At 39.8% G+C, this 60,995-nt stretch overlaps 2 protein-coding genes and 2 long non-coding RNA genes across 27 annotated transcripts in view; 3 read left to right on the forward strand and 1 right to left on the reverse strand.

Annotated features, from left to right (window-relative positions):
• LOC128632679 (NACHT, LRR and PYD domains-containing protein 12-like) overlaps positions 1-18,234 on the forward strand; it is a 23,894-nt gene extending 5,660 nt beyond the window's left edge. Inside the window, exons 2-18 of one of the 6 annotated variants that reach the window (XM_053679398.1) lie at positions 227-310; positions 470-591; positions 1,050-1,166; positions 1,576-1,630; positions 1,865-2,069; positions 2,354-4,133; positions 6,130-6,303; positions 7,135-7,308; positions 9,157-9,330; positions 9,885-10,058; positions 11,056-11,232; positions 11,337-14,456; positions 15,128-15,227; positions 15,311-15,411; positions 15,483-16,410; positions 16,534-17,738; positions 17,850-18,234. In XM_053679398.1, coding sequence (XP_053535373.1) covers positions 551-591; positions 1,050-1,166; positions 1,576-1,630; positions 1,865-2,069; positions 2,354-4,133; positions 6,130-6,303; positions 7,135-7,308; positions 9,157-9,330; positions 9,885-10,058; positions 11,056-11,232; positions 11,337-11,421 — 3,156 coding nt within the window. In that variant the 5' untranslated portion in view covers positions 227-310; positions 470-550 and the 3' untranslated portion in view covers positions 11,422-14,456; positions 15,128-15,227; positions 15,311-15,411; ... (1 more) ...; positions 16,534-17,738; positions 17,850-18,234. Of the gene's footprint in view, positions 1-226; positions 311-469; positions 592-1,049; positions 1,167-1,575; positions 1,631-1,864; positions 2,070-2,353; positions 4,134-6,129; positions 6,304-7,134; positions 7,309-7,672; positions 7,977-9,156; positions 9,331-9,884; positions 10,059-11,055; positions 11,233-11,336; positions 14,457-15,127; positions 15,228-15,310; positions 15,412-15,482; positions 16,411-16,533 lie in introns of those variants that run through there. The other 5 variants (XM_053679397.1, XM_053679399.1, XM_053679401.1 and 2 more) reach the window with 5 other exon arrangements.
• On the forward strand, positions 15,154-23,636 carry LOC128632682 (piwi-like protein 1). Its single transcript, XM_053679403.1, has 3 exons — positions 15,154-15,227; positions 19,777-19,849; positions 22,891-23,636. The coding sequence occupies exons 1-3, from the start codon at positions 15,154-15,156 to the stop codon at positions 23,062-23,064; spliced, it is 321 nt and encodes a 106-aa protein (XP_053535378.1). The 3' UTR covers positions 23,065-23,636.
• A 20,091-nt stretch (positions 23,637-43,727) lies between these two features.
• On the reverse strand, positions 43,728-50,361 carry LOC128632681 (uncharacterized). Of its 3 annotated transcripts, XR_008396222.1 has the most exons (4): positions 50,277-50,361; positions 48,011-48,121; positions 46,373-46,518; positions 43,728-44,292 (listed from the first exon to the last, which is right to left on the reverse strand). It is a non-coding gene; the product is annotated as an uncharacterized LOC128632681 (long non-coding RNA). The 3 variants fall into 3 exon arrangements; XR_008396221.1 differs by lacking the exons at positions 48,011-48,121; positions 50,277-50,361 and adding an exon at positions 47,206-47,663 and having other exon boundaries at positions 46,373-46,539; XR_008396220.1 differs by lacking the exons at positions 48,011-48,121; positions 50,277-50,361 and adding an exon at positions 47,206-47,651.
• LOC128632680 (uncharacterized) lies at positions 47,716-60,346 on the forward strand. Of its 17 annotated transcripts, none has more exons than XR_008396212.1 (10): positions 47,716-47,849; positions 47,960-48,083; positions 49,249-49,603; positions 54,132-54,323; positions 54,625-54,784; positions 55,615-55,737; positions 56,088-56,475; positions 58,600-58,724; positions 58,918-59,083; positions 59,811-60,340. It is a non-coding gene; the product is annotated as an uncharacterized LOC128632680 (long non-coding RNA). The 17 variants fall into 17 exon arrangements; XR_008396213.1 differs by having other exon boundaries at positions 47,725-47,870; XR_008396216.1 differs by having other exon boundaries at positions 47,731-47,818.
• Positions 60,347-60,995: the final 649 nt, after the last annotated feature.

Raw genomic sequence — 60,995 nt, forward strand, 5'->3', positions numbered from 1 at the left:
TGAATGAAGTCACGAGATAATAAATGAAGGTAATGAAATGATAATGTGTGTGATGTAGATTTTACCAGACTTTTAATTCTGTTCTCCGTATTTGCAGCGTTTTCAGGCTTATACTTTCAGTATTTACAGGCCTTTGCTCGATGAATCATAAAGCTGTCTGATAACAAACCATATCTCTGTGTGTGTGTGTTTATTACCCTACCTCACTGCCCCTCCCCCTCTGCAGAATAAACGGTTAGGAAGTGAAAGTGAAAGTCAGTCTCCATTTTGTGTGGAGGGGAAAATACACCATTTCAGGAGTAAAAACACAGTGAGTATCTACATCTAAAGCTATAATATATAAACACACTGAATGTGCACTAGATGCAGAAGAGTTTTGTGGGTTTGTACTGAAGTTTGAATGTACACAGGTTATTTTATGACTTGATACAGAGACTATTTCCTGTAAGTGAACTCTGTGCTGATACAGGGTTTGATTTAACACACCGATGTTGGAGTGAAGTAAACGTGTGTCCTGCTGTAATCTGGAGAAGGAGACATAACCTCCAACATGAGTGTGTCTGGAAAACAGGACTTAAAGAGAGACGAGAGGTGAGTTACTTTTCCATTCACCAGCAATAAACACACACCGTCTCATGGAACAGATCTGTATCTCTAAACACTCACTAGTTAACAGAGGAACTAGACTTTGGTTTAAGGTGTTTAATAGCAGTGAATATATCACTGATCTGATCTAAGAACAGTTTAGAGAAATCATTCACTGAGAGGAGAGTAAAAAGGACTGTGTAATGTGGAGGAGAAGAGCAGCGTAGCTTTGAGTCAGTGAACTCTACAGGCTTTAAGACCCAGCTGAGTCAGTTATCTGTGATTGGGACTCCTGACATCAGTGTAATTCCTGAGGTATGGGGCGTGTCTCCTGTTTGAATAAGTGTGCAGACTGGAGTTGAATTAAAAAGATGGAATTATTGGTGTTTAATGATGAACACATTGTGTAACAGTGCTGAGACAGCAGAGTATTAATTATTGCTGATATTTCTGTTTAATTCTAGAATGATGGAGGGAAAGAGATCAGACTCACCAGAACCCAGCTGTGTGTCCATGAAGAGTGACCAGTCAATGGGACATCCAGTTACCTTCAGAGACGGAGCCAGTTCTCCTGATGTGAGGTCAGTACAGTGAGGTGTTTTACAGCAGTGTTCCACCTGATCAAACTCACTGGTCTCATTCTGAAGCCCTTCATGATCTTTATCAGGTGTTGAAGCAGTAAAACACTAAACTGTGCAGTGCTGCAGCTCTCGGACTGGCAGTGAGGAAAACTGCTTTAAGAGTTCAGTTCAGCCTGCAGTCCCTGAGCTGGAGGGTCTGTGGTGCTACACAACAACATTTACACCTGGACATTAATGACTAGATGACTATTTTATTCATAAACATGTTAGTGTCAGTGAGAAATCCTGAAATCAGTGTATTGTGTTAAGAGGATAGTGTTAAATATCTGTCTCTGTATGTATTAGTGTGTGTTGTGCAGCTATGAATACATATAGTCTATATTACATCATGTGTTTTATTTCTTCACAGACCACAACAGAAGAAATCAAACCTCAGCAGAAATCAGTTGGACTCCATATTCAAGGTGTGTGTCTTTTTAATGTGTGTAACTTGTGTATGAGCAGGTTGCAGGTTTTTTATTTAAGATCATGACAATTTACAGATTTATTGATGTGCAGCAGCATTATGGGTAATCAGGCAGAATTTCAGCTGTAACTGCGGGAATAGAAAGAGACTTTTCTTCTTTTCATGAAATAAAAGCATCTCTCAGTGTGTAACATTATAATATTTAGATGTGTTCCTGTGTGTTTCTAACCAGGAGCTGGAACACAAAGTCATCACTCTGATAAAGAATGAACTGAAGAGGTTTAGGAAGCTCCTGAGTCCAGATTACCCAGCATGCACTGAGAGGGAGGTGCAGGATGAGCAGGATCTGCACAGTGTCAGAGACGGAGCGCTGAAGATCACACTGCACGTCCTGAAGAACATGAACCACACAGATCTCGCTAACACACTGCACAACAGTAAGAGCTCTGAGTCATGGCTTTATTCCGTCAGGTTCACTTTAGAGAGAGGAAATAGTTTTAGATAGGAACACTTTTAGTTTGAAGTTTGAGTTTAGTATCATGTACATCTGCTGCTTTTCTGTTCTGTTCGTGGTCCAGCTTGTGGTGACTCTGTACAATGGTCCTGTTCCTTCAGGAATATTTACTACATGAATCAGGAATGAACAGCAGCATTAGAATTTTACATTTAATCCTGTGTTCAGTGATTTTACATTAAAACATCTTATTACTTTGTTTATTAGAGTCTGTGGCCCCTGTGTATCAGACAAAGCTGAAATCCAGCCTGAGAGAGAAGTTTAAAAGAATTAATGAAGGAATCTCACAGCATGGAAGCTCAGCACTTCTGAATGAGATCTACACAGATCTCTACATCACAGAGGGTTGGAGTGGAGACGTCAATAATGAACATGAGGTGAGACAGATTGAGACAGCGTCCAGGAGACCAGCAACACAGGAGACACCCATCAAATGTAATGATCTCTTTAAAGACAAGTCCATCAGAGGAGTGCTGACTAAAGGAGTTGCTGGAATTGGAAAAACAGTCTCTGTGCAGAAGTTCATTCTGGACTGGGCTGAACGAAAAGAGAATCAGGACGTCACCTTCATGTTTCCACTTCCCTTTAGAGAGCTGAATCTGATGAAGCAGAAACATCTCAGTCTGATGGATCTTCTTCATCACTTTTTCCCTGAAATAAGAAAACTAGAAGTAATAGACTGTGACTCCTACAAAGTGGTGTTGATCTTTGATGGTCTGGATGAGTGTCGACTTCCTCTAAATTTCCAGAAGAATGAGAGATTGTGTGATGTGACAGAGTCAGCCTCAGTGGATGTGCTGCTGACGAACCTCATCAAGGGGAATCTGCTTCCCTCTGCTCTTCTCTGGATAACCTCTCGACCAGGAGCAGCCAATCAGATCCCTCCTGAGTGTGTAGACCAGGTAACAGAGGTACGAGGGTTCAGTGATCCTCAGAAAGAGGAGTACTTCAGGAAGAGGATCAGTGATCAGAGCCTGGCCGATAAAATCATCTCACACATGAAGTCTTCAAGAAGCCTCTACATCATGTGCCACATCCCAGTCTTCTGCTGGATCTCAGCCACTGTTCTAGAGAGAATGTTGGGTGAAGCAGAGCGTGGAGAGATCCCCAAGACTCTGACTCAAATGTTCACACACTTCCTGATCTTTCAGATCAAACACAAGGAGCAAAAGTACCATCAGAAATGTGACCCTGATCCTCAGCAGACCAGAGAGAGTATCCTGGCACTGGGAAAACTGGCTTTCCAACAGCTGGAGAAAGGAAACCTGATCTTCTATGAGGAAGACCTGAGAGAGTGTGGCATTGATGTGAGAGAAGTGTCAGTGTACTCAGGAGTGTGTACCCAAATCTTCAGAGAGGAGTTTGGGCTTCACCTGGGGAAGGTGTTCAGCTTTGTACATCTGAGTGTTCAGGAGTTTCTGGCTGCTTTATATGCATTTTTCTGCTTTATTTTTAGAAAGACAAATGTGTTAGTGGAACAAAGCACTGGACGTTCTAATTTCTTCAGAAAGTCAGACATGTCTGATCTCCTCAGGACTGCAGTGGACAAGGCCTTACAGAGTGAGAATGGACACCTGGACCTGTTCCTCCGCTTCCTTCTGGGTCTCTCACTGGAGTCCAATCAGACTCTCTTACGAGGTTTAATGCCCCAGACAGGAAGCAGCTCTCACAGCAAACAGGAAACAGTCAAGTACATCAAGAAGAAGATCAGGGAGAATCCATCTCCAGAGAAATCCATCAATCTGTTCCACTGTCTGAATGAACTGAATGATCATTCTCTAGTGCAGGAAGTACAGACTTACCTGAACAGAGGAGATCACAGTCATCTCAGTGGAACCAGACTCTCTCCTGCTCAGTGGTCAGCTCTGGTGTTTGTGTTACTGAACTCAGATCAGGAGCTGGATGTGTTTAATTTGTGGAAATATGACCCATCAGAGGAAGGTCTTCTGAAGCTGCTGCCAGTGGTCAAAGCCTCCAGAAGAGCTGAGTGAGTATTTTTATTTATAAATGTATTACTGCATGGTTTATTATTTTAATGTAACACTGAACTGCACTGTTTGGATTAATGCTGGTTAATAATTACTCTAATCATCTTTAAACAAACCTCTGGTACTGTTCCAGAAGAGTTTCACTTTTTACACCAACACGTTACGTCTGCACTGAGGGCGGGGCCATGTGGACAAAACCTCCTATCACCATTTATTACCTTTTCTCTAAAACTGATGAAGAAATGATCTCTACAGAATAACTGCATGTATTCATCACTGTTTTCTGATCATTTTGTGATCTAAACACCAGTGAAAGGCACTTTTTCTTTTCTCCTTTCATTTGAAAGTGACATTGAACAGAACTTCACCAACGAGAAGAAGAAAAACAGAACACTGTCACCATGGGAACAATATGAATACAGCATGTGACACTGGTGATATAGAGGATATAGGAAAATATCTATCAATAGACATGATTGATTATTCTATTTTCTGGTCCTATGATGTGTATCAGCGTATCACACCGCCCAATCTGCACTGAGGGACACGTGAGAGTGTCGTGGAAAACAATCTTTCCAACCTAAGTTAAACACTTCAGAGACAGAGGGTTTGTAGATGCCAAAGGTCACCAAACTTTATTGAAGCAACAAAGTGAGACAGTCTGCAGAAAGTCTGAATTATACACACACACACGTCTTTATATACTTTTCTGAAGCAGTAAAATTATCCCTAGGCGGGGCATTAACCTCTTCTTTCTGAAAACAAGCCAATCTCCATCGCCTTCATGAATTATTCATATCTATATGATACATTACATTTGTGGTGCATGCGTTGTCAGTTGGATTTTCTTAAAGGTTTTATTGGGACAAGGTCATTTTTTGCAGCGTATGAGCCTTGCATTGAATTTTCTGAAAGGTTTCATCAGGACAGGATTTTTACCCCGTCCCAGATTTCCCCCTTATACCTTAATGACCTTCTGGCTTTAGTCCCAGCCTGGTACACTTCATCCTGGAAGTCTGATCTGTTATTGTGACACTGGTATTGAAGCTTAAAGGGCTTTGATTGGAAACACAGTTCTGGTGAATGTCTAATTGCTCATTTATTGCCAGAGTAAAGCTGCTTTAGACAAAACACACGGTTCTTCTAACTCCGTTTACACAGGACATACAGAGATGCAGAAAAACACCTGATGTTTAGTAACACATAGACGTCTTCTAGCTCACTACACACTTACAATAGAACTTGATTAAAACTCTTCTGTGCTTTTTCACTTTCACACCGACCTTGTTTGGTTTGGACTGATCAGACTTTCTCTTTAGATTGGATCTGGTGTGGGATTAGTTTACAGGATGAAAGAGGATTGTCCTCGAGGACGGATTTCCAGTTAGCAAAACCATCATCATAATCCCTCTGTGCAGATCAAGGGATACGTCCTGTTTATAACTTTAATCCCTAACAAAAAATGTGTGAATATTTACCATAAACAAACAAACAAACAAACAAATACATAATGCATGCACTGTGTGAGACGGATTTCCAGTTAGCAAACTAACTCGTCAACTTACTCCACACACACACACACACACTCTCTCTCACACACACACACACACACACTCACTCACACACTAACACACTCTCACACAGACTTTTTTTTACATGTACTTCCCTTAAAAATGGTTTCCATTATTCAAACAAAAACCCTTCTGTTTTCATTTCAATAATAATAATAATAATAACAATAATAATAATAATAATAATAATAATAGTAATAATAATAATAATAATAATAATAATAATAATAATAATAATAATAATAATGCTGGTGTGGTGTCCTGTCCTCTGATTTGTGTGTGTGAGAGAAACACACTCACATTTCTGTTACATGGTAAAGAGTAAGTGTGTTATGGCTGTATATGTGTGTGTGTGTGTGTGTGTGTGTGTGTGCGTGTGTGTGTTTGAGGTCAGTGTTCTGATATTTCATCATTTCTCTTCCAGTCTGCGTGAGTGTAAACTGACAGAGGAAAGCTGTAGAGTTCTGTCCTCAGTTCTCAGATCAAACTCCTCCAGACTGAGAGAACTGAACCTGAGTGACAATAACCTGCAGGATTCAGGAGTGAAGCTGCTCTCTGCTGGACTGGAGAATCCACACTGTACACTGGAGATACTGAGGTACACACACTCACACACACACACACACACACACACACACACACACACTGTACACTGGAGATACTGAAGTACACACACTCTCACACACACACACACACACACACACACTCACACACACACACACACACACACACACACTGTACACTGGAGATACTGAAGTACACACACACACACTCTCTCACACACACACACACACACACACACACACACTGTACACTGGAGATACTGAAGTACACACACACACACGCACACTGTACACTGGAGATACTGAAGTACACACACACACACTCTCACACACACACACACACACACACACACACTGTACACTGGAGATACTGAAGTACACACACACACACACACTGTACACTGGAGCACTGGAGATACTGAGGTACACACACACACACACACACTCACACTGTACTCTGGAGATACTGAGGTACACACACACTCACTCACACAGACAGACACACTCACACAGACACACACAGACACACACACACTCACTCACACACACACCTACTCTCTCTCACACATACAAACACTCTCTCTCTCACTTTCTCTCTCTCTCACACAGACTTTTTTTTTTACATGTACTTCCCTTAAAAATGGTTTCCATTATTCAAACAAAAACCCTTCTGTTTTCATTTCGATAATAATAATAATAATAATAATAATAATAATAATAATATTGCTGATGTGGTGTCCTGTCCTCTGATTTGTGTGTGTGAGAGAAACACACTCACATTTCTGTTACATGGTAAAGAGTAAGTGTGTTATGGCTGTGTGTGTGTTTGAGGTCAGTTTTCTGATATTTCATCATTTCTCTTCCAGTCTGCGTGTGTGTGATCTGACAGAGGAAAGCTGTAGAGTTCTGTCCTCAGTTCTCAGATCAAACTCCTCCAGACTGAGAGAACTGGACCTGAGTCTCAATAACCTGCAGGATTCAGGAGTGAAGCTGCTCTCTGCTGGACTGGAGAATCCACACTGTACACTGGAGACACTGAGGTACACACACACTCTCTCACACACACACACACACACTGTACACTGGAGACACTGAGGTACAAACACACACACACACACACACACACACTGTACACTGGAGATACTGAGGTACACACACACACACACACACACACACTATACACTGGAGACACCGAGGTACACACACTGTACACTGGAGATACTGAGGTACACACACAGACTCAGACACACTATAATAATAATAATTGTATTTATATAGCACTTTTCATACATAAAATGCAGCTCAAAGTGCTTCACAGTGCAAAAGAATCAAAAACACGCTGTTTTCCTGTGTGTGTCTCTTTAAATGCAAATGAGCTTCTGTGCCCCGCCCCCTTTCCGGAAGAGAACAGCTCCTGTTTCGGGTAGTACATTAGCCGTGGAATCTGCTAACAAGCTCATTCGGAAAGGCGATTTACAAACACTCACCAAATATAAAGTGCGATACTTACGTCTTCTGGATATGAAGCTGGATCACGAACAGTTGGTACTGATCCGTTCCTGAGAATCAAGTTTTTAGTAAATCCTGCTTTGTATTGACCCGCGTTCACACAGCAGTCTGGTGTGAAACGATGTCAGGGATTTTTGGAGCACGAGTCCAAGTCTGAGTCCAAAAGTATGGGATTCATTTTCCATCAAAAGTTTTGCGGTCACGGATCGAAAAATAATAATCGTGACTCAAACATTTAAAAACATGTAAAAGTATATCACACAAAACTGAGCCATGAATTCAAAGTCTTCTGAATCACACAGAATCATGTTTCCTTGGTGATATTACTGTGTGTTTGTGCTCTCTGACATTTTCTGCTCATGTTTTCTTTTTCTGAACGCTTCTGCTGGTTTTCCCTTCGCGCTTGTGTCCACATTCTCCGCTCGCTTTTCCAAATGTTGTAGTTGGAGTTTCATGTAAATCAGGGCGGAGTTTAGCATCACCATTGGTCCACTACAGCTCCTCCTCTAGCCAATCAGTCGAAGAGGGGAGTTGACGTCACTGCACTGAGACTCATGGCTGTTGTGTTCATAGACACACATAGACTCTGCATTGGCCGCTGGATCGTAGGTCAACGTCGCCGCCATTTTGATCCGAGCAACAGTAATAAGTCTCAGTTTATATTATAGTTTATATTATAAACTAAACTGCCGCTAATCGAGATTTTCATCTATACTGCCGTTTTTCTGCAAACCGACTTTTATGACAAGCTCCTCGTTTCGGCTGAGCGACTGATATGTTGTGAATCTTACTGTAGTTAGTTGTGTAGTTAACGTTACACATTAAAGAGTTCCTGTGGAAATGCTCATACACACACTTTATGAATAAATTCATTCGGATACAGTGTGATAAATGAGACCCAGTGTTTTATATGAGGAGAACATTCAAGTGTGTATTTTACATGGTGTGGATTAGCATTGTTCCTGCTGTTCAGCTTTGTGTCTGTGTGTGTGTGTGTGTGTGTGTGTGTGTGTGTGTGTGTGTGTGTCAGTGTGTGAGAAAGTTATTAGATTTAAGATCCAGAGAACAATGAACTCCGACAGTTTTAGCGTCTCTGTGAAACTCAGCTTTGTGTGAATGCTGAAATATCTACATCACTTCTCACATCAGAACAAAGTGCATGTATTTCTACAGCGTGTAGATCAGTGTACATTACACACACATTTACTTTAATAACATCACAACACTAGTTTATTGTTTATACACAGGCTGTTCATTTTATATTTTTATCCTGACATTAGAACCTTGTGTTCAGGTAAACACTTTATTTCCCACCTGATGGAAACTCCTCATTTCACAATCAGATAAATAAATCTAACACTTCATCATTTCTCTTCCAGGCTGTGTGAGTGTAATCTGACAGAGGAAAGCTGTAGAGTTCTGTCCTCAGTTCTCAGATCAAACTCCTCCAGACTGAGAGAACTGGACCTGAGTGACAATAACCTGCAGGATTCAGGAGTGAAGCTGCTCTCTGCTGGACTGAAGAACCCACACTGTACACTGGAGATACTGAGGTACACACACACTCACACTGTACACTGGAGACACTGAGGTACACACACACACACACACACACACACACACACACTGTACACTGGAGACACTGAGGTACACACACACACACACACACACACACACACACACACACACACACACACACACACACACACACACTCACACACACTGTACACTGGAGATACTGAGGTACACACACTCACACACACACTCACACACACACACTCACTCTCACTCACACACACAGACTTTTTTTTGACATGTACTTCCCTTAAAAATGGTTTCAATTATAATAAAGTATTTATTCAAACAAAAACCCTTCTGTTTTCATTTCAATAATAATAATAATAATAATAATAATAATAATAATAATAATGCTGATGTGGTGTTCTGTCCTCTGATTTGTGTGTGTGAGAGAAACACACTCACATTTCTGTTACATGGTAAAGAGTAAGTGTATTATGGCTGTATATGTGTGTGTGTGTGTGTGTGTGTGTGTGTGCGTGTGTGTGTTTGAGGTCAGTGTTCTGATATTTCATCATTTCTCTTCCAGTCTGCGTGTGTGTAAACTGACAGATGAAAGCTGTAGAGTTCTGTCCTCAGTTCTCAGATCAAACTCCTCCAGACTGAGAGAACTGAACCTGAGTGACAATAACCTGCAGGATTCAGGAGTGAAGCTGCTCTCTGCTGGACTGGAGAATCCACACTGTACACTGGAGACACTGAGGTACACACACACACACACACACACACACACACACACACACACACACACACACTGTACACTGGAGATACTGAGGTACACACACACACACACACTCACACACACTGTACACTGGAGATACTGAGGTACACACACTCACACACACTGTACACTGGAGATACTGAGGTACACACACACACACTCACACACACTGTACACTGGAGATACTGAGGTACACACACACACACACACACACACACACACACACACACACACACTGTACACTGGAGATACTGAGGTATACACACACACACACACACACACACTCACACTGTACACTGGAGATACTGAGGTACACACACACACACACACACACACACACACACACACACTGTACACTGGAGATACTGAGGTATACACACACACACACACACACACACACACACTGTACACTGGAGATACTGAGGTATACACACACACACACACACACACACTCACACTGTACACTGGAGATACTGAGGTACACACACACACACACACACACACACACACACACACACACTGTACACTGGAGATACTGAGGTACACACACACACACACACACACACTGTACACTGGAGACACTGAGGTACACACACACACACACACACACACACACACACACACTGGAGACACTGAGGTACACACACACACACACACACACACACACACTGTACACTGGAGATACTGAGGTACACACACACACACACACACACACACACACACACACTGTACACTGGAGATACTGAGGTACACACACACACACACACACACACACACACTGTACACTGGAGATACTGAGGTACACACACACACACACACAGTTTCCCTCTGTGGTGATTGTAATTGTAGTGATGTGATATTGTCATTGTTGTGTGTGTGAGATGAGAGTAAATGTTGTGTATATAAAGATTTTGTGTAGTGGATGTTTTCAGAGCTAAAACTGAGTGTGTTAAGTGTGAGAAGGTTTTCTTTCTTGCAGGATGTGGAACTGCAGGATTACAGATGAAGGTTGTGCTGCTCTGACTTCTGCTCTGAGGTCAAACTCCTCATCACACCTGAGAGAACTGGATCTGAACGGTAATAATCCAGGAGAATCAGGAGAGAAGCTGCTCTCTGATCTACTGAAGTATCCACACTGTAACCTGGAGACACTACAGTGAGTTACTGACTTACTGTCTCTTTACTCTACTGTATCATGCTGAATAGTGTGTGTGTGTGTGTGTGTGTGTGTTTACACTGATATTCTTCTCTGTCTTACAGCATTAACTATAATAAACTCACCAGGAAGGCATATGACGGGAGTCTCACCTCAAACCTCTTCTCCAGGATAAAACAGTCTCGGTGAAGAGTTAGAACCCGTCCCACATTTCCAGCAGTTTGGGAGCTGAATCATTAAACTTAAAGGAGCAGAGCAGAAACAAAGTCAAGAACAGGCAGAAGGTCGTACACAGGAGAAATCAACACACGTAACCAAATATCTGCTGCACAAAGCAACGGCACCGATCTGCCCCGGGGATGGAGACTGACGAGGCTTAACCCTCTTACCCCTTAGTTCCCACAGTATCATATCCCATAACCCTATATTCCCCAGAGAAACAGCCAAAATCAACATTTTAATTTGAACATTTTTAGGCCTTGAAACAACTTATAATAATGTATTTGTGTAATATTACTTTGAAAATGAAGCAGTTCAGTGTTTTTACTAAACTTAGAGCACAATTCTTAACTAGAGAAATTACGAAAAATGCTCGCTAAAATCCTTCTACTCATTTAGAAGTACCACACAAGCATCAGCGTGGTCAATATATTTATAAATAATAAAACTGTGTATGCCCCCCCCCACTGTTTTAGATGTACCTGTGTTCACTGTAGGTGTAACTTTAGCTGGAACACGATTAGCTTTTCGCTTTGGCACTGTTAGTTCACTTCTACTAGCACACCAATATTCACGCTTGGGTCTTCATCGTAATGCCGGCGTAATAACGTTATCACGTTGTGACGTCGTCAACCTTCTGGGTCAAAAAATAATAATTAAATAAGAAGGAATCATAGCAGAGTAATGCCGGTACACCGGCCTTATGGGGATAACGTTTACACTGTAAATCCTCTATATCGGCCTTACGGGGATTTGGCATAGACGATCAAGCCGGTACATCGTCCTTATGGGAATAGATCACAGACGGGCAAGCCGGTTTTTCAGCCATACGGGGTAAGAGGGTTAAGTACACGTCCGGAAACCTACAGCCAACTCATCCCAAAGCACAAGGCGGGAGCAGGCGAGTACGAGATGTGATCGTCGAATGGCAAGCCGGAACATGACGCGTCGCAGTGGACTGGGCTTAAAAGAAGAGGAGACAAGACACCCATCCCTCCCCCGACATAGACACACGAATGGAACATAGTACAAACAGAAATACAACTGAGGACGTAACAATGGCCAAGTATCAAATAGAATGTAAACTTGCATTGATGAAGTTAATGTTGTTAGTAATTGTTTATAAATTACCATGGTAACACAGAGCTCCAAGGTATAAAAATATGGAGTTTGTCATCAATCAAACAGTAACCAGTTTTAATACCTAAAAAAGTTTACGTAGCAAAATTTAGCAAAGCGCTTTACAGTAAATTAAAATGTAAATTAAACTAATGAAATGTTGTGCAGCACATGCTTATGTTAATGTTTGTTACATTATATAATCATATAAATAAATAAATACTCCCGAAGTCACCAGAATTGAAAGCTTTTTGCTGTTAAACATTTAGAGATTGAGGTTGTGGTGACTCAGTAGTTCACTCAGTATATCTGGGTAAGACACAGTGAACGACTCACTGCTGGCATTCATGAAGAAGTCATAAACTCCACTGGAATAATAAATAGGATCTAATAAAACCATGAGTGGAAATCATTGGTGTAAGTTTATTAGGATAGACTTCCTCCAACCTGGAACTATATCCTCCAGTCCACACGGTGGCGGTAACGCGCCTAACAGCTGCGTCTCCGACCAGTAGAAATCACAGAAGAAGAAAAAGCTGCAGCGGGTATCTCCTGAGCAGATGAGTTATTACACCGAACTAATCATCTCCAGATTAAATTATTTCTGACAGTTTTACAGTTAGATTTGATCCCGTTTAAACGTAAAAGCTGGTTATTTTGTCTGTGTTTGAGGAATTAAAACCGTTCCGTTTTTAAACCCGAGGTAAGTTAAACGGAAGCTGTGTGGCCGAATCCCAAATTGATGTCATTTCCGGTTTAAGTGCACTACATTAGGGATGAAATAATGACAGTCTACACCCTATGTAGTGCACTATTTAACTCATGAGGAGAGATTTGTTATTCTGTTTTAGCGGCACCATTTAAGTATAACCTTACTTTATCCTAAAATCCGTTGTTTTCTCCCTGCTTATAGCAACTAAAATAAACAACAGTGAGTGTAAAAGTGGCTAAGTCATTTAGCAGCTAAAATAACTTTATATTTCTGTAATGTTTTTAATGTATAAACTGCTCAACTGAGGTAAAGTTGGGTTTATATTGGACATTTACTGCAAATTCGAGCTTCTCTCTCCTATTTCTCAAGAAATAGACAGAAAGTAAACTGAAGAAAGTCAGTGTCGGTGACTCTGAGGCTAAAGCTAGCGGTGTCGCATTACGTGCGTGTGATGATTTGCTGACATTGCTCCTCTTCTGACTACCTGCTCAAGTGACGAGAGGCTATGTCACGTTGTCATAAAGTGGTGTCGGTGCGGTTGTATCGGGGTAGTTTTACAAGTACGAGTACATGAACACAGTATCGGGCCGACACCTGAGTACTGGTATCGGCATCGGTGCATCTCTAACACACACACACAGTTAAATTGGAGCAGTGAACCATAAGATCTTTGATGACGTCATGTACAGGTCAGAGGTGTAGAACTCACTTTCTTTCTCTCCCTTGATAATCGTTGTTTTAATATAATAATGTATACATTACATGTATCTCTGTAATCTTCTTCCCTATTTGTGGATATTCTCAAGTGAAACTGTCGAGGCCTCCTACGGAACATATTAAGCTACACAGGAGCAGTGATGAGAATAAACATGACTTTTGGTGCTCATGATTAAATATGGCAGTTTTATTATGAACCCACTACATTAGAGAAGGAAATACTGGATGTGAAGTGCAGTAGTGCTAGTGTGTGTGAATAGACGATCAGTTTAGATACTGACCCAGAACACTACTAACATACAGTGCTTTCTTGGGGTGGTGCTGAAGTTGGAGTTGAACCGGTAAGAAAGATATTAGAGAGAGGCTTCTTTACACTCCTGAGGATGTTCAATTAGAACCTGCACCAAACTCCCCTGATTCAAGTCATCAGCTAATTAAGCGGCCTGCACGAGCTGAGGTGGGTGCTTTAGAGCAGATAAAACACCAAATGTGTTAGATAAGAGTTCAGAGCCTGTGTTCTAGACACATGATTTAGAGTACAGACTTGGGTCCTGCTAGAAAACAACTCAGAACATTTGCTTAGCCTAATACTTTTTTTTTTTTTTTTAATCTGCACATAATTATTATTGTAGCAGCTGCTTTTGCAATAAAAAGCCTTAAAGTCGAGGGTCCCTGTAAGTATCTATGGAGAGAGAGGAGCAGTGCACCATTGACATCATGTACAGAGTTAGCATGAAGGTGTGACTGAGAGTTTTTAGAAATCATTTCCTAATCTTATGCTAATATGAATACTATAATAATAATAATAATAATAATAATAATAATAATAATAATAATAATAATAATAAGAGGAAGAAGAAGAAGAAAGGGTGATGAATAAAATAAATATAAAGTGTGTTTTAGGCAGCGCTGCGTGGTGTTCTGGACGGATCTTGACTGCCATCGTGTGGTCATGTTTAGGAAGTGCACCTTCACCCGATCATTGTTGTTTAAAGCCGCAGATTATAAATCTATATTCCTGCTGAGTGTGTGTTTATGACCTGGATGTTGAGTTGCTTTTAAACCTTCTACATAAGCACCATTTCCAGCCTCTTTGAGTCCCAGGTGACGATCTCCTTTTATTTTCAGATTCTTACTGAGGTGCTGTTTTCCACATGCAGTGCTTGGCTGTGTTGGAGGTCACCAAGAAAGACTTCCTGGCTGTCATGTGGAAGCTAAGTGGGCTGGGGTATGTTGTCCTTCATCAGCTGCCATTGATTTAACTTCTGTTAGACAGCCTCATGATTTACCAAACATGTTTTTCTTTTTTAGGTCAAAAGGGTTTCTGGCCATGGTGCTTGTGCTGCAGTGATCTTGTTCTCCATCACACTCCAACACAAGTAGCCATCTTCACCCTCTCCCAAGAGGTGATGGTACGACTCTATTATTATAAATAAAGTGTAACTGTGTCTTGTAGTCCACCCACCAACCTTTTTCTTTTCAGTGGTTTGACTTGTGCTACACAGAGGTGAGTCCAGTTATGCTGCAAGAAGTGTAAGTATGATGGGGTTGACGAGTGGGAGGAGAGGTTCTTCTTCTTGACGAAAGCATGAACTAGTATTTCTGCATCATGTAGTGACAATATGTTTCTTATATATGTTTATGATATTATCATCTTGTCATTTATCAAAGAAGAGCTACAAAACCTGAAATTTGTTCATTTTTAGACAGAAAAATTCTGCAGTGTAGCTCTTCTAGTGGGCTTTCCCACTGGAAGTTTAGTCCAACACAGAGCAGTTTGCATGAAAAGTTGGTAATGTGACCGTCGTAATGTGGACTGGGAAGTGCACTGCGGTACCGAGCCCGAGACTACCTGTAGAAGGTGGTCCGAGTTCGGTTACACTGGAACTGTGAATGCGAATTGTCCCATGAATGTGAACGTAACTTATATCCGGGTCCGCACTTGTTCAGGAAGTAGAGTAACCTGTGCTGAAGGCCTGTTGTGGTGATGACGTGTCATGACATGTTTTGGCCCAAATCTGCAGTAACTTTGAAAAAGTGGAAGCTCGTCTGAATATTGTGGAGTTTCTTGATTTTGCGTTAATTTCTGTGATCACAAAATGGTGAAATTCTGGACTGACACATGGAAGCTATGGAATGATAACAGAAGAATGTGACTTTGGGTTGTACCGTGTATTTTATTTATTTATTTATTTTTTTTTCATGTAGCTTAATTATTTAGTATAAATGAAGGCGTGTATGTGTCCTGTTCTTCATCTCTGCAGTCGTGTGTTCCCTGATAGTCAATGATTGCTGGAGCTCTGGAAATAGCAGGTGAGATTGCAGGCCGGAGTCCCGTCGCTGTCCAAGGAACCAAAATCAACCTCCTCTACTCCTGAGACCACAGTGTGACTGAGAGCCTAGACTACATGGTAAGAATCTGCTTAAGACATGAATAGCATTTTTAGCCTCAAGGTAGACCCATGCACACACAGTATGGCCGCAAACACAAAGTAGAGCGGTCGAAATCTGAGATTTCTCCTCTGAGTCTCCAGGCTACTTGGAACATGAACATGTTGCAGACACAGGATCTTATGAAGTCAGCGCAGACAGCCCCGGAAAAGAAGAGTCCGAAAGACGTGCCCTTCTCCAAGCTTTAAAGGAGAAGATCCAGGGCTGTTGAAGCTGCGGTGGAACTGAGACTTCATCATCCACATATCTTTAGTTCTTCTTGCTAAGTCTCAGTTTCTTTTTAGTCTTTTTATTTTTAGACTGGTCAAAAGACCGATTAGTGGAAGTGAAATGATAGATGAACTTGCTTGATTATTTGCAGGTGCTTTGTATAGTAAGACAGGGTAACTAATACTCAAAAGCTTGTTTTGTGTGTTAACATGTACAGTAGATGTACATATTTTTTTCTGGTGCTGTGTGACTGCAGAATGTAGTGCAGTTAACACAGTAAATTTCCTTGGATGCTCACTTTTAACTCGAGGAGGTCACAGGTTGCCCAGACATCTTTTTTTAAATCTGTCAATCCGTCACCTGCACGTCATTCTGGGGGACGAAGAGGAGGAAGCTGGACAGATAAATTTATTTATTTATTTATCATTGCTGTGTTTCCTCAGTCGAGTGCAGAAAGAAGAAAAACAACACAACTGGTTTAAAATAAAAATATAGAAAACAATCTAATGTAAGGTTCTGATCCGGTTTGCTTTCAGCAGGAAGGCTGTCCTCTTTCCTGTTGCTCTTTCCCTTCTATTAGTCCATTTGTCCAGTCTGAATCGGTTTGATTGTTTGATTCGTTTTCAGATGATTCGGAGTCAAATAATTTTCTAGTGAGAGTCGCACAATTCCAAACGAACTAGACTGAGATGAGTATTTGATTCTCACTAGAAAGTGATTCGACTCTGAATCAACTCGAAATGAATCAGTCAAACTGATTCAGACTCTATAAAAGGACTATGAGATGTGATTAAGATATATATTCCAATGTTTTGCTTTACAATTCCACTGTGTGTGTGTGTGTGTGTGTGCACACGCATATGTGTTTTTCAGGAGAACGAGAAACTCTGACACAAGAGTACATCCTGACCATTGGTACTGTGTACACATCAACATACACACACGTCTCCATGCTGGACAGCTCAGGAGCTTTCACACACAGTGCTAGGAATATCCCGGAACAGAGAAACGCACCTCCTACGTGAGCGAGTTTAGCGTCAACCGGTGAAATTTGCTGTAGCGTGAACACTTCGCCTCTGTGAGCTTCACTCTCCGTCAGGTTCACTGTAATTAGACATAAAATGTACATAATGTTAATTTTTCATACATTTAGGATTTAATTTTTTTTTTTTTACCCTTCGAGGAACAGAAATGATCTTTTGAGGCAGCTTCATCATTACCTGCTCCGTTTGATTCAAAAACATAACGACCGGTTTCAAAAAGTCAGGATGTCTTCAGTTCATGTGATTTTACTGTTGAATTTAAACAGGAAATGTGAATTTTTTTTCCCCTTTATGTTTCCTCTACTGTCTTTTTGCTGTGATCTTGAACACAGTTGTAATTTTTTTTAAATAAATAAATGATCATTCTATTCTTTCTCACTTTCCTTGTCCTAATTGTCCTGTATCTGTTAAATCCGTTTCATCTCTGGTCTTTCTGTCTGTATGAACACTTGTAGAAATGACTTGTAGTCCATATTTTTGAATATTTTTATTCATGATTTTGAATTTAAATAAAGATATTCTTTAATTCTGTATTTTGTCATTTAACTATCATTAGAAATCAGAAGATCAGATTAAAGCCACGGCTTCTTTACCTGCCGAAGCTGTAAAACTTTCAATAAACCAGTCAATAGATCAACTGCATAAATGTAGATTTTTAATTTACTGATTAGATGTATTGATGGTGTTGATAGATTATTTGAATATTATTATTGATCTTGGACAATCATTCAGATACATTTTTTTTTTAAAAAACAACTTGATAAATAGTTGATAAAATAAATGTAGTGTAATGTTCTGAGTCAAATATGAAAACTACAAATAAATAAAATATATTTATATCGGTGTATAATTAAAAACCTCTCCCAATACAAGAAATTCATATCCTAAATGTTGCAAGTGATTAATCTGATCATTTTATTCAGCTGTTTAATTATTACTTTGTAAATAATAAACAAATGAATGTTCTGGATTCATGAGGAATGTTTACATTTTGTGTTGAAACTCAAAAGTTTAAACAAAGTGTATATTTATGATGATAAAGCACAAAGAACGTGAAACCTCAACACGTCTACAATCATCGATGAATTAAATATTAATTTAAAAAATTAATTAAACAAGAGTAAGATGAAGTATATTTTTAATTAAAATGTAATTAGGAGCACTTTTAAAGTGGATTTGATTTAAAATAATGATAAAGCTGTTTTTTTTATGTATTTGTATATCTTATCCTCTATCGTGTTTAAGAAGAAGAGAATAATGAAGCTTTTTATGAAATAATATTTGGGTTTATTTTGTTTTATTTTCTCCTCACAGACTCACATTTACGTCAACGTCCGTTACGTTGGTGACGTCACCGCGAGCGCGAGAAGACGAAGTCGAAGTGAAGAGCAGAAAGCAGTGTTAATGTTAGTGTTAGTTCTGGCCCGTTTGGACCCAAACCAAAGTGAGTTTATTCGGTTCTGTGTAACCGAACCCGTTCTGTTCTGTATTGTGTAGTTAACGGTGTTAACACCTGTGTTTCAGGTGTATCAGTATGAAGCAGGCGGTGACGGCGCACTGATTCACTCTCGGAGCTCGGTTCACTAATGACCGAATCACCGAGGAACCGACCAAAGATAACTCACACCCGCACGGAGAACAACAACAAGACGAGAAGAAGTGAGAAATAACATTTTATAACTTTTTTTATTCAGTCCTCTGGTTCAATGTTAATATTATACAAATATGCTAGCGGTGCTAGCTTTTGAGGAGGCAGTCCAGTCCACGCATGCGCAGTGTCATTAATGAGCAAGCTATTCGAAATGAGATTAGCAGATAGGTCGATGTTATTTTTGATTCTATTTAAAACGATGAATTCACTCTGTCAATAACTGCCCAGTCTGAGAATATTGCATGATTTACTTTTATAAGTGGACGTGGCTGAACGACATGTAGCTTCACTGGCTAATTAGCGCTCTTTTACTAGTTTAATGGTGTTTTATTTGAACCAGAGCCATGTTGAGCAAGGATCATGTCTTAATTGCAGCATTAACACCTTTTATCTCCCCCACTTCATTTTTTTTCTGTGTGCAGGATGGAGTCGGATGATCGACAGGAGGCTCTGCTGAGAGCTCTGCAGCAGAGAGCGGTGCAACAGGTTCAGATGGTGGGTCTCACACACTGGGTAGAATCAAGTGTGACCATGTAGTTTGTTTAGGATTCAAATATTAAAGTATTTTACTATGCTGAAAATGTTCAGGTTAGCATCCGTACTTTATAGGGGTTAAGGTATAGAAAATGTATTGTATTGCTTAGAAAAACCGTACATGTGACTAGTAATGTAACGACCGTTATATTAATTATTTGACTGAATAAGTAATGCACTCGCTGTCCATTTTATTAGAAACACCCTCACATTCATGTAGTTATTCAATCATGGGGCAGCGGCACGATGCATAAAAAGAACCTGAGTTAACGTTCACGTCAATGCATAAAAAGTTACCGTTCACGTCAAGCATCACAATGGGTGAAAATTGTGACCTCTGTGACCTTTACCGTGGCATGGTTGTTTGTATCAGATGGGCAGGTTTGAGTATTTCAGAAATTGCTGATCTCCTGGGCTTTTCACACAGAACTGTCTGTAGAGTTTACTAAGAATGGTGCAAAAAACATTGAGAGAGCAACAGTTGTGTGTGGATGGAAACGCCTTATTCCTGAAATACTCAAACCAGCCCATTTGGTACCAGTAACCATGCCATGGTTGTCTGATGTACACATTAACTGAAGCTCTTGACCTGTACCTGCATGATTTTATGCAATGTGCTGCTGGCACATGATTGGCTGATTAGATAACTGCTTGAATGTGATATGAAATATATGATTGAAAGGACTTTGATTTAAAAATAAATAAAATAAAGGGGGGGAGAAGAAAAAACCCACATTACTATGGGAAAATAATATAGATGGCACTAGTGCTGCACAATTAATGGAATATCGATCGCGATTACGATTTTGACGGCCCACGATTAAATTAACATGATCGACTGCAATATTAACGTTTAAAGTTCGTCCTCCGCTAATAGAAAACTCAGCTGGAGATCAAATAAAGCACTTCCTACACTTATAGCCAATCACCATAGGGCAGCGGAGGGGTGACGTCATTTTGTAGTGCCAAAACCCGGAAACGGAGTTAGCATATTAGCCCTCGAGCTGCCAGGTTTCGCTTCGAGCTCCAGCGCTTTGCGTGAGGAGAAATCATGACATTAACACGCTACAAGGTGGGTTTAATTCAAACTTCTTTATTAAAAAATTCCTCACCAATCACAATCAAGATTAGCAACTGTTCCGTCTGTAAACATACAGTACACTGCCGCTCTCCTTCACTAACTCTAATTCACTCCATTTAAACTCACGGTTGCCAGATATCACTATAAAAGTCAACTCCAGTTTCCATGTTTTCATTTAATCCCCCCAAAACATTATCAGCAGACATGGACACTGTACTGGGGAACCGATCTAAAACAGATAAACAAAAATAAAACTACTAAAATGTAAAGACAGAAAATGTGCTTAGTTATAAATAAATCATTATATATGTATATATACATACATACAAATATATATATATATATATATATATATATATATATATATATAGGGCATATACGGTGGCTTAGTGGTTAGCACGTTCGCCTCACACCACCAGGGTCGGGCTCGATATCCGTGGCCCTGTGTGTGTGTGAGGAGTTTGCATGTTCTCCCCGTGCTGCGGGGGTTACTCCGGTTTCTTCACCCAGTCCAAAGACATGCATGGTAGGCTGATTGGCGTTTCTAAAGTGTCCGTAGTGTATGAATGGGTGTGTGAGTGTGCCTGTGATTGTGCCCTGTGATGGACTGTCCAGGGTGTACCCCTCCTTGTACCCAATGTTCCCTGGGATAAGCTCCAGGTTGGATGGATGGATATATATATTATTATAATAACTTCATTAAATATAAATGAAATGAGAAATGAAATAATGTTTAATTACTATGGGTTGCATTTAATATCAATTTGACATTAAGCTTAGTTCGTTATTTCATTGAAAGCTATTAGCCTTTTTCCTAATATGGATCAGTTTTGTGTTAGTCTACTTTTAATTAGGACTCTTTATTGTTTTTAAGATATCTAAAAATAAATATTTTATGTTTGTTTATTTATCAATTAACCAACAGTATCTTATTGCTATTATTTTAATTCAGTTAACAGTGACCATGAGCAGAGAGATTACATTTAACTGTTTATGATAGACTGTATGATTAAAGCTTAAATAAAAAAAGATTGGTATCTGGATCGTATCATCTGTAAAAATCTTGAACACCATTAAACTAAAGCGCTCTGCATCTTACGGTTAAATGAACTCACCCAATCACATCCTATATGAGATTATTCAGATATCTACACAATACACACAGAGCGGTTCGAGAACTGACTCCAGCCCAGAACCATGACAGTGGAAATGTCTAATAGTGTAGCTTTAAATATATTTAAGAGGAGCACACTCCAAACAGGTTAACGGTTGTTTTGTGCATACAGTCTGTAAAATGAACTGAAAATATTAGATTTAGTTTATCAGAAGGTATATTAATGTGTCATGACTCACACGATGTTCCTAAATTCTGTCATAATTGACCAGCTCAAGTTTTCTCATGCCTACTTGTGTGTTGTATTGTGGCATGAGAGAACTTAATAAATGTGAAAGTGCAATAAAAAAAATGTTATCACTAAAATCACTGAATAATCGTGATAATCGAGATCTCAGTATTAATCTAAATAATCGGGATTATCATTTTGGCCATAATCGTGCATCCCTAGATGTCACTGATCCAGGACCTGATAGCAGCAAAAAAAACAGTGGATCAGCCATCAGAGATAACAGAAATCAAATCATATAACTGATGCATGTAAAAGAGACGTGACTGTTCTTTCACTAGGATTGAATTCGTTATATTCATACTTTATGTATGGGTTTCTGTATGAAAGTTTAATGGTAAACTGAGTGCTTCAGTTAAACGCAGTGCAGTGCAGCTGCTTCTATGTGATTTTTGTCACAGTATATCCTTTTACGGGTCTAAGCATAAGGCATAGGAATATTTCAGATTAACAACCTTAGTCTACAGATTACCATTACTTCTTGTTCTGAAGCACTCACTTTAAATCATGTGTGTAAGGGGGTTGTGATCCTGTCAGCCAACCGTAAGGATAAATACGATTGCGTGAAGAAGTACCTGTGTGTGGACTGTCCCACTCCAAGCCAGTGTGTGGTGGCTCGCACCCTCAGCAGACCTCAGACCCTCATGACCATAGCCACAAAGATCTCCTTGCAGAGGAACTGCAATATATAAATATATAAATATCTGATCTTGTAACTGATCAACAGTGGCACCTCCTAACCCTGATGTTATTCTATTAAAACATTGTTTTAGTGACTTCTCCTGCTCTTTCAGTTGAAGCACCTGATGATGTTTGTATCGACTGCTACCACGACAGTGCCGCAGGAAAGAGATCCATCGGTGCACTGGTGGCCAGCCTCAACCCGGGCATGTCCAGGTACTTAAAGCATGACTTGTGTGGACTCTGTAAACAGCTTTAAGAAGGCTTGTGTTTAATGAACTAGATTTTAGATTTGAACTTTTCCACCAGTCTTCAGAAGAGAGGGCATTACCCTTTGTGGTTCATCGTAACTTTAGGAGAGAGAAAAAGTACAATATCGTTCTTTTAAAATGATTAAAAATGGTTCTCTTAATCTCACACACTGTTCTCTGTATTTCCATTTCCTTCCGGTTGAAGGACAGAATCACAATTTTTTTTAGACTTGAATCCTCTGAACGTTGTTTTCCTCGCTGCTACCGCCACCTTCATCTTCCTCATAAAGGGTCTGGGCCATGCTCTGTATGCTATGTGCTCTGTATGCTATGTGCTCTGTATGCTATGTGCCACTGCTCTGTAACCATGAGAGCACCGTCCTTCTCTCAGGTGGTTTTCAAAGTGTGCAGGGTATGAAATGCACTCTGGGAGGAACATCATGCTCATAAATGACCTCGTTACACTGCAGTCTCTTTGATTCCGACTTTACACTCAGGATGAAATACTCACACTGCAGTCTGACGGAACGTGGGAGAAAAAGCGAGCAATTTTAGAATTGTCGCTTCAGTTAAGAAGTGCATTAAGACATGGCTTTTTGTTTTGATTTCTTTTCCTCAGCTGCGCTGAAGGCCTACTTCAAATACAACGAATGTTTGCCGTCACGCATCGTGGTGTACTGAGACGGCGTGGGCGACGGCGTGCTGCTGAGCGTAGTCGACTACAAAGTGCCTCAGTTCACGCAGTCCATCAAGGCCATGGGTGAAGATTACGCGTCTTTCTGATCGCAGCTTCAGGTTGCGTTCGGTGTGTTTTAAACGCTGATGGCTTGATTTGTCAGGTACGACTTCATCGTGAGTCACAAAGTGCGCTTCGGCAGTGTGGCCCCCACTCACTACAACATGGTGTACGACAGCAGTGGCCTCAAACCAGACCACATGCAGAGACTCGCTTACAAACTCTGCCACATGTATTACAACTGGCAGGTAAAAGCCACACACACACACACACACACACACACACACACACACACGTGTTCATACAAGCCTGCTTTCTACACAACCCCAGATCATGCTGATTGATGATGTAAGGGTTGAGGATGTGGTCATTTTCTTTAATCGCACGTCTATCATTAGAGAATCCGCATCGTGTGATCAAAAACGGAGAACGCGCATGAATTTGTTACAGAATTTGTCCAAGATTTTATTGGGAATGTTTCGTACAGTGTTGACGATCTAAATAGCTTAATTTAGCTTAAAACCGTGTAATTGCAGGGTTAAAGATACGAGCTATACGAGATCAAGCCTGCGATCGGAGCGTCCATATGCTCTATGTTTACAAAACCGCAAGAACGGAAGCGAAATGCTATGAAACAAGTCAGAGTTAATGTATTGTCCTGATGACTGAAGGAAAATTTTACTTAAGGGTTCTATCTTAAGGGTGAGCTGAGGTTGTGTATAATTAGTTTAGTAGAGAGAGAGAGTGATGTAGAAAAAAGGAAATAAAGAATTAACAGGTGCTGTGAATTGAGGATGTGTAGAAAAAGTATATTTAAAGCAGATGAATGAATGTATTAGAAGCCGGGAAAGGTGAGGTTTCCTTCACGTGTTTCCTGGAGGGGTGTGTGTGTGTGTGTGTGTGTGTGTGTGTGTGTGTGATTTCCTGTATATGGTTGTGTGTAGTTTTAGAAACATCTGGGACTTGAATTTTCAGTGTGCACATGATAGATGTGCTATATAATGTAATTTAGAAACAGGTGGATTACACGAATATTTTACACTAAATATGAAACTTATTCACTTCGACTGAACATTAAATGAATCTCAGAACTGAGACAGTATTAAACAGTCAGTAACAGAGGCCCCTGTGAGAATCAGAACCTCAGGTTTAATCAGTGTTGTGGAATGTGATATGATCAAATCAACAAGTTAGTATATTTGACTTGTACTCAGCACTTTCCTTTAACTGGAGCTGAAACTTGTTGTTAAAGCGTTTTTGGCCTTTTGTCAACCCTACAGTTCTCTGTTCACGTTTTCCTACAAAATGTCACCTCCTGTAATAACACGAGCACTGCTTTTTATTTATTTAAATATTTTACATATATGGATTATATACTTTATGTACGTTTACAAAAGGCTGGTGCAGATTTAAAACGCTCTGAAAGTTTTCACCAAAGGAACAGAAATTATTATTAATTTTTTAAACCGGTTTATGACGCTCGTGAGTGTGGCTCTGTGACATTTAACACCTTCAGCAAGACTTTAACGCGAACACGCTTTAAACCGGTATTTCCCGTCGCAGCACGCGCACAGGTTTGTTTAAGATTAGCACGCGCACACTTATAATATCGTCACTACAGAGCCCATGGAAATGAATGCTACTTTTGAATGGTTTTACTCTTCACCTTATAAATCTGAATTTCCTGCAGACGATACTAAAGTGAATGCATTTCTTCAAGACCTTTGTACCCCTGTTATTGATTTGAATACTGCCATGCAACTGGACTCCCCACTCTCTCTTGAAGAAATGTGAAATTCAGTTAAAACTATGCAGTGTAACAAAGCTCCTGGCCCGGACGGGTTCCAGTTGAATTGTTTAAAGCATCTATTGGAAAATTAGCTCCACTGCTTTTATCTGTGTTCAACGAATCCTTGGAATGTGGGTCTTTGCCTCCAGCTCTGACACAAGCCACGATAGCTCTCCTTCTTAAGGAGGGTAAGGATCCGTCCTCCTGCGGTTCTTATAGGCCGCTGTCTCTGCTTAATGCAGATGTAAAGGTGTTGGTGAAAGTAATGGCATCTCGTTTAGAGAACGTTATCCCTTATATCTGAAGAGCAAACTTCTTTTATAAAGGGACATCAGTTGTTTTTCAATACCCGTACGCTCTTTAAATTATTCAAAGCATTCGGCTGAGATTGGGATTTCTTTAGATGCTGAAAAAGCATTTGACAGGGTTGAGTGGGTTTAATCCACATCAGAGAGGAATGATTTCTAGGATTTATGATTTTATTCTGGCGTTAGGTAGTGAGGCAAGTACCAAAATTAACAATGCGTGGGAAACGGAGTTAGGAGTACAGATAAGTGAGGAGTGTTGGGAATGTGCTATAGGGAGGGTACAGTCTACCACTTCCTGTGCTCGTCTTGGACTCATCCAGTTCAGTTTTACACAGAGTCCATTTGTCCAAGTCGAGACTTTCTGCAATATATCCAGAAGTAGAGGACAAGTGTGATAAATGCCATGGCTCTCCCTGTCATCTTGGACATATGTTTTTCTTTTGCCCAGATCGCTATGGTTTTTGGACTGGTTTCTTTACCATCATGTCCACTATTCTCAGAGTAGATTTAAAACCTTGCCCATTCATTGCTACATTTGGGATTCCTGATGCCTCAGTTCTATTACGCTGTGTACAAAAAGATATTATCACTTTCACATTCCTAATAGCAAGACGTTCCTGCGACTGGTTCATGTAAATAACTCGTACAGTCAGGCAGGTGTTGGTTGTTTAAAGAAACCTTTTAACAAAAAACAAAATAAAAATCAGCTCCTCAATCTTCTTCCTCTTCCTTCTGAAAACACACAGATGAAATAGAAATCACACGCTGCAAGGACACAGCCAGGTTCTCTTTTACACACACCTGAGAGGAGATAAACCAGCTGAACTTTCTAATCTTACATTAAACATCCAACAAGCAGCTTTCGGGTCACAGTGAGATATTAATTACAAGTTCCTGTAACGCTTCTTCTGCGCTAAACTCGAACCTGAGGGTGACGACGCCATCTCAAACTAAAACAAGTTCTATCTACAAAGCTACAGTGCAGAAGAGTTACTCTGACCGGGGTGGAGTATTTCAGTGTAGTACCTTCTGATCGGCGATCAGCCTGCCATCATGCAGCTCACCTTCCGTCACCATGTCCTCCATCTCGGCTGCACGTTAAATGCAGTCAGTGAAACCGGTGCGTAATGAACCTGTAGAGAGAGAGAGAATGACAGTGAATAAGTTCAGATGTTACTTGAACACATCTGTGATCTGAGTGCCTTGACCTCAGACATGATCTGCCTGCGAGGTAGGAACTGTGAGGTTAAACGCTGTGACTGTAAATAAACACTTGAACAGGTGTTGACTACAAGTGTGCGCTTACCCTATGCGCTGAAGTTGCTGCCTTAGATCACGGATGATTGCAATCAGAGTCGCTCGTCTCTGCGCCTGAGCTGCCAACACCTACAGGAACACAGCTGCTGGAATAACATATTGATCCTATTGATCAGATGGTTACGTCTCGCCAACACCTACAGGAACACACAGATCTTTTAAACTCACGCATGTTGTTTTACATCTAAACCGTTATCCATGGACAGAACACACACTCTCCCCAAACAATATAAACACAGTAAAATAAAACTCAAGTGATCGAGTCACCGATGAATCGTTAGCAGAGTGGTTGAACGTAGTTAAAAAAAAAAAAAAAGGACAAGTTTTAATTAGCTGAATTGTGCATCCTTACTGCCGGGTCTGGAGCTGCAGCCTGTTGGCCGTGCCCTACGCCACGGTATGGCGCATTTCCTTCACCCTGTCCTTCTTCTTCTGCACATGAAGTGTGAGTTAAACACTGTGACTGTAAATAAACACTGAAACAGGTGTTGACTTACCCTATGCACTGAACTTCCAGCCTTAGACTATTGATCCGAGCGATCAGAGCCGCACGTCTCGCCCGCTGAGCTGCCAACAACTACAGGAACACACGGGTCTTTTAAACTCACGCACTTCGTTGTACATCTCCATCAGAAGACGCAGTAGGCCTAATCAAAGGCCAGATAGGTCATCTAGTCCAGATACCTTGTTGTTCACTATTGACTGAACAAGTAAATAAATAAATAATATTTTAAATTCATTTAAGATCTGTTGCACTTTTATTATTATTATTATTATTATTATTATTATTATTATTAATAAATTATTCAACTGTTGGTTAAAGGCGCAAAAAAAAGAATCCACAATGCAATTAATGATTAACCACTTTAAATCGAATACATGTATTTTCTAGTATTCCCCCCAGAAGTTTATGTAAATATAAATAAAAGCTTCTCATTGTTGCCAGATTGAACAATCGAGTGCAATTTGAAACGTTTTTTTTCTTCTGTGCATTAATTAGTTCATTATCAATTTAATCACAGTTTGCTGATTTATTCCTAAAATATATTTATTACTAAAATAAAAAAGGAAATCCAGTAGGCAGTGATGTCAATAATTAATACATTTAAATATTAAAATTAAATAAAACTATTTTAGTATTTTCCTCCAGATATTGTACACTTAAAAAAAAGTAAAAGACAAAGAAAAACACAGCTTCTCATTGTTGCCAGATTGAGAGACTGAATGCAAATTACATATAAATAATTTTATTAGCTCATTATTTGGTTACACTTTGTTCTGATTTATTCCCAAAATGGAAATAGGAATTTCCCTGCTGAAAAAAACAAAACAAAAATCAATCACAACAGAAACCCTCATAGAATCTGTAATGTCCCTGTAGGTCTGCTGGTAATTTGTTGCTTTGGTGGCATGTTGTGTCTAGTGGATACCATTAAGAACCAATAATGGCACTGGTTTTAATGGTTAACAAATTAACACGCGTTCTCCGTTTTTGATCACACGATGCGGATTCTCTAATGATAGACGTGCGATTAAAGAAAATGACCACATCCTCAATCCTTACATCATCGATCAGCATGATCCGGGGTTGTGTAGAAAGCGGGCTTGTATGAACACAGGTGTGTGTGTGTGTGAGTGAGTGGGGTCCACGCTGCTGAAGTGCACTTTGTGACTCACGATGAAGTCATACCTGACAAATTAAGCCATCAGCGTTTAAAACACACCGAACGCAACCTGAAGCTGCGATCAGAAAGACCGCCAGAGAAAGAGGAAAAAGATCGATGAACTACACCTGAACACACCACTCGGGTCACGTGACTTCGGCGTCGATGACCGTTCCGGGAGGAGGGTTGCTCAGTCAACGATTTTCATTATCGATTTTCATCAACTATTATGGATTAGTTGTTGCAGCTTTATTTACAACACATTATACTAAGCATTGTGTGGTATTTAAAGATGTATGTTCAAGGTAATGCAGTTAATACCCATTGCAGTTCTTTATACTTCGGGGTTATTACTCGGATTATAAATGTATTTGAGTGAGGACATTTATCACCTGTGTGCTTTTTCTGCATTGTTATTAGTGTATGTACTGTATGATTTAGTAAAATAATCATTAGCCACGTTGTGAAGCTCTGTGCAGTAGCTGATGTGAAAGTACATTTTATGTGGTGGCGAGGTGGAAATACGATCCATACGTATTATGAATGAGATAAGAATGATCTGAGACAACTTCAGACTGTGGAAGTGTTATAATATTTTCTATATTTAATCCGTACGTATGAGGTCAAGAGTGTGACCACCATTATGAGTAGGTCCCATTACGTTCTGATTGACCTCTACTGAATCTAAGATGGACACAACCGCTGTTCTCAGAGGGTCTTCTGGGTTATCAAAGTGAATACTAAAATCACAGACGATTAATGCTTTATCTACAGACACAACCAGGTTTGAGATAAAGTCTGTAAATTCACTAAGAAATTCAGCATATGGCCCTGGGGGTCTGTAAATAATAATTAGAGGAATTGACTTATTTTTTGTGGCTACATAAGTTATGCTGGTATAAAGAATTTCAAAAGAATTAAATTTATGACTAGGTTTTTGTGTGACGACTAGATTTTGACTATGGATGAGTCCAACACCTCCTCCTCTACCAGTTGAACGAGGCTGATGTACATAACTGTATCCAGGAGGACTGGCTTCATTTAATGCTATGTACTCGTTTGGTTTAATCCAAGTTTCCGTTAAACACATTAAATTACATTCCTGATCAGTAATGATGTCGTTAACAATAAGAGCCTTAGACGCAAGAGATCTAATGTTTAATAGTCCTAGCTTCAGATTAAAGGTGCTGGATGTGCATTCAGTATGATCTAATTTTAGGTTAATTAGGTTACTAAAACAAACATTCTGAAATTGTCTATGTATTTGTATAGCTCGGGGAACAGACACAGTCTCTATAGTATGTACTACAGGTGTTGGACTATTAATTGAACATTGCTTATGATGAACGTTGTTATTGTAGATGATGTGCTTACTGTAGTCACTTGGTGTGTAGCGTCTTGGAGATGTTGTCAGACAGCAGTTCCGCTCCGAGGCTGCTGGAGTGCAGGCCATCAGGAGGAAACAACCTAGGACGCTCAGAACAGATTCCAGTTATTAACAAACAGCAGATTCTGTTCATTACACTGTGAGGGAAATTATTAATTTTTACTTTGAAATAGTTTTATTCTTGTTCTGTTTCATTCTCATGTGAGGATAACGACTCAGAAGGCCATGTGATGTCACTGAGATCAGAATGTTTATCTGCTTAAAGAGACACAAACATGTTCTTCTGTTCAATGTTCGTCTAAACATCATCTAAGATCCTAAAACAAAGCCTGTTTGAACTGCCTCAAACTGCTTCTTATCGGTACACAGAATGATGTCATGCTCTGAGTTTCGTGTGTGTGTGTATGCATGTGTATATATATATATATATATATATATATATATATATATATATATATATATATATATATATATATTAGTAGTGGTTTAGTACAAGGACTTCAGAGCGCTTTCATTATTCTATCCTGCTTTATTCTATCCTGTATTAACCGTCTGAGAGAGGGGGCGTCGCTGCAGGGGTCCCGGCTCAGGAGTATGGGGGCGCTTGCAGGTCTTTAGTTTATTTATCGAAAACATTGGATTTGGTGTCACAAGGATCGCCAGCACGTTTGCATGCCATGGCTCGAGCTGCTCTCTTAGTGCAGATCACTGGGAAAGTTGCTCTCACACATTGATCTTACACTCATCACACCAGGTCACTTCTATTTTGAATTAGATCCACATGCAACACGACAGCTCATCAAAGAACAGGATATGAAGTTATTCTATGTGTCACCCAAAATTTAAATATTAAACCTAATTAGTGTGTCTAATACACCAACTGTAGTGTTGTATTGCCTAATTAATTCTGTGGAGCCAGTCACTGAGAACACTCACGATTGCCTAGCCGAAATTCATATTTCCTCGAGTTAAAGTTTGAACTTTTTAGACGTTCCATCTGGAAGATTTTGTGAGCACCCTGTTCTGCCCAATTGGCCGAATTAAAAGCTATCACTACAGAGTGCGAACTGGTTACGGTAGAATTGCTAATATATACACTGACTCTGATTGTGCCCATGGATTGTGTCATCCGTTTGGAGCTGTTTGAATGCAGTGAGGTTTTAGTAAAAGTGCTGGAACGCCACTTTAACATACCGAGCAAATAGTTTAATTGAATTCTGATTGTACCTACTGCACTTCTCACTGTATGAATTTCAGATGCACATGGTTTTAACCAGTGCGCGAGGGGGAAGTTATGGGAAAAGATAAAACAGCAAGAGGACTGGTCTCTGGACTTACAGGCAATTATGGATAATTATTATTATTTTTTTAAACTTACAGGCAATGGTGAATAATAATCTGAGTGTGAAATTTATGCTCAAAACAATGTCAGAAAGGGAAAATCAGTATCGACAGGGCTCATATCAATGCCAGAAGGACCGTTTAAGCACTTGGTGATAGACAGGTTTAGCAGATGGAGGGAGGCAATGCAATCAGCAGACTAAACTGCTGGAACAATGATTCAATTTTTAACCAGAGAGGTAATTCCTAGAGACGGCATACCATCTCAGATTAGCTCTGACAATGGCTCAGCGTTCGTTTAAAAAACAGTGTTACAGTAACTGTGATTAAATTAAAATTTTGATGTGCTTATCACCCTCAGTCACAGGGAATAGTGGAAAAGGTAAGTGGTACCTTTAAGGCTAAGTTTAACGCAATTTGTGCTGACTCTGAACTCTTTTCGGTAGATGCTCTACCTCCTGCACTAATGACCTATCGCATGCAGACTAACAGAAATATGCATCTAACACCGCATGAAATGCCTATGGGCCAACCCATGTCTGTGTCATACCTGAGAGGTCCTTATGAAGAACTGCCGCTGAAGTAATTACAGATGGAACTAAGAGCATATATGCGATAACTAACTGCTATGTATGAAGCTATCTATTCACAGGACCAGAGCTGGGGACTGAGAGAGGAGACAGAAGTTCCTGGTCCTGTGACTCCTGGAGAACAGGTGTACCTAGGGGTGTTCCAGCCCAGAAGGGAAAGGCCGTACAAAGTGAGCACTTAGATTAAGACCTAGGAGAAAGGAGGATCAGCTGATCGAAGGGGACGATCCAGTGGTTGACATTGCAGAAGAAAGAACAAGACAAGACGTGAGAGAGGGTCTAAATGAAGATAAGGGAGAATGGCAGTCTCAGGTGGTGGCAAAGAAGAAGGTCTGTCAGGGGTCGTACCAACAGAGCAGGAGGAAAGAAGGGCTCCTGCTGCTGAGAGCGGTTCTGACGAGCCTGATACACCTGCTGAAGGAGAAAGAGGCCCAAGCAGACATTCCTTACAGGACAACTTTTCCATAATTGACTTTTCAGCCCTTGACTAGTCTCCAAAACAGTACTGAACTAGAACTGAATGAGACAATCAGTGAGCCAGATTGGAACTCTGATCGACTGCAACAGGATGGAACAGATTCCAGTTCCTCCTGTGAGGACGAAGAAGTAGTATGATGAGCCATGCCATGGGTGTAAGTACTAGCTTGACCTCTCCTCAAGGGTGGTCCCCGCGATATGCAAAGTATCTGGGTCGAAGACAAACATTAACACATCCCCTGAAAAAGGATGTGATGGAGTTTTTATTTTTTGCTTTTTCCATTTTTCTATTTTTAATTTTTTACATTTTCTATTACAATATAAAGTGTGATTAAGAGACAGGGTGATCACTGTCATGATTAATCAAACTGAGAAAATTTGATTCGTATTCATGTTTATTAGTCTATACTTGTATCAGCTATATGTGCTTAATCAACTGTGTACTCTACATCACGATGACAACCACAGGCAAGTGCTGAACCAAACGCATGCTCACGCTTACAAACAATGTCTTGATTTTTGTGGTTAGGGAAAGAGACAGAATTTACCTTTACTCCTTTCTAGCCAGTGGGAGAGGAGATGTTTGTTTCTGGTCTCCAGAGAGAGTGGTTTCAGGATTTGGTCATTGGTAGAAGGCTGACGTGGTCATACATTGATCACTAGTTAGTGCAAATGAAGGGACTGGATTGTGAGATTACTCTCCCTAGCTAGATGGGGCTTAGTAAGCCCCAGAGGGGGAGAGTATATGGAAAATATCTGAAGTGCAAACAATATGTGTAACTGACATCTGGATATGTTAATGAAGTGAATTCAATATGTAACCAACATTTAGAATTATTACTTGAGCATTATCATATAATCAATATTGGTTAAAAAACATCATCTATATGTATAATCAACGGTTAGAAGCATAATCTAAAAGCATAGAACAATGTTTGATCAGGTTATATTCTGAGTGGATTTGAGTTGAATGAACTGTGTTTCAGTGCACAACAATTGTTCTTCTGTATTAGCTGTCTCCTGTCTCCACAGCAATAAAAATTGGCAGTAGATATTCGCATGCGTGAGTAAATAACTTTGAGGCAGATACAAAGTAGGGATTAAAAGAGATTAGAGAAATTAGAGAGGGCCTCGGGAAAGGAGGTAGATATCAGCGGGGAAAACCGATAGAGACAGACAGATGCTCATTGAGGCCTAAGAAGGGAGTCAAGGTAAAGACACACAAGCCTGTGTGAAACCTTTTTTTGTAAAAGAAACCTTGTGCTCATGAAACCTTTTCAATAAAAACAACTAACTGCGCATGTTCCACAAATTTAAGATAACGCATAGACATGAATATTTAATTGTGGCAAAAGAAGATTGGTCTATTTTCAACAAGGAAAAGCAAAACCTTACCTACAGAGACTATGCTGTGGAGATAGGTATATAAAGACATGTTTGTGTATGCATAATCCGGACACTCTGCAGACTGTCACACTTTATTGATTTCCAATAAAGTTTATTTACTTTTTGACATCTACTAAACTCTCTGTCTCTGAAGTTTTTGACCTAGGCTAAAAGGTTGATTTTATTCACGACACTCGCAGGCCACAATGGGTTCTACAATTTGACAGAGGGGCCGGGCCAGGAACAGACGGATGGAGTGTTTGTGTGAACTAATATAAATGACATGTAAAAGCCATTACATGAAAGGATTTGGCCTTTAACAGGTAGCAAAGCATGAATATGCAAGGCTCATTGTACCAATTGTTTTTGAAAATGCATCAATTTGATAACACAGTAGAGAAACCCGCGTCCAGTTTCAGAGGGAACAGTGTTGTTGATCTCCCTTTTTTGCCAGTGCATCAAACTCTGGAGTTAGTTTTGTTGTGGCAATTCTCAGGATAGATCCGAGGTGTTGGTCAGTTAACCTGGATCTGTGAGGGGCTTTGTTGATGTTCATAACGCTGAATGTCTGCTCACATACATAGGTCGAGCCAAACCATGTCAGCATCTTCTGTGCCGTCCTCTGGAGGTTTGGAAACGTCTCTTCATTAAGTGAAGCATAAAAGTCATTCAGTTTAAGAGAGTTGAAGTTCTCCTTTAAGACGGAGTCAGACTGAAGATCAATCAGTACCAATTGCAGCTCCTGTGGTGCTGTTTCAGGGTCTTGTGACAGGGGACAGGACACCAGCTGAACCGACGGCAGAATTCTCTGTGCAGGTCGCCCAGTGATCTGTATTTCTTCACGTTTCGGGACGCCTCTTTCTCCATGGCTAGTGTGGGGGAATGAGAGAGAGATTTGTTTGAAATTTGACTGGAGAATAAAGTCAGCTTGGATTTGAAGGCTCTAACATTTGTGTACATGTCGTGCACAAACTGATCTTTCCCCTGTAGCTTGACGTTCAGCTCATTCGTGTGTGTCCACAGCAAACGCAAAGTCACAAAGCCAGTTGTTGTCGCTTAGCTCAGGAAATTCGTCGGATTTCCAAAATAACTCCAAAAATGCGATAACTTCCTCTTTTAGCTCCCACACTCGTTGAAACACTTTTCCCAAACTTAACCAGCAGACATGAGAGTGGTAGAGGAGTCCTGGTGATCCGCATCAGTTTCCTCCAGGAACGTAAGAAACTGACGATGCTGAAGTCCCCTTGCTCGTATAAAGTTAACAAGTTTTATGACCGGATTCACGACATGATTAAGCTGCAATATAGACTTACACAGAGATTCCTGATGAATTCAGAGATTCCAGTGAAGGAAAATAACATCCTGCTCAGGGTTTTCCTCCTTCACTTTGTCCTGGATTCTTTTCAACACCCCAACGTTTTTTCCAGTTAAATTTGCGGATCCATCCGTGGTGACATTGGCAAGTTTACTCCAAGGTATCTTCATTCTCTCGATGACAGCAGACACCTGGTTATACAAGTCCTCTCCCCGTCTTTTTCCTTTCAGGGACTCCATGGTCAAAAACTCCTCCGTTATCTCAAAACTGTTGTTAATCCCTCAGATAAAATTAGGAGCTGAGCAGTGTCTTTTATGTCGTTACTTTCATCCAGTGCTAGTGAATATAACTTAAAAGACTCCGCCTTTTTGTTCAATTCGCTGGTGATATCTTCGTCAATTAGTTCCACACGGCGAGTCACAGTCCTGTGTGATGAACTGATTTTTTCAAAATTGCCTTTGCTCTCCGGACACAGGAGACCTGCTGTCTCTACCATGCATTCTTTCAAAAACTCGCCTTTGGAGAAAGGCTTGCTAGCCTTTGCTAATTTGAATGCCAGCAAAACACTTTCCTTGGTACTTGACTCCTGAATCGCAGCTTGTCTGAAAATTTTTTTGCTGAGTCTGTAAATTATCCATCAACCTCTGAGCCGTAGCCGCCCGTTCTTGCGTTGACTGCTTGCTAGCATAGTTGGCATGCTTCGTGGCAAAGTGACGGTTGATATTGTATTCTTTGAAAACCGCAACAGTTTCTTGGCATATCAGGCATACAACCATTGATCGGACTTCAGTGGAAAAATATTTTGTTGTCCACTCCTTATTAAACACTCGGCACTCACTGTCCACTTTTCTTTTCTTTGGTCCACTCATTTTTACAGAAGGGCTCAAAGGGCAAAGCGAAAAAGTGAAGTAGAGAGTAATACACCACACTGAGGTTTAATCATATAATTTGGACAAGTTCGGATTAAAGCTGGATTAAAAATCCCAACGGGCCGTATATGGCCCTCAGGCCGTAGTTTGCCCATGCCTGTCTAAACATACATGCATCGACAGCTCCGTGTCAATAACACGATTTCCTACCACAAAAACGTGAGCGACTGCAAGCAAATATGACTCATTTGATCTACAGCTACTGTGCGGCTAGAAAGTTTAACGTTTACAGTTTTCTGTATTTCTCCATACATTTGACCTGAAACCTGATCAGATCTTCATCTAAGTCCTTAAACTAGGTAAAAGAGAACCCGGTTAACAACAGATGCAAAAAAAAAAAAAACAGTAGTTTTTACAGTTATTTATTAAGCAAAAATGATCCAGCGTTAAATATCTTTGTAGGAGAAGGAATGTGAAGTCTAGGAGTACGAGTTCATTTAAATGGGGCTGATTGAAGTCAGGCGTTTCAATCAAGGGAATGGCAATTAGGCCCGCCCATGTTTCAAGGACATTAACTTGGGTCTTCACCTTCAAAGTCTGGTCTTCACCTCACAGGTTTATGGAAGTGTGCCTTGCCTCGATCAAAGGACATTCCTGAGGACCTCAGAAAAAGAGAGTTGTCAATGCTCACCGGCTTGGAAAGGATTACAGAGCCATTTCTAAAGAGTTTGGCTTCCACCAATCCACTGTGAGGTAAATGACATACAGATGCAGGAAATTCAGCACCACTGTTACTCTCCCAAGGACTGGGCGTCCAGCAAAAAAGATTACTCCAAGGGTGTGGTGAATAATATCACAGTAAGTCATATAGGACCCCAGGGTAACATCTGAGAACCTACAGGCCACTACTTTCCATAAAAGAACACTGCTGCCTGTCTGAAGTTTGCTCACAACCATGTGGAAATGCCAGGAGCCTACTGGAAGAATGTTCTGTGGACAGATGAGTCCAGAATAGAACTTCTTGCTTTAATTGAAAATCATTGTTCGATACAAACCGAAAATAGCATCCCAACATAAGAACTTCATCCCAACCGTGAAGCATGGGGGTGGCAGCATTATGGTTTGGGGCTCCTTTGGGTCCGAACCAGCTGGCCATTATTGATGGACCTATGAATCCTAGATTGTACCAGGAGAATGTCAGGGTATCTGTCTGTGAACTCAAGCTTAACTGTAAGTGGGCCTTGCAGCAGAGACAACAACCTTAAGCACACAAGTACGTCTACAGAGAAATGGTTAAAGCAGAAGAAATTGAACATTTTGGAATGGCCAAGTCAGACCTTAACCCAATAGAAATGTTGTGGAGGACCTAAAAAGAGCAGTTCGTGCAAAGAAGTCTGCCGGCATCATTGAGTTGAAGCAGGAGGAGTGAGCCAAAATTCCTCAAACCCATTGTGCAGGATTGAGTGAGTCATCGGAAATGTTTGCTTCAAGTTATTGCTGCTCGAACGTCTCACACCGGTTACTGAAATCAAAAGTTTACATACTTTTTTCAGCAAAGGTGTTTAATGTTGGGTAATTGTGCTCAGTGAATAAATGTGAAAACTATAATGCATTTGTTTAATTGGGTTCTCTTTATCTAGTTTTAGGGCTTGGATGGAAGTTCTGTTCACATTTCAGGTCAAATGAATTTAATTTTATACTTGTTTGCATTCTTTTTTGATTTTGGCTATACAATCATCATATTTTTATCTTTCATATATTTTCTGGATTGTTCTGGTAAAGTCTTTAAATTGCTGCTCCTGAAATCAAAACTGGTGTTTCGAGATGTTTTTGTATCTGTTATGGCCTCCAATACCATAGTTAAAAAAAAAATTAAAAAGTCACTTCTGGGGAAAAATGATACAATATTAATGCTTCAGCATGCACCAGACTTTTGTTTGTCCAATTAAATGCTCTCTAGAATGTGTAGGAATGTGTGGGTCTTGAGGCGGGTCTTGCTCAACAGTAGCAGCTCATTAGCATCAATGTTCTTCAGAGCTGGGCGTATCCCAAACACTGTTAGCTGTTGTGTAACACTTCAACATGCCACCACTCTTATTTCCTGTTTCAAAAAGAAATACGTCGTCATACAGAATCAAATCACAGCTCTCAAAGTTGTTTTGTGGGGACTGTAAAGTAAAAAAAATGAGCGCATTGTTCATCTTCCTTTAAAAGGTGCAATAATTTTATTTATTTATTTATTTTTCACTTGTACAAATAACCTTGGAGATATGTAAAACATGATAAAAATAATGGATTAAGTTGTGGCCTTAGCAAAAGTGCATCAAGTCACTTAGAAAACCTGTTTAAAAAAAGACTTCTGGTCTGGAAAGCTTGTTTGTGTTTGGATGTGCCTCCTGTCAATCATTTTAGAGACACTCTATGGGCAACCATAGATCCTGGGCTGGAGCTTTGTGAACATGAGCGGGAAACATTCAAATGTCAAAGTTACTATTCCATCAGCTCTGCATGACATGACATTAATTAAATGTGCTAGAGCTCTGCTTCTCTGCACTTCTCCTTACAGTTTAGTCATTATGATGTAGTTCAACGCTACAAAAGGTTTGAGCAAACAGTAATGCCCTTCCTCAAACTGGGTTGCCTTTCAGAATGTTGTCAAGTTGCCTGGTAACTTTTAGATTAAATATCCGTGCAGTTAAAAGGACGTTAAACGGTTTTGTCCCTGTGAGCCTTTACTCTTTCAATTTTGACTCCAGCATGAGCCAGTCTAGTGTTTCTGACAACAGCTGAGTACCAGTAACAAGTAACAATAGTCTTTACAACACTGACACTGCAAATCTGCAGTTTGACCAAGCATGTGGCCTGAACGACTGCGAGTTCAAATCCTGTTTGGTTCCCGAAGATCCATAATCACTAATATCCCTCCAACTATGTGCTAAACGTTCATCACCTGTCAGTTACTTTGAAACAAAAAGTTTCTGCTGAATATATGGTTTGTACAGTATGTAAGATGTACCTTTTTATAAGTCCTGATTCTTTTTTTATTTTAAAGTGCACCTATTATATTTAAAAGTTTCAAAAATCAAAGCGAACGACAAACGGGTTTATTAACCCACAAAAGAAGGAACCGATTCTCAAGAGCTGAAACGAGTCGTTAGTAATTCCAGACTTACTTCCTGTACTAACCTACATAGGTTTGTAATAAAAATCCCTGGATCTGGTCTTCATCGGCTGCTCGGGAACAGACTGAGCTGAAACTCGTTATGGTAGTGGGCGTTTCCTTTTCGACACGCTGACAGCGGTAGACCAATCACAACAGACTGGGACACCTGACCAATCAGAACAGCGTATGCTCTCTGAAAGGAGGACTTTAGAGTGAATCTTTTAGAATGAATCATTTAACGAGTCGTTTTTGACGCTGGGTTGAAAAAAGGTAATGTTGCAATTTAAATCATGATGACATTAAACCTTGGATGCATATATATATATATATATATATATATATATATATATATATATATATATATATATATATATATATATATATATATATATAACCTTGGATGCATATAAATCTATTGTACAAGACCTTTTTATAACAAAATTAGGCACGTTTCAAAGCCATAATGGGTGCGGTTTAATTTTCTGTAAGATCAACTCATACAGTAATGATGACCTGAAGGGAATTGCAGGTTTATATTCACAGGCTCATAAAAAGTATGATGTATTGTTCTTTAATTATTGTAGGGCTGCAACTAACGATTATTTTTATAATTGATTAATCGGACGATTATTTGTTCTTATTAATCTGATTTTTTTTTAACTAAACTTTTTTTTCAATTAGATTTTGTTTATTATAATAAAATAAACCCCCAATACCCTCAGGGTATTTGTGTTTGGACTTTTAAAAAAAATGCAAAAGGCACATACAGTTTTACTAATATAATCTTTAATTTTTACATTTAAACCTTTCAAATGTTGGTCATTTGTCTACAGTTTGTCCAGTTTTAAGCAGCAAAACTTTAAATAATACCCAAACTATAAATAATCAAAAACAAAGGTAAAAATTTTGTTTTAGTGCATGGGGGATTTCTCCTCCGAACAAATTCACTCATGGAGAGCTGTTTCTTTCTGAAATAAATAAATTTAAAAAAAACAGCAATTGAGTATGCAAGAAGCAATTTATATGTAAATTAATATTTTCATTGTTTAGAATGTTAATTGCTGATGGCAACCGTGATTAATATAAGAAATCTAAATAATATATAATTAATACAATTTTTGTTAAATTTCTTTTACACAGACATGCTGTACTTCAGATGTGACAATATAAACCAAAAATATCTCAAATATAAAATTCATTCTGTTAATGTATATAACATAGTAGAGCCGCAGTAGATGGCATTTGAAACACAGATCAAAGTTAACTGTAGCAGACACACAGAGAAACGCAGCAAGCTAACAGGCTTGTTTAAAAGGACAGGAACAATTATACACTAACACATAAGCATTCGATGAAAACCACTACAGTGACTACAAAATCTTTTACTGCTGCTGTTATCAGCTGCCTTTACATTCACTGCTTGACTTTGTTCACACCGTGTTTAATTTAACCTGTTTCTGTGGTAGCGCGATTTTAATCCATCAATATGCTGCACAACCTGATGCTCGAGACAAAATACATCTAGTGTGACTGTCCCGAAGTTAGTAAACAAAGCTTTTTACACAATAGCATGGAATTAAACTAGACTATACCATTTTCACATCTTCATATAATGTGGATATACTCAGGTTTTTGCTTACCGTGCTGATGTTCCACCTTCGTCCGTGACACCGTGTTTTCGTTTCATGTGCTCGTGCATCACTGTGGTACTCCCGCGTCACACAAACTCCACTTTGAAGAACATGCACGTTACCATCTTCTTTGCTGCATTCAATGTAAAATGCTCCTACGCCTTAGATGACTTGGGATGCACACTTTTTTTTACCGCCAGGTTATCTGTTTTGCACCTGTGTTTTCATGAAAGCGACATCATACGTAAACGCCACCCGTGACGTCAGCAGACTAATTAATCGATAATGGCATTCATTGCCGAAGGTTTTCATAATTGATTATTATCGATTAGTTGTTGCAGCCGTAAATTATTGTAATCGTAATCACTCAGTCTATTTGCAGGTATAGCATGACAAATAATTAACTTTGAAGCGTTCGTCCATCCATCCATCTTCCATACTGCTTATCCTCTTCAGGGTGACGGGGAACCTGGAGCCTATCCCAGGGAGCATCGGGCACAAGGCGGGGTACACCCTGGACAGGGTGCCAATCCATCACAGGGCACAATCACACACATCCATTCATACACTACGGATGCTTTGGACTTGCCAATCAGCCTCCCATGCATGTGTTTGGACTGGGGGAGGAAACCGGAGTACCCGGAGGAAACCCCCGCAGCAAGGTCCATCGAGGATAGGAATTCCGTATTATAAGCTGATGTTTTCCGACTTCACTAACCAATTTAAAGATCTAAACATCGATTGGGTGGAAGACTCGAGCAAAGAAATATATCTTTTAATTGTTGATCGAGTTTATAGTAACCCTGTGGCTTTCAGAAATTTGGAGGAAGACCAAAACAACGAATGTCTCCAAAACTTACAGAATAAAATCCTATCTGAACACCTGAGAGATACAACTTGGTTAGTCGCTGTAAGAAGGCTCCCAGTAAGAGCGGTTGTTAAATGGAGCTGTTTTGTAAAAACCAGTAGATGCCTGATGCCTAACTGTAATGAAGAGGAAACACTCGAACACTTTCCTGTTAGAGTGTTATCGCTCTAAAGAAACATGGGATAAAATAAAAATCGCTGGTCTCAATATAGAAATAAATATGAACTCAATTTTCTATGGCATTTTTAAAGAAAATTGTAGCAAGACTCAGCATGACTTCATTTGGTTCATAATATGTTTGACTAAATCTAAACTCTGGAAAACAAGAGCCAGAATGACTATAAATCAAACGTTTATATCCAGTGATGTTGTTCTCAAAGACATTCAAAAAGAGCTAAGAAGATTAAAAAGCAGCACATCTTGGTTTAAAGACTATTCAGTGTGGGACACTTTTTTCGTGTAATTGTACCTTGACTATGTAAGTTTTTTTTTTTCTTTCTTTCTGAATATGGTCAGTTTTGGAAAATTGCACTGTTGAGTATCTAGGGAAAATGCATCTGCACATTCCTCAGTAATTTCTTACGATACATTCTTGAATCATTCAACACTATAAGCTCACGAGGAGTTCGTCTGTTGCATCACTGTTAGATGTTTACACAAAAGGGGAGGTTTAAGTGAAATATTAATCAAGTTGTACATGATTTTTGTATCATGTGTAACTTGTTATTCCTCCATTACAGTGAAGAGGAAATGGAAAATCATTACAATATGATTGAACAAATCAGAGAGGATGTCAGAGTGGGGGAATATGTGTAAAAGTAACCCCAACACATGCACAAGATTTACAATTTATTTATCCACATCATGAATTATTCCTGTGTTTCCATTTGATTTCAAGCCCTTTAAAGTGAAAAAGCCATGCTGTGTTTGTGACACTCCATGCTGATCTGGGGTTTTTTTTCTTCTTCTTTTTTTCTTCTTCTTTTTAAGCTTGGAAGTGGAAGGATGTGAATTTTCTCAGGAATAAAATGTTTATCATTCATCAGTGGTCGTCTGCTATGTCTGGAGTTATGTTATTGCATCAACGTGTACAGATATTAATCTACTCTCCCTGATGATAGTGACTCTACCTGTTCTACCTACTCTTTATTATTTACATTTTTGTGCACAAAGGGCTAGCTTCAAGAGCAAGGTATAATCAGTAGTCTGATTTCACAATAAGCTAGAAACCAGAAAACACTTGATAGTGCAGATTTGTGCTTGCTAAAAACTGCTGCTGTACTCATCCTAGGATGTTGACACGAACACATTTGTTTGCCTTTTCCTCTATTACATCTGCATACTGGTAATGATTTGTAATCCCACTATCCAGTGTCAACAGGACCCTTTTGAGTTTGCTTCCTCTCTTAGGTTTCTTCTTCATGATGTCTCGGGGAGTTTTTCACCTCCAGCTTGCTCGATAGGGATCTAAATCTACATCTGTCAGTCCAGATGCTTTGTGACGATGTCTGTAAGTGCTATACAAAATGAAAAGTTCAACTAAAGGAATCCTCCAATAGTGATTTGCATTACAACAGCGAAATCGGAGAATAATGTCACTTTCTTTTTAATTAAATACGTAATATCTTTAATTGTGTATTTACAATGCAGCATTATTTAACTGATAGAAAAATAGTGCAGTCTCCTATACACACACACACACACACACACACACACACACACACACACACACAATAGTTTTAGGATAGTTGGTTGCTTGGGAATGAACCCCCACACTCTGATGGTCCCTGAAATAATTACTTTATATAATACCACTTAGCTCAGCTTGGCAAGTCTGAGAATATTCAACAGCATATGATGCATCTTCATGCCACAGTGGCTTCTGTAGCCACATCTATGGCAGTTAGTGTCAAACAGGTTCAACAGGTTACACTTCTCGCTGCATGCCTGATGCTATATATTCAGATCAGACTGATGTCCTCCTGGATGATCTTAGTTAAAGTTGAATTTAAAGTTGAACAGTCCAGAGCCAATAGGGTTAAAGCCCTGGAAACTCTCCCAGGCCCCGTGGAAATGGTGATGGCCTTCTCCGTGCTTGCTCTCAGGGTCCATTGGGTCTTCACCCTTGTCAAATGAACTCCTCGTTTCTGCACAAGAACAGAGAAAAGGTGTCAGATATACCAGCATCTTTCGAGACTCGTGTTTTATATTACCAGAGGTGCAAGCAGCTACAGTTTTCCCCCTTTTACATTGATATAGGAGACACCTGAAAACTGCTTTTCTGCTATTTCAAAGTGCTCAAGCCAAACAGGAATAAAATTAGCCAATTCTCAAAGAATGTGGTACATGAACGACACATTCACTTCTACAAGAGGTTAATTATTTATAACCGTCACACCGAACCAGTGATTGATTAATTTTTTTAACCGTTCCATCTGGGGAAAAACAATACCATTACATCCAATCTAATATACTGTTGATCGATGCACCTTGACATTTAGTCTACATGCTGCCCAAAAAAATTAAAGTCTGTCTGGACCTCTGGAAATTCTGCAATGTCAGTATAATAATAAAAGAATAGGATTTGCAGTGACCCACCATTAAATTTTCTTTTCAGTATTGTAGGCTATACTTTTTAATTATTAAAATGAAAGGAAAATTCATTTTACAGACATACAAACAAGAAAGTGTTAATCAACAGTCAATATATTTTATTAAGGTCAGAATCAGCCAGCCGTCCATTGTCTGTACCCCTTATCCTACACAGGGTGGCGGGGAGCCTAGAGTCTGGGCTGGGATGCCAAACCAACGCAGTGCGCAATTGCACACACACACCCCCATTCACACACTACGGACAATTTAGAGATGCCAATCAGGTTACAACACATTTCTCTGGACTGGGCGGGGGGACCCGGAGTATCCAGAGGAAACCCCCAAAGCACGAGGAGAACATGCAAACTCTGTGCACACAGGGCAGAGGCGAGAATCGAACCCCTAACCCTTGAGGTGTGAGGCAAACGTGATCACCAGTCAGCCATAGTGCATGCAGTAGCACATGGTCTAAATGTTTTACATATTTTCAAGATTCAGCACAAAATGTTAATATGCTTATGCAAGTGCTTGCAATTAGAGTTCATAATTGTTCTAAAAATACTAACAATACATGCAGGCCTGACATACACTTATGTTAATTTTGTAATAACTGTATAAAGTAAACTTATACTGTATGTGTCGCGACAGACCGACAGCCGGCGCACAAGGAACTAAAATCGCTCCTCCCGCGACTGCCGCGCTGGCGCTGAAGAGACAGCCCCGCTTCAATGTTTTGGACAGTCGGAAAGCACGTGGAGGTGGGGCGGAGCCGCCGACACACCCTCTGGTGATGAATGGCGCGCCGCACGTGAAAATTCCACCATCCAGCAGACGAAGGGAGAGTATAAAAGGCCGCTTTTCCGCTCGAAAGGAGAGCATTCTCTCACATGAAGTGTGCCTGGATTACTGCCAGTTATCAGTATTGTTGGTATTGTATGTTTTCTTTCAGACGACCCGGACCCGAGCGAATTCTCCGGTCCCTGACTACAAACGCGGCGTTGCCTGACGTCTGAGAAGAGCCCTTGTTTCACCGGAAAGCCCCGGAGCGACTCTGGCAACCCCGCAATACACTGACCTCTCACCACACGCTGTCACGCCCACACGCGAGCACACACACACACTCCAGAACGTTATAAATAAAAATAAAAATAAATCTCATTTGTTAACGTTACGACGGCCTCCCGTGTGTCTGTCTCCACCCACCGCTGGCTAATTTCCCTATATATGATATCATAATATTTCTGCAGATTACAGTTAAATATCAGTTCAACCAATACAATTAACCGTTTATGCTGCAAGCATGGTTCCGATCCGTCCTTTCCAACAAAATGCATGTTTATTTCTCTTTGACTGTTAGTTATTTTGGCAGATCTGTATTAGCAAAAAAATCAAAAACATATCACAGACTGTGTTCAACATCCCCACTAATCACCAAGTCACAACCATAATTTCTGTTAATTTGATCTGAATTCCAATCTGATTCATCCTTCTTTATCTGCAGCTGTACTTACATACTTATATACTGTATTCCTCATCTATGTAAAACTATTCAAGCATGGGACACAAAAACCAACATCAAAAAACGGCTTAGCTTGGTATTTTTATATTAGCAGACAAAACTGATTGAGGGTTTACCTGGCTCAGTGAGCACTTCCTTGGCCTGTGCGATGTCTATGAACTTCTTCTCAGCCTTGTTCTTCTCTTCAGGATCCTGGACGTTGTCTGGGTGTCACTGCTGTGAGAACTTCCTGTAGGCTTTAATGAGCTTCTTCTGGGCTATCCTAGTGTTCACACAAGCCCAGCTGTTTAGAACACATTAAAACATGACACACTTCAATATCAACCTAAGAAGCCAAAGGGTAGGTGACAGTCATTCTCGCTGTACTCCTTAGCACTTTCAAAGTCCTTAATGGCTGCATAGATGTGATGAACTCTGATTCAGGGGATCAGTCCCAGCTCTAATTTTGTCTAGGCCATCTACGGCAGTTAATTCAGCTAATAAAGACTCGTATGAAGCTGTGCTTGATTAGGGATGATTAGAAACTAGACTCTTTATGGGGAGGGAGCTCAGGGGGAAATCTACAGATAGCAATTTTACTGTCACCAATATTAGCATGTTGTCAAACTTGATTGTGGGCAATACAAGAAACCAAAGTGAAAAATGACCAACAGGTCAATGAAAGAAGTCTAAACTAAAAAAGTAAACTCAAAATTTTCACTACAAAATGAATCCTGGATGCCACCTGTTAATTATAAAGATCAATATGCAAGTTGTTCATGGTGGATTTTTCCTTTAATGACTTAATTTTCCTTTAATGACTTAATTTTCCTTTAATGACAAGTCAAAGAGTTACAGTAGGCTCCCTCTCTGAAGTCTTGCCTGTGACAAATCACCTGTTACCACCAACTCTTTTCAACATGATGCATGTCAATCTTCTTTTCATGTCTTATCATGGAGTAAAACTCACCGATGTGAAATCAGGTTTAACTCGATGTCACGTATCGTGACGGAGCGGAGATAGGACGGATGCAATTGCAGTATGAACAGTTGTTTATTTTAAAAGAGAGACAGGCAGACAAATCCAAAACATAATCCAAAACAGGCGAAGGTCAGGCGATCGGCAAACAGGCATACACAGGGTTAAACATGAATCAAGGTCGTGTCACGGAAAACAGGGTCGATAAACTAAACGAGAAACATGAACTATGACGAGGAACTGGGAGCGGATAATCCAGCGTGAACGAACTCTAAACATGGACCGTGACTATGACTACTAAACAAACCAATCTAACTCTAGGATAATCTTCCGCGTTGTGTGCTGGGAGGCGCGCGGTATATATGTGGACATGATCAGCGTCTAAACTGATCAGCCTCTAAACTTGCTGAGGGCAAAATACAGACACACGTGAAATCCCAGCCAATGACAGAACAGGGAGGAGACGTGACAGAAACATAAACAAAACACACGTGTCCAGATGTCACTACTGTGAACAATGGAAAAGCAGGTGCTCGCGCATTCGCGCTTAGAGCACGCTGCTTCAAGGGGAAATCATGACACTCGATGACTTTGCTTAGATCCGGTAAAGCGGATTTAGACTTGTCCGTGGCCAGGTAGACGGTGGCTCTTCTGTAGTAGGCCAAGTATTTTTTCGGGTCACCGTCTACACACGGATGTCAGAAAGTGGTCGGTTAAGATTCAGACAGAATATTTTTTTTTGCAGAAATAAAGAAATGATTGCTGGTGACTTTCTGAGAAAAGCTCACCGACTCACCAACAGCTGCGTGGAAATGGGAAAGTGCGTCGGCCAGCTGTCCGGCAGCCAGGAGCTTCTTCCCCATCTCCAGGTGCTTCTCGACACTGTTCTCACTGCTGCATAGCACTCCTTTAATCAAAAGTAAACTCCGGCCAGGATATAGTAAAGTAAAAATATAGTGACAAATGGTTGGGTAGAATAATACCATTGATTTCACTATGCTTGCAATTATTATTATTATTATTATTATTATTATTATTATTATTGATAAAAGACATGGACACTAATTTTCCTGTGTCATTTTTTAAATACAAAGCACACATCATTATCTTGGACTTTATCATAATCATCAGCACAGAGAGGTCTCATTATCAAGTCACATCTCTTTAGAGTCTATAGAAAAGCTTGGCTTTGTATGTAGAGTACTACTTAGTGCACTAGAAGAAACTTGTGAGATTCATTCCTTAAGACTAGTGAGGTCTAATGAAAAGTATTTCTGTAGAATCTGTACAGCTGTGTGACAGTTCAGTTTCCACACTATCTATCCAGTATATGAAGTCAGTACCTTCTTACCTTCGTATCGAAGATCCAACAGCACAAGCACAAAGGGCACATAATTTACTAGTTTGTATGCGACTGGTGTTATAGTTACCATGATATAATGTGTTTTTTTTTTTTTTGTAAACTCAGGTGTAGGAATATGAAGGCTTGGCTACAATGATGTTTAATGAAGATAACCACAGCGCAGGACATGGTTTCCTCACATGCATATGATAAAATCTGATTTGGTCTTTTTAATGTGTTCTCACTGAACATGAGACTAGTTAAGCAATGAAGGCAATACATCCCAGACCATAATATTTTCTGGACACGGCTTGGACACACTTTATTTGAACTTCCAATACACCAGGCACAAGAACGGTTTCTTTCCAGAGGCCTTCATTCATGGCCCTTAAAGAGTATTCTTAATCTTCAATACAATGTCACTGTGACCTGTGATATACATATCAGTTATTGTATAAACGATTACAATTATTTATTATACATATTTTTTGCATTTAGCAATTTCATTCTTTACATATAAGTCATATATTACAAGGAACAACTCCAATTTATTGTTGTTATTGTTGTTTTGTTGTGTTTATCTAGGCTAGTTAATATTAACTATGTAAACACAACAAAACAACAACAACCATAAATTGGTTATAGATATTGCGATAAATTAGGTCACAATACACTTTTCTATGATGTTGTAGGTAAGGTGATATCCATCCATCCATCTTCAATACTACTTATCCTTCAGGGTCACGGGGAACCTGGCGCCTATCCCGGGGAGCATCGGGCACAAGTATATCCTGGACAGGCCAATCCATTACGGCACAATCACATACACACTCGCACACCCATTCATTCACTACGGACACTTTTAGACATGCCAATCAGCCTACCATGCATGTCTTTGGACTGGGGGAGGAAACCGGAGTACCCGGAGGAAACCCCCACAGCACGGGGAGAACATGAAAACTCCGCACACACAGGGCCGCAGTGGGAATCGAGCCCCCGACCCTGGAGTGAGGCGAACGTGCTAACCACTAAGCCACCATCCACCTGGTATTGTGATATCTTTTTTTTAGTAATTACAAAATAAATTGAATTGAATGAAAGCAGCTAATTATATGTAAATTTGCTGATGTTTTTAAAAGCCTAATCTTTCAAATATCTCCCTCCTTTTTAAAAAAAACTAATTTTCAGTGTTAGAATTTAGTTTTTGTAGGAATGAAATAAATAAAATATCTAACTCAGTTGAACAGTTCTTACTTGTTACTACTGGTACTACTTGTATTGTTCTCTGCTAGATATATATCGCTTTGCTTGTATTTTTCTCATTTGTTAGTCGCTTTAGATAAAAGCATCCGCTAAGTGAATAAATGTAATGCACTTTAAATCTATTCATTTATTTTACATCCCCACCCCCCATCTGTTTACATGTTTTCACATCACGGCTACTTTGGTGACAGTTTGTTAGCTAAATTATATAGCATGATACATATCCCTGCTTGAGTGTGCGAGCATACTTGACCAATAAAACTGATTCTGAATCTGATTCAGAAAAATGGCAGTGATCCGTACGGAAGCCGAAGGAATCGACTCATATTGAAGAGCTAAGCCAAAGGATTCGGTTCACTTAAAAGAGCCAGTGCTTTCCATCATTGAAGGAAGTGAAGTGCGCGGTGAAAAAGCATCATAATGGACGCTACAGTGGCATGTAATAATTGTGGCTTACCGTACACGTTGTCTGGTAAAAAAAATGTTTTAAACAAATTCTCTGTATTTACTTATACAAGTATTTTCCGGACGCATCTTGGTTACACACTGCTGAATGCAATGTGGGTTCAGAACACACCTAATTAACCTAATTAGCTAGTGAACCTTTGACAATTAGCAGACTACATCCTCAATGTGAGCGTTTTAAAGTTAAACAGTGAGACTTAATTGATAAACATGGCCTTCGAGTTAGCTTGAGTTTAGTTGGCTAGCTAGCTAACGTCTTGCATTAAAGCTTAATTTTCTTTTCTTTCTTTTTTTTTTTTTTTTGCAGCGTGGTTTCTTAAAAATGATAAATAACCAAATTCCACACAGCAAATGTTAGCCATGTGAAATGTTAAGAAGAGCAGTGGGGGAAATTTCCCTATGTGATGTTTAGCTTCATAAATAAGTGCACTTGATGTTTTTTTGGTGGTTTTATTGCTGTTTACAGAGGGTAAGGTTGTGGGGAGGCTGCCCCATGTGCTCTTCTGTGTGGAGTGTCTCTGCTCTCTGGAGTGTCCTCAGGACTCCAACTCTGTCCCCTCAGTCAGCTGTCCCGAGTGTAGGGTGAGCACTGTTCACAACTCCTGTCCATGCAGCCATCACTCCCTTACTGCGCTACAGCATGTCAACCAGCTTTCACAACTCTTTTTAGGGAAAGTAGCTAAAGCATGCTCAATTTGTCACCAGATGACACCATAGATTACATTTTTTCTAATTACTTATGATATGGCAATGAATATTACTAACTAGTTTTAAAAAAGAAAGAAAGGCAGATAGGGTGCCGATACTTGTAGAGTTGCATAGATATATCATGAACATGCACATTTTTTAAACGCGTCTACAAATGAAGAAGGCAGGCAAAAAGAAGTCGTGAAAGGTGAGTAGTCTGAAGGAAATGGTTACTCGTTTGTAAGTATCAACAAGAAAAGTGTTTAAAATGAAGAACTATGGGACAGTAAAGTTATTAAAACATAACTTTCTCAGATTTACTAAGTAGATAACACTAGTTGGTCATTACTACACCCCATAACGTTAGATAAGTGTGTCCGAGTTTAGTATTTATGCAGACCTTTTATTTATTTTTTATTCCTCCACCACTAAGTCTGTCCATCCATCTGAGGTTCTCATTAATGCAATATCTCAACCAGTGGTTGAATGTTTGTAGGAATTCTATAGACTATATTGTTGTTGTAACCAGCAGATGACTCAATTAGTATTTGGAATTGATCCAAAAATATAAGAGGTCACAGCAGTTTCATGTTTAGGAACTCAAGGCCCTTTATTGTTTTTTTTTGGCTAGCTACGGTTTTGCCATCATTCCATGCTTCTGTGTGTCCTTGCTTTTGCATGAGATTCTTGTTTAGTGTGACATCTCAAGAACGAAAGGTTGAATGTTTTATAGTGTAGCAGCAGCGGCAGGTGGAACACAGACAGAGTGAGACTGGTTAAGAGAGCTTTTATTTTGTAGAATGGGAGTGCAGAAGGGTCATGGGACACTCTGTCCTGGGGCAGCAGTCTGTGAGGGAGGTGTTAGAGAGGAGTGTGGTCGCTATGGGCCAGGCAGAGTGGTGTAGGTCGGTAGCAGAGTGCGGAGGAAGCGTAGGTAGTGGGGGGGAGAGAATTGCTGTCATCATCGTCATCTGCAAGACATAGAACCGAATTGATCAGCATAGACACGTAGACAAAAGCTGCTCAAGCTGCTGAGGTTGTGATGCCCTTTTATCCTCTCCAGTCTTCTCTGAGAGGGTGAGGAGTTGCAGTGTTTATCTGCCGCAATTTGTGCTCTATTTCCCCACCTCATGCTCTGCTGCAGTCGACAACAGTGGTGCTGAAATGACTGTCTGTTCAGCACCCAGGTGGCAGTAGTGTGAGGAGCATTTTTCACCTCTTCAACAGGTTCACGTGGAACCTGTACGTTTCTGCTCGCTTATCGGCTGCTGCAGGTGTTATCGTCAGCTGCTGGAGGCTGGCCTCCATTAGTTGCTGCAGCATGGAATCCATGTTTTTATTTTTAAATTTTTTATTATTATTATATATTTTTTCCTTTATTTTTTTATTTGGCCGCGTCTGTGCTCATTCCCGTATCCTTCACCAGACTTACAAATGAGAAAATACAAGCAAAGCAATATATCAAGCAGAGAACACTGCAAGTAGTGCTACAATAGAAGATTTTTAATTGAGTTCTAGAAGATGCAAAAATGTAATCAGCCCTGAGATTCTAACCAGCGACCTTGGCGTTCTTACCACCACACACTAACTAACTGAGCTACATTGCCATATATATAATATATCATAATAGTTTCGAAGAGAATTTTTAAGCGAATATTTTTAAGTGTCCAAAATTATATGGACGGCGCTCCGTGCAGCGGGGAAAGCACTCAGACATAGCCCGGGGAGGGAGCGTCATGTCGCACAGACTCTGGCCAGCTCCAGGCCGATCATCGCTGATTTTTTTCCCTGGGCGTTGAAGAGTTATCATTGATGAAATTGTTACTTTACATTTATTTGGTAAAAAGCTTAGACTTTTTTGGAACATTCGGCCGTTATATCGGGTGATGAACAGTTCCCAGATAGCAAGCACATTTGGGCCGATTCTGGTAGAAATGCGCCACTGTCGGCTCAATTCCGGTATCGGTGAAAAGGTAATTGCCCAGAGCCCTGCTGACCGTTCACACCACTTCTCGTTGACAGACGGTTTTTGCTATGTGGGCCAATCTCAGCTGAAAGCAGGTGTACTTGCGGCAGGTCCATACTCTGTGTAGCGGTGTGTATCTGCTTTTTCAAGTTCGTTAAGTCACAGACGGGCCACAGCTAAAATTAAGGAGCTCAGCCGCCTGGAAAACACTTTTGACGGTTAAATCAGTTAGGATACTCGAGGCTGCAGTCATTCTTCGTTTTCAAGAGGAATCATTTCAGCTGAAGAAGGTAAGTAATTTAATTGAGTAATTTCAGTCTACAATGTTGTTTGATATTTAAAATGTCATGGAGAAAATGTTTTTTAAAAATCTTTTCAATGGTATGTGTGATTGTGACGAGAACATCAGATGGCGTACTAGCAGCTAGCTAGCCGGCTAGCTAATTTAGCTTAAGAGGCAGCTCGACACTTTTTTTTATAAAGCTTTTTTAATTGCTGTACAAATAAGATAAACTCCTAGTTTATTCCTCCCCTTTCCTGTTTTACTACTTTTTATTTAACTTTTTTAATATGTTGTGTCAGAAAACCCACACAGTTTGCAGCATGCTGTGTCCTGTTATTAGATTATATTGTCCACTTGGCAGTATAACAGACCTGTTGTTCGGCTCAACACTGTATTTCTTATGTGCAATTCTTAGCCTTAGTCTAGCAATATACTAATTTTTTGTCTCTTTGAGTGATCCTGAAGGGATTGAATTATGTTTAAATGCAACTGTATTTTAAAGACAGCGATAAAGAGGGCAGGACCTGGCCAGACCTCCAGTCAGACGTGGAAGTGTCTGGGTAAAGACCACCAAGGTGTAAAACATGCAGATATTTGTTCAGCACATCGCTATTGCTATTCCCTCATGCTTTGAGAGCATATTCAAAGTTGTATTTTTCATGAAACATTGTAGAATTTGGCAATATAGTCAATATTTTAGACTCTTTCACAGAGTCTGGAAAGAGTGGACGATATGCCATATGAGCGTATTCTTCTGCTTTCTGATTGACTTTCTTTTAGGTATTAATTAACCATGATTTCCACTCAGCCATCTTACTGGAATTGTGTAGGTTAGGAATAAGACTGAGGATGGAGTTGTACAGTTTTGTAGTGTGTATCGTTTGTAAATATTGTTAACTTCTTTACCATAGCCATGCTGAGGGAGGTGTTAACTAAATTAGAGATGGTGCTGGACCAACAAACCACTGAGATTGCTTCAACTACAGGAGGTCCAGGTGCAGCCTTTGGATATTGATGAAGATTTACTGCCCCTGCAAGACCTTCCTCAACTGTGTAGTCTGGAGCGAAGGATGCAACAGAGCCCAGATTACAAGCAAAATCTGGTGAGAATTTTTTCTCTTTTTTTTGTTAACAACTGCTTGCACAATTACACAGCTACTGAGAGCATTTCTGTTTTCTCAAGGTGACACACTCGTACTCAAAGCACAACATTGAACACCACTTTGATATGAGGGAACAGTTATGACCTAATATTTGGTAGAGGAGGAAAACATGGAAAACACACAGGGCAGGGTAACTGCAGAAGTAGTGAGAAGCACTGACACTTTTGACGAGGCAATACATGCTTATTAATTTTATATATTATATTATTTTATATTATATTATTGTTTTAAGAATCCTCAGTTTCAGGTAAACTGGTTGGAGCTTATTGACAGGGCGGATGTGCTCAACTGCACCTGGTGCATATTGGTGATTACTAACTCCCTGGAAAAGAACCTCAATTGGAGGGGAATCAATAGAAAGACTTCACTGTCCGCTCTCCAACTCGGAGAGGTCGTGATTGGTAAGTATATCTGTTTACATACAGAATTAGCTGTCTCTCTCAGATGATATGTAAGGGGTAATCCACGGCTAGATGTGCATTAAACGATTTTAGTGCATGATGTGGAGGAAATGATCCACTCGTTCAAATCGTTTAATGCACACCTAGCCATGGATTACCCCGCCTATACCATGGTCTTTCCACAATTAATAATGTTAAAGCTGTCATTGGTTTAGAAGTGCAAACTTTGATTAGAAGTTTAAAATGATCGTTAATTTCTATTAGTTAGGTCGTTAGATCTGGAATTTTGCCCATTATAAATCAGACACAGAGGTAAAGTAGTGTGATGAGATTGCATTTATTTGAATGAATTGACAGATATCTATCAGAGAGAGAGAGAAGGAGAGAGAGAGATCAAGCGTGTATGAATTACGTGCATCATAGGTGCCTCTCAGCAGTCAGTGTTGCGCAGCAGTAGTGTAGTAAAACTAAGAGTTGAATTACTTCAGAAACAGTGATGGTACCACCTCGTTGCTGAGAAATATCATGTAGCTTTTCACCAGCAAAGCTATTTTTATTGTTAAAGTTGCAGAAAGCGCTGGCAAGATGTGTCTGTTCATATGAATGTCTCTGTATGCTCGAGTGTCTGTGCGTGTGTGTGCATGTAGGCTGCGCATTGACCAAGAAATGATTACGGTGATCAATCTGACGGGAACTACCTGTGCAATAAACGGTTATAATGCACACCTTCCAGCCAATCAGAATCCAGTATTCACAGTGACCATGGTATAAGCATAGTTAATGCTTAAGATTCATAATGACTGTATGATATGTATTGCTTTATTCCAAAGTTCATAGAAACCTCTTTACGGCTAATGCTGCAGAGATGGAGGTCGAGAGGACCATGAAGAGGTGGCTCCAGCTGGCATCAGATCAAGAGTGTGAGTGCAAGAGAAGTCTTTTGCAAAAGGAAGGTATGTAGTGTTTTAACTGTGGTGTTTTTGTGGTATTTGTTAAAATGTTCCTACTGTAGTTTATTTTTAATTGTTTATAAAATTTTTTTTTAAAAAATCCTTGCTGTTTTTAAATGGTGGAATTTGTGTGTGTGTGTGTGTGTGCTTGGTAGCTGGGTGGGTACACAGTTGCGGTCGGAAGTTTACATACCCCTTGCTGAATCTACAAAATATTAATGCTCTTAACAAAATAAGATTGATCCTGTGCAATCGTTGGGAACTACATTGTGCGAAATGTCCGCGTCGCTTCAACAAAGGGTAAGGTGCACACACAATTTTTCTTTGCTTGTGTCCTTGATGTCGCTGAGCAGCTACCAGGAATCCTGAAGAAGGACGAGTGCATTGGAGCAGTCGTGCCGCATGCGGGGGCAAACATCAGGCTTCGGCAGACAGAGGTTCTGAAGAGGGCCAGCCTGATCGAGACGGTATGAGGCAGATCACCCACCGCGAAGATCATCGTCTCTGGACCTCTTCCCTCATACAGATGTGGAGCTGAAAAGTTCAGTAGACTTCTAGCATTAAATGATTGGTTAGTTTCTTGGTGTAATTAACAGGAATCTGCTGTTTGTTAATAACTGGAATCTGTTCTGGGAGCGTCCTAGGATGTTTCGTCCTGATGGCCTGCACTCCAGCAGCTTCGGAGCGGAACTGCTGTCTGACAACATCTCCAAGACACTACAAACCAAGTGACTGCCTACCGTAAGCACATCTTCCTACAATAATGTTCATCATAAGCAATGTTCAATTAATAGTTTAACACCTGTAGTACATACTATGGAGACTGTGTCTGTTCCCTGAGCTATACAAATACATAGACAATTTCAGAATGTTTGTTTTAGTAACCTAATTAACCTAAAATTATATCATACTGAATGCACATCCAGCACCTTTAATCTGAAGCTAGGGCTATTAAACATTAGATCTCTTGCGTCTAAGGCTCTTATTGTTAACGAAATCATTACTGATCAGGGATGTAATTTAATGTGTTTAACGGAGACTTGGATTAAACCAAACGAGTACCTAGCATTAAATGAAGCCAGTCCTCCTGGATACAGCTATGTACATCAGCCTCGTTCAACTGGTAGAGGAGGAGGTGTTGGTCTCATCCATAGTCAAAATCTAGGCGTCACACAAAAACCTAGTCATAAATTTAATTCTTTTGAAATTCTTTATACCAGCATAACTTATGTAGCCACTAAAAATAAGTAAATTCCACTAATTATTATTTACCGACCCCCAGGGCCATATACTGAATTTCTTAGTGAATTTGCAAACTTTATCTCAAACCTGGTTGTTTCTGTAGATAAAGCATTAATCGTCTGTGATTTCAATATTCATTTTGATAACCTGGAAGACCCTCTGAGAATAGCGGTTGTGTCCATCTTAGATGCAGTAGGGATTAATCAGAACGTAATCGGACCTACTCATAATGGTGGTCACACTCTTGACCTCATACTAACATACGGATTAAATATAGAAAATATTGTAATTTTTCCACAGTCTGAAGTTGTCTCAGACCATTATCTTATCTCGTTCATAATACATATTGATCATAATATTTCCACCTCCGCTACCGTGTAAAACGTACTTTCACATCAGCTACTGCACCGAGCTTCATAAATAACCTCCCAGAGACATCAATTATATTTGGATCACCGTCTGATCCCACAGAACTCGATCAGGCAACTGAAAGCTTGGAGTCAACACTCCGCTACACGCTAGATAGAGTGGCTATAACGATCAAACGCGAACCTTAAAACAGACAACTCGACAATTAGAACGTAAATGGCATCAAACCAAATTGGTGATATTCCAAACAGCATGGAAGGAGAGCCTACTGAAATATAGAAAATCTCTTAAAAAAAAAATCTATTTCTCCACCTTAATAGGAGATAAAAAAAACAATTCTAGATTTCTATTCAACACAGTAGTAAAATTTACTAGGAATAAAATCACTACAGAGAGAAACACTCAATCATTACATAGCAGTGAAGATTTCATCAAATTTTTGGTATCAAATCATTGGTAAAGTTGAAAATATTAGATGTGAAATTCAGGCTATTAAATTAAAACCAGACAGTATTATAACTCACCCTGTAGATGATAATATAGCAATATCGGATCAATGTTTAGAATGTTTTACTCCCCTTAGAGAGACCAAACTAGCTTCATTAATCTCTTCAGCAAATTCATCAACTTGCTTACTAGATCCTGTGCCTACATGTTTCTTAAAAAGATTTGTCCAGGAGTAATTGAACCACTTTTAAATATAATCAACTCTTCCCTTAGCACTGGCTATGTACCTAAATCACTTAAACTAGCAGTTATTAAAACCCTGATTAAAAAACCTGACTGACCCGTCTCAACTGTCCAGCTATAGACCAATATCACATCTCCCCTTCATCTCCAAGGTCTTAGAAAAGGTTGTACACAGCAAAGTTATGCTCGTACTTACACAGGAACAACATTCATGAAATGTATCAGTCAGGATTTAGACCTCATCATAGCACAGAGAGAGCGTTAGTTAAAGTAGTAAATGACCTTCTACTGACCTCTGATCAGGGTTGTGTCTCGTTGCTTGTGTTACTTGACCTTAGTGCAGCTTTTGATACTATAGATCACACTATTCTCCTTGATAGATTAGAAAATGTTGGCATTAAGGGAACAGTCCTCTCCTGCCTCAGGTCTTATTAGACCGATCGTTATCAGTTCAGTTCGTAGATGTAAATGGAGACTTCTCCACGCATACCGAGGTTAAATTTGGTGTTCCACAAGGTTCTGTTTGAGGCCCACTGCTTTTTACTTTGTATATGCTACCTCTAGGTCAAATTATTCGTAAACATGGAATGAACTTCCACTGTTATGCTGATGATACAGAGCTGTATGTTTGCAACTGAACAATAACAATAAACAACAACTGAAGAATAGCGAAAAACTCCAACTGTTTTGTAAGTCAAACTTTTTAATGTTCACCTGGAATTTGACTCAATAATAATAAATCTCAGAATAATAAATCTATATGTTTACATGAACTGAAGTTTTTGATCATAATATCAAAATTGTCTCACAATCCTAAATGATGGAATTGTATCTTATGTTGGACCATGTATGCCAGAGATTTTTTATTTGAATTTCTTGTAGCGTGCTTACTTGAAGACGATGAGGCGGAGCAGCATCGGAGAGACAGTTCGCTCCATTCTCCAAAGAATCGGGGAGAACAGTCTGTGGTGTATGTTTTCGTTGAAAGCGCCAAAAGGTGGGAAGCTGGCTTTGACTGATCAGGATGAAGTGTATGGCCTTGTACACTGTGAGTATGAAGGATAAAAAATGTATACCGTAATTTTCGGACTATTGAGCGCACCTGAATATAAGCCGCACCCACTAACTTTAAAAAGAAAAAAAATTTTGTACATATATAGGCCGCACTTGTCTATAAGCCGCAGGTGTCCACGTTGTAACGCGAGATATTTACACAGAAAGATGTTACACAAATAGATTTTTTAAACTTTTAATTAAATACGTACCTTAAATGCTTTTTTCCTGAACAGTGCGTGCCAAGCTTACGTGCAGCAGCTCTATTTCCTTCTTCAACAGCCAGATCGATCGCCTTTAACTTGAAAGCTGCATCAAATGCATTTCTTCGTGTGTTTTCCATGATGAGGGTGTGTGCATGAAGCGCAAATGACTGATCTGAAGAATTTAGTGTGAGTGTGTTTGATTTAATTCGAACAGTTTCATTGGTCCACTGTGACCTGTTCGGTAATTTCATTGGTCCGATGTGACAAGGCTAAATATTTTGGCGGCATGAAGCTCGTTAGCCCATAAAAATCCATAAATTAGCCGCATCATTGTTTAAGCCGCAGTGTTCAAAGCGTGTGAAAAAGGTAGCGGTTTATAGTCTGGAAATTACGGTACATGACGGTATATGCCTCCTTTGCAAACTCTTGAGAAGAAAGTCTTGCCTTCAGAAAACGGACATTTTCTCTGTTATTGCATTCCAAGGCTGAATGTTTTTGTTGATATTTATGTTACAGATATTGCCGAACAAGCACATGGACGTGAATATACTGTTGCCGGTTGCAGAGAGGCCATCGGCAGCTACCTAAAAAATGCCCCAGGCAGGAAAAGTGTCAAGAAACACATTATGTGTTTATGATGAAGGTTAGAATTTAAATCTACAACTTCTGTGGTTCTTTTTCTTTTCTCATTCATACAAATGTGCCATTGTGTAACACTGTTGACTGACTCATTAGTTTTTATATCCCTTTGAAAAGCAAAAACCTTTCCACTATGCATATAACTGAAAGTGCATACATGCTCCAAACCTTTTGTGAATACTGATGATTGATTTGGAGGTTTCAAATTTTGAGTGAATTGTGGTTCACTTTCTTGCGATCAGGAATGTGTAGCTAATGTCTGTAGTTTACTGATTCCGAAATTGTTGGTTCAGACTGCATCATATAGTACTAGTATATAACAATGAAATGAAATGCCATATATTCAGATATATCCACTGTCTGTTCACAGCAGAGCTACATGGGATCTCTAGTGCGTCCTGCAAGAATTGGGCCTGAGTCCAGTTCAGATTCAATTTTGTAATTCCTCTCCCCTCGCGTGACAGCCTCCAAACAGTACAATTCTAATGAGCTTGAATATACGGAGATTCCATTGGGTTTGATGTCTGACTAATATTTTTTTCTTTGATTAGCAATACATAGGAACTATATCTGGCTATTTTGTGTGTTACAATATTGAATGTCATTTTTCAGCTTTTAACTTCGTCTGCATTTACTAAAATTCATGCATGTTTATTAAAAATATTCATGGAGTTTGTTAAACTATATAATTGTTGTCTGTCATTCATAAGATTCGTCATGTGAATTCCATAGACCAGAATCTAACATCCACATTATTGAAGCTTGTTTAATTACGGGTTTGTTAAAGCATGCGGTATGTTATATGCTTTAATTGTATCTTGCCACATAATGTTGGAAAATGAGTACTTGTGTACTTTTCAAGAAATTAGATACAAAAAGGATTACACATATCTGATTAGAAAAAATAGCATCATAATGTGTGTAACTTGTGTATAAATATTGTGTAGTGTATTACACCACATTATGAGGTGTATATACAGGCAATTACAAAAATACTATGTGATATTGTTGAGTCTTTCCGGAATTCTATATCCCTGTTTATAAAGCACTGATGGTTTGGGT

Source organism: Ictalurus punctatus, unplaced genomic scaffold (genome assembly GCF_001660625.3).
Source record: "Ictalurus punctatus breed USDA103 unplaced genomic scaffold, Coco_2.0 tig00163726, whole genome shotgun sequence".
NCBI classification, from domain to species: domain Eukaryota; kingdom Metazoa; phylum Chordata; class Actinopteri; order Siluriformes; family Ictaluridae; genus Ictalurus; species Ictalurus punctatus.

What these genes read in the sequence shown, in the direction of transcription:
- LOC128632682 (XM_053679403.1), top strand. Translation starts at nt 15,154, where the DNA reads ATGCAGTGCTTGGCTGTGTTGGAGGTCACCAAGAAAGACTTCCTGGCT. An exon ending in TGGAAGCTAAGTGGGCTGGG is followed by an intron (nt 15,228 to 19,776) that starts GTATGTTGTCCT and finishes TTCTGTGTGCAG; the next exon opens with GATGGAGTCGGATGATCGAC. An exon ending in CGGTGCAACAGGTTCAGATG is followed by an intron (nt 19,850 to 22,890) that starts GTGGGTCTCACA and finishes CATGTGTGTAAG; the next exon opens with GGGGTTGTGATCCTGTCAGC.